At 35.3% G+C, this 60,948-nt stretch overlaps 7 protein-coding genes and 2 pseudogenes across 9 annotated transcripts; 8 read left to right on the top strand and 1 right to left on the bottom strand.

Moving 5' to 3' along the window:
- Positions 1–9,452: 9,452 nt before the first annotated feature.
- LOC132282224 (uncharacterized) lies at positions 9,453–12,246 on the top strand. Its single transcript, XM_059783831.1, has 3 exons — positions 9,453–10,631; positions 10,783–11,010; positions 11,194–12,246. Exons 1-3 carry the CDS (start codon positions 9,453–9,455, stop codon positions 12,244–12,246), a joined length of 2,460 nt encoding a protein of 819 aa, XP_059639814.1.
- A 3,009-nt stretch (positions 12,247–15,255) lies between these two features.
- LOC132285103 (serine/threonine-protein kinase D6PK-like) lies at positions 15,256–17,533 on the top strand (annotated as a pseudogene).
- A 3,176-nt stretch (positions 17,534–20,709) lies between these two features.
- LOC132287114 (serine/threonine-protein kinase D6PKL2-like) lies at positions 20,710–26,582 on the top strand (annotated as a pseudogene).
- Positions 20,889–24,657, top strand: LOC132282225 (probable prolyl 4-hydroxylase 7). The gene is made up of 5 exons (XM_059783832.1): positions 20,889–20,995; positions 21,120–21,206; positions 21,309–21,366; positions 21,709–21,813; positions 24,505–24,657. Exons 1-5 carry the CDS (start codon positions 20,889–20,891, stop codon positions 24,655–24,657), a joined length of 510 nt encoding a protein of 169 aa, XP_059639815.1.
- A 5,123-nt stretch (positions 26,583–31,705) lies between the features above and the next one.
- Positions 31,706–39,774, top strand: LOC132287112 (probable prolyl 4-hydroxylase 7). 2 transcript variants are annotated; one of them, XM_059789619.1, is made up of 9 exons: positions 31,706–31,997; positions 32,126–32,212; positions 32,315–32,372; positions 32,730–32,834; positions 38,066–38,123; positions 38,222–38,397; positions 38,479–38,539; positions 38,724–38,792; positions 39,218–39,351. In XM_059789619.1, the coding sequence occupies exons 1-8, from the start codon at positions 31,891–31,893 to the stop codon at positions 38,762–38,764; spliced, it is 693 nt and encodes a 230-aa protein (XP_059645602.1). In that variant the 5' UTR covers positions 31,706–31,890; the 3' UTR covers positions 38,765–38,792; positions 39,218–39,351. The 2 variants fall into 2 exon arrangements, with proteins under 2 accessions (XP_059645602.1, XP_059645601.1); XM_059789618.1 differs by lacking the exon at positions 38,724–38,792 and having other exon boundaries at positions 39,218–39,774.
- Positions 39,775–40,975: 1,201 nt separating this feature from the next.
- LOC132285688 (transcription factor MYB35) lies at positions 40,976–42,611 on the top strand. The gene is made up of 3 exons (XM_059787879.1): positions 40,976–41,108; positions 41,317–41,446; positions 41,707–42,611. Exons 1-3 carry the CDS (start codon positions 40,976–40,978, stop codon positions 42,554–42,556), a joined length of 1,113 nt encoding a protein of 370 aa, XP_059643862.1. The 3' UTR covers positions 42,557–42,611.
- Positions 42,612–44,780: 2,169 nt separating this feature from the next.
- Positions 44,781–48,648, top strand: LOC132284690 (uncharacterized). Its single transcript, XM_059786813.1, has 9 exons — positions 44,781–45,036; positions 45,165–45,259; positions 45,388–45,486; positions 46,330–46,434; positions 46,587–46,691; positions 47,110–47,248; positions 47,450–47,565; positions 47,658–47,714; positions 48,027–48,648. The coding sequence occupies exons 1-9, from the start codon at positions 44,889–44,891 to the stop codon at positions 48,135–48,137; spliced, it is 975 nt and encodes a 324-aa protein (XP_059642796.1). The 5' UTR covers positions 44,781–44,888; the 3' UTR covers positions 48,138–48,648.
- A 1,771-nt stretch (positions 48,649–50,419) lies between these two features.
- Positions 50,420–52,432, top strand: LOC132284691 (CLAVATA3/ESR (CLE)-related protein 25). The gene is made up of 2 exons (XM_059786814.1): positions 50,420–50,885; positions 52,009–52,432. Exons 1-2 carry the CDS (start codon positions 50,638–50,640, stop codon positions 52,049–52,051), a joined length of 291 nt encoding a protein of 96 aa, XP_059642797.1. The 5' UTR covers positions 50,420–50,637; the 3' UTR covers positions 52,052–52,432.
- Positions 52,433–55,657: 3,225 nt separating this feature from the next.
- Positions 55,658–58,161, bottom strand: LOC132284689 (probable inactive receptor kinase At1g27190). Of its 2 annotated transcripts, XM_059786812.1 has the most exons (2): positions 57,849–58,160; positions 55,658–57,768 (listed from the first exon to the last, which is right to left on the bottom strand). In XM_059786812.1, exon 2 carries the CDS (start codon positions 57,620–57,622, stop codon positions 56,060–56,062), a length of 1,563 nt encoding a protein of 520 aa, XP_059642795.1. In that variant the 5' UTR covers positions 57,623–57,768; positions 57,849–58,160; the 3' UTR covers positions 55,658–56,059. The 2 variants fall into 2 exon arrangements, with proteins under 2 accessions (XP_059642795.1, XP_059642794.1); XM_059786811.1 differs by having other exon boundaries at positions 55,658–58,161.
- Positions 58,162–60,948: the final 2,787 nt, after the last annotated feature.

Raw genomic sequence — 60,948 nt, forward strand, 5'->3', positions numbered from 1 at the left:
CAGTTCCAATTCCCAACTAATTGATGTCATAATTGCTGTCCCGTTGTCCTCAAAATTGAATATTAGAAATGTTGTGCTACACTCCAAAAAGAAAATTGATCCAACTCATTGGAGCACTGGCATTAATTCAAAACAACCGCAACCTATTGTTGCTACATTCCAAAAAGTAATATTGATCCAACAGCTGAATTTCATAGTTGGAGTCTCATTGCATGTGATCCAATGGCCCTCCCCGTTAACATCCCAGTCACTCTTTCTGTTACTCTCAGCCAGCTATGTCCATAATATCTGACCGTGGGTTCGTTGACTGTCTCGTTGTTGATACGCTTGATGTGAATGACCTGAACCATCTTGCCCGCACGGTCCTTGTAGGTCCCACGGACAACCTGAACATCATAGTCCTTGTTGACGGGGATTGAACGGAAGTTGTACTTTTTGCTGAGTTCGTTCATCAGCGGCACTTCGACAGCAGTGGGTCTCTAGCCCGTTATCAATCCATTATGGTAGATTAAAAATGTGTTGGATGTTAAATGGGCTGAACCAAACCCACATTCAACTCAATTATTTAAATATTTTTAAAAATAAATTGTCAAATATTTTTAATTTTTGAATATCAAAAAATAAAAACTTATTCTTGGAACAAATTTATATTAATTTTTTGGTCTCTGGTGTTACAATTTTTCTTTTCTTTTTTTAAAAGCCAAATACAACTTATTAAGTATATATATATATATAAAGGAATTTTAACCAGTACAAACATGATTTTAATTTCAATTCTTTTTATCCAATAACATAGAAATTGAGGTTTGTGGTGCGAAATATATATATATAAAAGTTGAGGTAACAATGCGATAGAGAGACGTACCCCAGCCCAGGGAAATAAAATAAAAAATAAAAAAAACAGAGAGGAGAGAGAAAACATTAAGAGAAAAATTTAGAAAGGACAATTTTAATTTTTTATATATAAAATTATAATTAATAACCATAAATAAGTATCGCCTCATCTTCTTATATTTAAAGGAGGCAGTCACCCAGTTCATAGAGTACAATACTCTCTAACCATCTATCATCCCTTTTTGTGACACGTACACTCTTTCAATCTCTTGTTATGGTTGAGAAAAGAAAAGCTAAAGAAAAAGGAAAAGAGAAGGTGACTGGAGAAATCGGAAGGACGTGTAATGTTCTAAATAAATGTTACATGGGCTCTCAAAATCTGAAGAAGATATGCTTGTATGGGCTGAGGGGTAAGCATGTATAATTTCTGTTTGTTAAAGTATTAGTTTTAATTATTCTATTATTATGTTTAATAGTGTATATATGATCATGTGTACAGTGGTTGAAACCCTATTTGGAGCCAGGTGAAATATGTCGATCTTGGGAGAAACTGTTTGGTTCATTTCATCAGCCCATTCCAATTTGAACTCACACAAATGGGGTTCTGACCACCACCGAAATTGGCCACTCTTATACTGCTAGTATGCATCTTGTTGTTAAGACTAACTATATATATGCAGTATACACATGATGATATATACACGATTAAAAATAAAAATATAATAATTAAAATTAATACTACAACAAACAGAAATTGAATTATATATGCTTACCTCAGCCCAAACGCGCACATTTGGATTTGCATCGTTCTGCAGACACTAGAACCTTTACCTGGTCCCAAACCACATTTTTCATCTTAGTCAACACGCAAAGACAGCCTAAGCAACATGATGTCATCCGACAGGACAAATGTCTGACAGCGCAACATTACAAGTCCCCCGTCATGATGAAACCCAAACGCCGATATACGCAATGGCAATGACGGAGAAGTTTCCGGTAATTGATCTGGAATATCAATTTGATGTGCACAATCCCAGCTACAACCTTGGGTATTCTTGAGTACCGGATTTACTACCCAAGTCATCACAATCATAGCCGGGAAAAGTCATAAAAGGCTCCTTCAATCTCCACATTAGTGAATAGTGGTGGTGTTGTGCAAAAATTAAAGTTTCAAATGTTAAGGATGCTATGAAAAGTTGGTTAACAGAGCTAAGAGATATTTGAGTGGGAGCAAGGGCTGGTCTAGGATTTCTCAATGGAGTGGGCTAAACAGAATATAGCAACCAAAATCAACTGTTGTTTAATTAAATTTTAGTTAATTAACCATGTTTCTTTAGACAATTGACTGATTAAGGCATAGAAAATCCTATTTGGGTAATTAATAAAAAAAAATTACTAATTTATTTATAAACAATTCACCACTCAGCACCCTATCCCTTCTTTTGACCAATTTACTAATCCTATTTGAGAATCTACTAGTGGAAGCAGTGTGAGGTAGTTCATGGCAAGCCCCTTCCAACACTATGGAATTCACTCAAAAGCATGTTTTTTGTAAGTACAAAAATATATATATATTTGTTTTGTTGAAATAAAATGTAGATTAGGGTGATTACCTCAAAATGCAATGCAACAATTACCTCAAAATGCAATGCAAATATTGCTACTTTATATTGTAATATATATATATATATATATATATATATAAGATCATAAAAAATAAAATAAAAAATCACCAAATAGGATTTAGTTTGCAAAACAAAATTTTCACCAAATAATATTGGTTTTGGTCATTTGTTTCTAAGGTCACGTGACTAAGCAGGTCAATTGCAACTCTTCATCACATCACATGATGTTATTGGGATCATATCTCTGTCACAAAATCAATATTATCACTTTTATTCTATAATTTGTAGCACTGACAAAATATTCCTAGGTGCGAAGTATGTTGGGTTCTGTTGCTTTCAATTACTGTACGAGGTCTGGTCTTGTTCATTTCTCTCAGTGGGTTTACACATTGGGTAATCAACCCTCCGAATGTAATAAAATTGTACTACGTATATAATATAATGATGTGAGTTAAGGGTACAAAAATGATGCGGAAGTTTAATCTTAGTAGGAAGACTTAGGGAAGGGTTAATAGGTTTAATTTGCTTGTCGGATTGATTTTTAGATTTTTTTCAACTATTAAAATTGTGGAAATCAATCACGTAATTAAGTAATGCGAAAAAAAAAAAAAAAATTAAGACATACAAAAGTAGAGAAATGACACCACAATTTTTTTACTTGTGGGATGAAAAAAATCATGAAGACCTAGTTATATTTTGCGAAACAATCCACTGTTTCGAAAAAGAAAATAACAAATTTTAGTGCATTATGAGTTATAATTCTAATGCCTTTAAAATCACCACAAACACTAATTCACATTAACGTAATCACCTCACAAGTCACAATCATCGATCTTCTTCTCCTATTATTGATTAAACTCATCTCGTCTGTCACTAACTGTGCGAAGATGTGAGCGGAGATGTGAATATAAATTGTTGTTCTAATGAATTGAGCAACTTTGTAAAGCTCATAATATCATCAATAAAATATTGAAAACAACATTACTAAACACTGAACGCGAACATGCGTGCTCTCAATATAAAAGAAAGATATTTTTTCAGAAAACTCTCCACTTGATTTTTCTCCCAAATTTTCACAAAATAATTCTTTATTCATTCTTGTAAATGCCTTATCAAAGTAGAATATAGAGTAGTGTGTCCTTACAAAAATGAAAAGGAAGTATAAAAAAATACTAGAGGACATCTCTTTGAGTTTTGGTTGAAGTTCGACTTAAAAGCCTACCAAAAAAAAAAAAATAATAATAATAATAAATAAATAAATAAGGGGTTTTTAAACCTGCTTAAAACACAACTCTCTAGAGTACAATTTTAAATTTTCAGAGGCAATTAGTACAAACCGACTGGGGTTTTGTCCAATTGGTTGTGACTTGTGGGGCATTCTGAATGAAATTTGAAATACCCCAAAACCTTATTCAACCAGTTAAACACGTTGATCTATTGAGTAACCAAAGAAAGATTAGGATTTGTTAAGACATAAATATAAGATAATTTTGTAAATTACATAGAGGTTATGTTCGGTTGTATAAAACTGAAATTTTGAAATTAAGATTTGTGAAATTGGAACTTTAAAATTTTAGATCTCATATCAGTTGTACATGAGAAATCAATTTTATGAAAGTCCATACGAGACTTACAGACGAATTAAACTTTGTGACTTGATGTGTGTGATTTCTCTGTGAGTCACTCTCAAGGTGTTGTGATAACCTCCTGACTCCTTTGACACCACAGCAATTGCAAGGGTAGAGGAGAGGAGGTGAGGTGAGGGAGCTGGGTAGTGGGGTTTGAGTGATACTAAGAGAATTCTCTCATAGGAAGAGTACACGAATTCTTCTTGTTTAAGCCATTGGATTAACCAAAAAAAACAAACCATACTTGCTCTTTTTAACCATTTGTCTCTAATTCAGAACGAGCAAGATGAAATTTCAAATTAGAGAAAAATAAATGGTCATGATTGGCTTTAATTTCAAATTAGAGACAAAAAAAAAAATAACAGAAAGTAATAAACCATTTTTCATACACCATCATATCGCCCTGTCTTAGATTGAAAAAACAAAAAAAGAAAAGAAAAGAGAAAACAAAGTAAGTTTGTCAACCCAGAAGCATCTTCAAACTAAAAACGAGAGAATAAAAACCACCCCTATGGACCTATTCTTCTCTCAATCCCCTCTCCACCTCCACAAGCGCCAACTTCGTGATGGAGTCAGCAGTGGATCCAACCACGCTTTGGGCGGCATGGCAAGCGATAGACTTCAACAGCTTCATCAATTTTCCACTCCTGTTTTCGAAGCTATACGAAATCTCCACTGTGCACTCCCCAGTGTTGTACAAATTTAAGATGGCCTTTCCCTTGGGACCCATTTGGTGCAACTCGTCCAAGGATATAGTAGCTTGGCCAACTGAAGATTTGGAAGCTTGGCCAACTGAAGTTGAAGCTCCTTCTGTAGAGTGGTCAAAGATTTCCAGTGTCAAGAAAGTAGTTCCGCTGACAATATCCCGCCACTTCATGTCAAATTGGCATGGGTGGTTCCACAGAGAGTGTGGAGAAGCCACAGGTATTACCCGGGAAGTGCTACTTTGGGCCTTCTCCAAGTTGACGGACACTGCATACCGTATAGCATGATCATATATATATATATACACGATTAAACATAATAATATAATAATTAAAATTAATAATTACAACAAACAAAATTGAATTACCCTCTACCGAGATCCGCATCTGGCCAGCTTGTTTGCCGTCTGGAATGGGCAGTTTTGTGACATGTTTAACATTTACTTTGAAGGTTGCCCGTCCTTGGGGTGCCGGTGCCGGTGCCTGTGCCGGTGCCGGTGGTGGTGGTGGTGCAGACACTTTTTGTGGTTTCTCACCACTCGGCTCCCCTTTCTCGATCACTTTCCCTTCCTGCATAAGAACTGTGGACAGGGATCAAAGAATGCTGCACGGAAGATACTGGATCAGTAAACAGAGCAAAAAGAGCTACTAGTGCAGATATAGGTAATGCAACACTTGTTCAGAACCAGTTGTGTGTAACCATTATAGTAGTATTCAGGGTCAGTTGAATGTAAAAGTATACTTTACCATAAGATATCTTGCAACAATGAAATATATAAGACTCATTAACCACACTGTCTCAGCCCCCCAAAACAGAGCATACCAAAATAATCTATATAAAGTATTAGTATCATTGATTAACATGTATATTTTCTATCGGTCACCAAAAATGAAAATAATCTCGGTCTTATAAGCTTGAATCATCTCTTCCTTCTACCAAATCACATTAGCCCCAAAAAATAAAAATAACAATAAAAAATAAAATAAATCAGTTCTACTTAACTTACATTACCGAATTATTTTACATTAATCCTCTGTTTCGTTGAGCAAAAAAAATTGGAAACAATAAACCATAAATTTCATTGGAAAATGAAAACGAAATAATTATGCATAAGCATAGTAATCTGTTCTTTCCTACGTATTCAAATCTACAAAGCAGACCATATACAATACACATGAAGATGGTATCAGAGAGTAAAATAAAATCGAATAGCTTTATAGATGATGCTCAACCACATATTCAAATCTACAAAGCAGACCATATACAATAAGCATGAAGATGTTATCAGAAAGTAAAATAACATCGAATAGCTTCATAGATGATGCTCAACCACACAAACTTTGTACCGTTTAGCCTCTTGTTGCAATGAAATCATTTTAAACCAAAAAAATCGTGAACAATGTCAGAAGATAAGCAAAGCTGTATTTCGTCTGGTCCTCAGGATAAAACGAAGAAGAAAATCAAAATGAAAGTACCAAAATAAGCTATATAGAAGTATTCTTATCATTAATCAACAATTTTATTTTATTTCAGTTGCGAAAAAATGAATATAACCTCTCTCAGAAATCTCATTTCATCTGATCTCTCTCATTTTCTCTTCAACCAAACAGAATATGTAACTCAGGAAAAAAAAAAAAAAAAAAAAAAAAAAAAACAGAGCATAAGCTCAAATAAATCGCAGACACCAAAAACGAAATCGGAAATCGATTAAAGAAAAACAAGCGTAAACTGTAAATATTAACAATGGAAAAGCATTATTGAATCTGCAAAGTCACCTGTGGAAAAATACAAGAAAAAACTGTCAAAAACTTCTATCCGAAAGAGAGAGCTCTTGAGGGTTTGAGAGAGAGAGAGAAAGAGAGTTGCATATGTAGGAACGAGTTGCGAAAAAATGAATATAACCTCTCTCAGAAATCTCATTTCATCTGATCTCTCTCATTTTCTCTTCAACCAAACAGAATATGTAACTCAGGAAAAAAAAAAAAAAAAACCAGAGCATCAGCTCAAATAAATCGCAAACACCAAAAACGAAATCGGAAATCGATTAAAGAAAAACAAGCATATATGCGTAAACTGTAAATAATAACAATGGAAAAGCATTATTGAATCTGCAAAGTCACCTGTGGAAAAATGCAAGAAAAAACCGGCAAAAACTTCTATCCGAAAGAGAGAGCTCTCGAGGGTTTGAGATAGAGAGAGAGAGTAGAGAGAGAAAAGAAGTTGCATGTGTAGGAACGAGTACGCCTGCTGCTCTACTAATATAGTGGAGCGATAAGGACGCTCTGTGTTTCTTTTGGGCACGTATGACTCTACGCGCGGTCGAGTGGGCTGGGTGGTTTTTTTGTTGTTTCACATGAAATCCTGAACACGTGGCGACATATCTCAGCGAGTGTTTGATATAAGAAGTTGATTGCAAGTAGCAATGTTTTTACCGTTTTAGAGATGGAATATTTGATCCTGTGGGACCGTGCGTATACTCGACAGTTGGCACTCAGCCTTGCCGATTTCGTGAATTGAAGCAAACTTTAGAGCCTTGCTCACCAAGACATTAGTAGTATTATTTTTTTTTTTGGATTTGGTAAACCCATCATCCAAAAACATTTGATTTTATGAATTTAGCGATTGGATTCTAAAAAAAAAAAAAAAAAAAAGAGAGAGAGAGAGAGAGAGAAAAAGTGAGGTACCCATCAATTCTTTCATTAAAAATCAAAATTAGAGTAGAATAATATGAAAATGATTCCTTTGTTGAACTTCCCATTGCATTTCACGAGTTTTCTTGGACAAATTAAGCAGATTAATGTGAAATCCGCATTGGTTAGATTGCATTTTCACTGAATCAGTTTCTCTTCTTATACAATTTTCACTGTTTCTCCCACTAGTGTTGCTCTCCTTCTTTTCCAAGCGTCACTTGCTGACACGAGTATCTTTATTAATTAGAGTCCATATTCACATCCAAAATGACCATTATTAACAAGTCAGGTTGTTTGGGTCTTTTCAATATTTCTCTAGTTTATCTCTACGGGGAGCACATGCCCTTCAAGTCATCATTCAGGCACAATCCAATGTGACATTTTGGTGTGAAGGAGACAATAAATTGTTGTATGAACCATAGCCAAACGCCTAGATAATTATTATAAAGGGTACATTCCTAAACTAAAAATAAGATATACGGAGTAATATTTTAAACTCAAAATAAAATTGGTTTTATCAAAAAGTTAGTGGGTGATTATAAGAATTTTAACAAAATCTTACGAATTTAACGCAAATAAAGAGAATTGGAATGCCACAATGAGCCCCGTCTAGCTCCGTACATGTCCATCACCATCAACCAAACTTAGATTGTAAAATCTTGGCTTCAAAAAATAAATAAATAATAATCAATTTTCCAAGAATCAAATATATATACATATATATTTTGTGAGAAATATCAGAAAATAATTCCTCCACTTTTCCGACCTCTTTTTCTCCTCCCTTTTTCACTCCCTCTCAGCCGGGTGACTTTGTTCTCCCTCCTTTTTTTTCTCTTATTCTCTATATTACCCCTGTTAACATAATTAGAATATAGCCGTTGTTTATATTACTACCATAATTGCATTATTATAGCCTTAGTCTAGATAATTACTATAATTGTTGTATAGCCGTTGGTGATCTCTAGCCTATATATATCTCTCCTTGTACATGTATTACAAATACTTCAATATACAGAATATCTACATTTCATATATCTCTGGCTCTCTCTTTATCTCTCTATTTCTGATAATTAACATGATATCAGAGCCATGAATTATTATTATCTTTTTTTTATCTTTATATATATATTTTTAATCTGAACAACACCACCTAACCTCACCGCCGGCGCTGCTCTCTGCAACTGCAAACTACAAAATCTACAAAACCCATATATTTCAGAAGTTCTTCCTCTCTGCCACTCTCTCTGCAACAATTTATACAAAACCGATTACCTACATCAACACCCATATCTTTCAGTTTTTCATCGCCGGCTATTCCAGTTCGGGTTCGCCATCTCAGCCGCTGTTCCAGTTCAGGTTCGCGATCTCAGCCGCTGCTCCAATTCGGTCCGCCGCTGTTCCAATTCGGGTTCACGATCTCAGCCGGATTCTTTCGCCGTCACCGAATAGATCTCAGCCGGTATCACTGACTTCAGCCGTGTTCCGCAGCGTTCAGCCGTGTTCTGCCGCTGCCCCTCTGCCGTCGCTGGCTTCAGCCGTGTTCCTCTGTATATATTTTTCTGCCGTGTTCCTCTGCCATCGCTATGTTCTCTCTCTCTCTATATATATTTATATATAATATATATATATAATATATATTATACCCATAATATATATATAATATATATATATATATATATATAATATATTATATATTATATCTTTATCTTTTACCTTACCAAAAATATATAATATTATATATATATAATATCTTCACCTAAAATATATTATATATATTTTATCTCCCCCAGAAAAGCAAAATCCTAAATCTCTCTCCATAAATATTATATATATTTATAATATATTGTGTTTATGGGGGCAATTGAGCTATTGGACCTAAATCAAACTTATTTTAGGGGCTGCAGTCAGAGCTCTTGGGGGCAGTAATCAAAACTATTCACCAGGTACACAGTCTCATATATTTTCAAGTTATGGACCGGTCTGAAATTTCTCATCCTATTGGCACTACCTTGGAGGGTTGCTCAAATTACATTCTTTGGTCTCAAGCTATGTCTAGTTTTCTTAAAGGTAAGAAGCTATGGCGCATTATTACCGGTGATCTCTTTGAGCCAGTGCAAGTCGAAACAGAAACAAAAGAAAAATATGGTGATCGTCTTGAAGAATGGGATAGCAAAAATCATCAAATTATTACTTGGTTTCGCAACACCTGTATTTCATCCATTAGTATTGAATTTGGCCGGTTTAATTATGCAAAATCCATCTGGGATTTCTTAAAGCACCGTTACACCACTACTGATCTCGCCCATCAATATCAACTTCTAACCAATCTTCACAGCAAAACTCAACAGCCTGGTCAATCTATCAGTACCTTTGTCTCTGAAATACATGCTATTTGGGATCAACTATCTCTTTCTGAACCTACTTGGTCGTGTGCTACTGATGCTACAAAGTTTACTACCTATCGAGATCGCCAACGTGTCATCTGCCAACGTGTCATCATGTTTCTTATGGCTCTTCAACCCTCATTTGAACCCGTTCGAGCCTCTCTCCTTCATCGGCATCCTCTGCCTACATTAGAAGATGCTATAACTGAGCTTCTTTCAAAAGAAACTCGTCTAAATACATCTCAACCTCAGGTTACCGATGCAGCTCTTGCTACTCATTATCCCAGAAAGAAACCAGCTTCATCCTTCTCCTCTCCCAAGGAGTGTACCTATTGTCACAACACAGACCACGCTTTATTAACCTGTCCCACCAGAATCTGCAAGTTTTGTCACAAGAAAGGCCCGGGTCACTACCAGAGTGATTGTCCCAAGAATTGGCAATCTCGCACCAATTCTTCCAGAGGTACTTCATCTAGCTACAGACACCCATCTTCATCCTTCACTGTTGTCACTGCTGAGGGGTCCTGTCCTCCAGCTCCTACAGTCACAACGATGTCTACCAATGATATCGAGGCTCTTCTTAAGCAGATTCTCTCTAATAATGGTACTCCTCATTCCACTGCTATGTCAGTTACCTCGGGTAATTCTTGGTTTTTTGATTCTGGCTGCTGTAATCATATGACCTCTGATTCTACAATGTTTTCTAAACATAATCCTACTATCAATACACCTACAATTCATACAGCTGATGGATCTCACTTACATGTGAATCACATTGGTCAAATTTCCACCCCCAATGTCTCACTCTCAAATACCTTCCATATACCAAAACTTACAATCAATCTTATCTCTGTTGGTCAAATATGTGAACTTGGACTTAATGTCATTTTTTTCTAATTCCGGTTATCATGTACAGGATCCACAAACAGGGCAGACCTTTGGGATAGGCCGTAAAGTGGGACGTCTCTTTGAGCTCATCCATCTACGCATTCCTTCTCATCGGCTCTCTACAGTTTCCACCGTTGCTTCAGCAACCTCTACTCCCTCACTTAGCCTTTGGCATTCCCGATTAAGTCATGTGTCTATTGGGCGTTTACGCTCCTTAGTGTCAACTGGTCAATTAGGTTCAGTTAAAATTGATGATGTAACTTGTTTACCATGTCAACTTGCAAAACAACCTGTTTTACCTTTTAATAAAAGCACATCTATTACTTCTGCTCCTTTTGACCTAATTCACTCTGATATATGGGGACCTTCTCCTCACACTACAATAGGAGGATCCAAATACTTTGTTATTTTCATTGATGATTACTCACGATTTACTTAGCTATATCTCATGAAAAATCGCTCTGAATTACCCCAACTTTACTATGATTTTGCAAACATGGTCAAAACCCAGTTTTCCCGATCCATCAAGATCTTCCGCGCTGATAATGCTATGGAATACAATAAAACAAATTTTCTAAAATTTCTTCGCCAACATGGCACGATCTCTCACTCTTCTTGTCCTGGCACATCCCAACAAAATGGGCGGGCTGAACGTAAACATCGACATATCTTAGACACTGTTCGTTCTCTTCTCATATCCAGTTCCTGTCCTGAGCGTTTTTGGGGGGAAGCAGCTCTCACTACTGTATACACCATTAACCGTGTTCCAATGCATATTATTGGCAATCAATCTCCCTATGAACGCTTATATAGGATCCTTCCGGCTTATAACCTACTTAAAGTTTTTGGATGCGCCTGTTTTGTCTTGCTTCAACCTCATGAACGCACCAAATTAGAGCCTCGGGCTCGTTTATGTTGTTTTTTGGGTTATAGAATTAAACACAAAGGATACAGATGTTGGGATCCCATTTCCAAACGTCTTCGTATCTCTCGTCATGTCATCTTTTGGGAACACAAAATTTTCTCTTCTCTCTCCAAATTCCATCTATCTTCATCTTCTACTCCTTCCTTTTTTACCGATTCTTCAGTTGAACTTTTCCCAGTCGACACAGATATCATATCCTCATCTGAGATCCCAACCACTACTCCTGATACAACGTCTCCATCTGAGCTCCCACAAATGGCTTTACTTGATGAATATGCTTCATCTGATGTTCATGCTACTGAATCTCTATCTGAGCTCCCACAAATGGCCTTACCTAACGAATCTGTTTCATCTGATGGTCCTGCTACTGAATCTTCTTCATCAGATATCATCACTACTGCTAAACCTCCTCATCGGGTAAGAAAACCTCCAAGTCATTTACGTGATTTCCAGTGTTTTTCTATTATCATGTCTCATCATGAGCCTCAATCCTACCGCGAGGCTAGTTCTAACCCCCTTTGGCAGCAAGCTATGGCAGAAGAATTACAGGCTCTCGCACAAGCTTAAACCTGGGACATGGTTGCTCCTCCCTATGACAAAACTGTTGTTGGCTGTAAATGGGTTTACAAAATCAAAACTCATTCTGATGGTTCTATGGAACGATACAAAGCTCGTCTTGTTGCAAAGGGTTTCACCCAAGAATATGGCACTGACTATGAGGAAACATTTACCCCTGTTGCTCGACTTACTTCTGTCCGTAGCCTATTGGCTGTGGCAGCAGCACGCAAATGGACATTGTTTCAAATGGATGTGAAAAATGCATTTCTCAATGGCGATCTCACTGAAGAAGTATATATGAAACCCCCTCTAGGATATAACCATTCTCCACACCAAGTTTGTAAACTTCGTCGAGCACTATATGGTCTTAAACAAGCTCCAAGGGCGTGGTTTGCAAAATTCAGTGCTACAATTGGAGATTTTGGATTTACTTCAAGCTCATATGATTCCAGTCTTTTCATCCGCAAGACTGACTCTGGTATTACTCTTCTTTTACTTTATGTTGATGACATGATAATTACTGGAAATGATCTTGCAAGTATCTCTGCACTCAAAAATTTTCTTAGTCATCATTTTGATATGAAGGATCTTGGGCACCTCAGTTATTTCCTAGGCTTAGAGATTCTCTCTGATTCGGATGGCTATTATCTCTCCCAAGCCAAGTATTCCTCTGACATTCTTGCTCGTGCTGGACTCACGGATTGCAAAACAGCTCCCACTCCACTTGAGACCAATGTCAAGCTCACTCCTCTAGATGGTACACTCCTCAGTAATGCTACATTGTATCGACAGTTGGTTGGTAGTTTAGTATACCTTACTGTTACTTGACCTGACATCGCTTATGCCGTGCATCTTGTTAGCCAGTTCTTATCTGTACCTCGATCTACTCATTATACTGCTATATTACGCATCCTTCAATACATTAAAGGGACTATGTTTCAGGGCCTTCATTTTTCTTCTCATTCTTCACTTGAGTTACGTGCCTACTCTGATGCTGATTGGGCAGGTGATCCGATTGACCGACGTTCCACTACTGGCTACTGCTTCTTCCTTGGGAACTCTCTCATTTCTTGGCGCAGTAAAAAACAATCTATTGTCTCCAGATCCAGTACAGAGGCCGAATACCGTGCCCTTGCTGATTCCACACAAGAACTTATTTGGCTTCGATGGCTTTTAACAGATATAGGTATTTCTCACTCCACTGGCACTGTTCTCTATTGTGATAATCGAAGTGCTATTTACATTACTCATAATGAACGCACCAAACATATTGAAATCGATTGTCATATTGTGCGTCAACATGTTGTACGGGGCACTGTACGCCTTCATTCTGTAACTTCCGCTGATCAAACCGCTGACATTTTTACTAAAGCTCATCCGCCAGGTAGATTTCGGGAATTAGTTTCCAAACTCAAGTTGGATTCTTCTTTACCATCTTGAGTTTGAGGAGGGATGTTAACATAATTAGAATATAGCCGTTGTTTATATTACTACCATAATTGCATTATTATAGCCTTAGTCTAGATAATTACTATAATTGTTGTATAGCCGTTGGTGATCTCTAGCCTATATATATCTCTCCTTGTACATGTATTACAAATACTTCAATATACAGAATATCTACATTTCACATATCTCTGGCTCTCTCTTTATCTCTCTATTTCTGATAATTAACAACCCCTATTAACGCAAAAAATTATTATTTAATCATGAACCATCATCATATCTCATTCTGCTCTAGTTGGGGATTTATAAGAATTAAATTTTATTCAAGAGATAAGGTGAAGTAGAACCGAACATGGGCTCCACTTATCATACCATGCTAATTTATCATCATTAGGTTTAAAAATATTTTTCTTTTCCTTTTTTTGGAAGATTTTAAATTTTAATTTTAAAAATATTTTTCTTCTTTGTAATATTTCATTAAACTTTTTGGACCCAATTTTCTTGATACAACAGTTGTGATTAGAGTGGTTTAAGACCATCTAATAATTTCTTCTATGAATTAGATAAAAGATTCAGTTATGCCAATAACCTAAACTTCACCCCACAATTATAGATTCTTATCACCCATACAAAAACTTTTTTTAAATATCCAACCATATTATAACTTATTGGTGGATCAAAATTCTCTTCTGCATATATTTTAAAATTTAATCATTATAAATAATAAATTTCAATCGTGAAATTTCATCAATTTAAACTCACCAATAAATATTGTAAAGAATAATACTTTGATCAAACCTAGTTCATCCAACCTGCTAATGTGGTCTAATATTTAAGACAAGTTTACTTTCTGGATATATGTTTTAAATCCTAACTTTTGTTTTTGAACAATTATTTTAGATCGGTACATCAACAGGTTGGATGAAATTCATCCAACCTAGGTTGGACCCAAATATTATTCTATAGTAAAATTTTATCATTTAAATCCGGTAATGTGACCCTCTTTGTGCGTCAACACCATTAACCTAGTACGTATCAACCCTTGATTTAACCGTAAAAATTAATTTCCTCTGCACCATCACCTTATAAACGACCAAAGCTTGATAAACAACGTACCTAAGTTGCACCTCATACTTGCTCTTTGTAACCACAGTAACGGTATTGGCTGGTGCCATAGAAATGTTGGAACCTTGTTTAGAAAATAAGAAAGCCTTTTGTCTTCCTCGTAACTCCCAAAACACACACTCTCTCTCGGCATATGTATAATACTAAATGTATATTTTTGTTCATCTGTGTTTTTGTCTATAAGCTGTTGCATTTCTGGGACAGTGTAAGATACGAGTCATATGACCCAAACCCCATTTCACATTTCAAATTTGAATACCGTTTTTTACCCCCTTCTGAGTCCCAATGGTCTCTATACTTCGCGCCCGCGTCTCTCTTACTCTCTTTGACCGCCTCGGCGGCGGTGAAACTCCATTTGACCACCACTCACTTTGAAAACCACTCTTAACAACTCACTCTTCACCTAGACATTTCATCCAACATCTGAGCTCCGTTCTAGTAACCGCCATGGACAAACCAATCAGTAACAGTGCCTTTGATGGTGATTCCAAAACTTTGACGGCCACTTTTCAGGATCTTAGTATTGACAACACTATTAGTGTCGAAACTTGTAGCAGTACTGTTACTGGGTCCGATAATGGTGGTAGTATTAAGTTGAGTGACGGTGGTTCGGAGGAGAAAGAAATTATGAATAAAGGTGGGGAATGTGTTGATTGTGAGAAGAGTAGTTTGAGTTCTGCTAGTTATTGTAACAGTGTTGATGGGAATGAGATTAGTTTTAGAAGCTTTTGTCATTCCAAATCTCATAAGGGTAACGACAGTAGATAGGATGTGATGCAATGCGTGAAGAAGGGCAAAGATGGGGACTTGGGCTTGGGACATTTTAGGCTTTTGAAGAAGCTTGGGTTTGGGGATATAGGGAGTGTGTACTTGGCGGAGTTGAGAGGGACGGGGGGTGTTTGTTTGCTATTAAAGTTACGGATAAAGGGTTGTTGGCTGGGAGGAAGAAATTGTTGAGAGCTCAAACTGAGCGGGAAATTTTAGGCTTATTGGACCATCCGTTTCTTCCAACCCTTTATTCACATTTTGAGACGGAGAAGTTTTCGTGTTTGCTTATGGAGTTTTGCAGTGGGGGAGATCTTCATATCCTTCGGCAGCGCCAGCCGGGAAAGCATTTCACGGAACAAGCAGCAAGGTTAGTTCTTGTTTTCAAGAATTACCATGTTTGTATTTGTTATTTTCGCCTATTTCTGTCACCAATTTGATTTACATCTGTTGATTGATAGTGTAACGAAGCTAACTAAGGAAGATGTTAATAAAAGTGTTCATGGAGAAATGGGAGAGAACCCAAGTGCTTGTTTATAGACACTTCCATTTTGAAAATGTTAATCACGAGTGAGTAGGAAAATGAGTTAAAGAACTTGAAAAGTTAAATGTATTGCTTTTGATGCTCATAAACACGAAATAGTAAGGTAGGGGTTGGTGGCAATGCTTAAAACTCAAGTTAAAATTGTGTTTGTGATAGTTATGATAGACCTTACTTTATTGGTACAGAATTAACCCAACCCCAAAAAAACTTCCTATTAGTTGTATTCTATTGTTTGAGTTGCTTAAATACTGAAAAACAAAACCACCCTAAATTATTCAGCACAGGGTTCGTTATTATTGGTTATTCCGTGCTAATCATTTTGATTATCTGTTATCCTATCACCATAATAACCTCAAGATATATATACCTCCAGTTATGTAAGAGTTTGGCAATTATGTTGGTAATACCTTTTAGTGTTCAACGGTTTCATTGGACGATAATGAATTATTGATTCATTTTGATCCTCATTACATTGAGCTTCAGTACAATCTCAGCACACGGTGCATGTTAATCGAAGTGTGAATTAGCTTCCTAACAACTTTGTGTTTGTCTTGTAGGTTTTATGCTTCAGAAGTGCTGCTTGCTCTTGAGTATCTACATATTATGGGGGTGGTGTATAGGGATTTAAAGCTCGAAAATGTTTTGGTGAGGGAAGATGGACATATTATGCTATCCGATTTTGATTTGTCTTTAAGATGCTGTGTGAGCCCCACTCTTGTTAAGTCCAGTAACAAGGCCGCTTGTGTGATCTCTTCATACTGTATCCAACCATCATGCATTGATCCAGTTTGCGTAGAGCCTTCTTGCTTCCAACCCTCTTGCTTTAAGCCTCGTATTTTCAACTCCAAAACGTCAAAGGTGAAGAATGAAAGAACAACTTTGGTAAATTTATATTCACTCCCCGTGCTTATTGCAGAACCAACTGCTGCTCGATCCATGTCATTCATAGGAACGCATGAATATCTAGCCCCTGAAATAATTAGAGGAGATAGTCATGGGAGTGCTGTTGATTGGTGGACATTTGGTATTTTCTTGTACGAATTGTTACATGGGAGAACACCATTTAATGACAATGGAAACCGAGAGACATTATTTAACGTTGTTGGCCATTCACTGAAATTTCCTGATAGTTCTGCAGTTAGTTTTGCTGCAAAGGATTTGATCCGGGGTTTGCTTATAAAGGACCCGCAAAAAAAATTAGGGTACAAGAGAGGTGCTACAGAGATAAAACAGCATCCATTTTTTGAAAGTATTAATTGGGCTCTCATTCGCAGTACTCACCCTCCAGAGATTCCTAAACCAGTTGATCTCGTATTCCTTAATCAAACATCCAGGCCATCCTTGCCTCCAAATGATAAGGGAGCTTCTGATTCCGATAGATCATCAGGTCCTTACTTAGATTTTGAATTTTTCTAATGAATTTTGAGTGGAAAGAAATATACTGTTTTGTTGTTGTGCAATGTAGATTTTCATTGCTGATTTGTATTCATATCCTCAATGAAATCTTGTTTTCTTTAAGATGATCTATTCTTTCTTGTTATCAAATTGTTGCGTTCTTCAGTTGGGCTTTTCAGCAGCTACAGGCACTGAATTCACAGGAAACATATTTTCCTGATTTTTTTGAATATTTCAAGAAATAAAGAAACCGAAAAAAGGAAGCAGACTTTATCACTATTTGTATTCACTCTTTTAGCTGTCACAAACTGAGAGTCTGTGCCTATGGGAATTTCTCAAAAGATGGCCCTCTAATTGTAATTTTCAGTCCCTTTCCAAATTCAGCATTTATTTCATATCACTGTTTGTCTAGAATCGGGATGGACCCTAGTCTTTCTCTGAATCTTTATTCGTGAATGAACAAGAGAAAATTTGATATAGACGAATCGTGGTAAAGTTTCGTTGAAGTGTTGAGCTGAGGATGCATTGTGAAAAGTGTCAATGTCGTAGTGAGATTTTATCTATACCATTTTTTCCTTTAATCTTTGTGGTCTCCTTTAGAATTTTTCAAGGTTGTGCTTTATTCTTCTGCACTCATAAGCTTTTCTTTTGGATGCATACTTGTGAAGTTGTGATATTCTTTTCTGGTTATTGACAATTAAAATGAGGGTTTGATGTTATAATGATGAGTTTGTCACTGCTCTTTCAGCCTAAGGAAAATTATTTTTATTTATTTATTTATTATTTTTAGCATTAATTCTCGTTCTGCCCAAAATTGACATAAAACAACTAAAGTTCAAAATTTAGCCAAGTCTGCCTCAAGATTAGTGATAATAAAATGAGAGGTGGATTTTTTTTTTTTTTTTTTTTTTTCCTAATAGATGTATTTGAATAACTATTTATTTGTGTTTACACTTTACACCATAACTTTAAGTTTTTTATTCATTTAGTCATTTGCCAAAGTGGTCGATCTGAGTTTTGCTGCATCGGCTTGGAAGATGTGGTAATTTGGTAAATTAGGAAGACTACATGGACCGAGAGGTGAATGCAAACTCGATTCTAGAGACACGTGGCAACATGATAAGGGTATTAACAAGGCTGAGTTTGGAGGACACGTGGCGATAAAAGAGTGAACAGAGAATTGATAAATATGAACTTATGTTTTGTATTTGAAATTGAAAATATAACGGCTGAAATTTGACTTTAAAGTTGACAGTTGTATACAACTATTGAATGGATCAAGTATAAATAGCTAGAGGACACTCTGATAAAGGTCCCGACCTAAAACACCTTCTTTCAATTATGTAGTTTTACATTTTAGGAGATACTCTGCCCTTAAATTTTAAATTTCTTAATTCAAGATAATATTTATATATTATTTTTTAAAACATTTTTAAAGGTTTAATAACAAACTTATTCACTCACTTTCATCGTATAGAATTTACACTCTAATCTTTTAAAATAAAGAAAAATTCGTAAATTACGTATAATTACATTTTAGGAAATACTCTGCCCTTAAATTTTAAATTTCTTAATTCAAGATAATATTTATATACTATTTTTTTAAACATTGTTAAAGGTTTTATAACAAACTTATACACTCACTTTCGTTGTATAGAATTTACACTCTAATCTTTTAAAATAAAGAAAAATTTGTAAATTACATATAATAACAATTTTATACGTTGAAGGTTTAAAATTGACACAAACTTTGAAATGTTTTGAAGTTAGAAATCATGTCAACACCATTAAATTCATTAATTGCCCTTGGCAGAGTTCTATTTATTTATCGATGGTTTTCAGATGCACATATTGATTCATATAACCAACCATTGAAAGACTGGCCTCTTTCAGACAGCTATGGCTCCACATAGGCCCTAAATAACATCATTGGTTTCAATCAAAATCACATTGGTATTAGTCTTTGTACTCTCAAGCCTCAACAAACGTTACATATTAACTTGATTTTTTTAATTTATTTTTTGAATTCTAAAATTTGAAAGTTGAGGATATATTTGTTTTCTTGGCACACTTTGAATGTTTGACAAATGTACGGCATGGAATAACAATTCTTCATTTTATTAGTACTTGTCCTAAAGGAGAGAATTATTATACGAATTTTTTATACAAAACAATGGGACCCTTTTAGCTTTCATCATTTTCAAGAATAAATTTGACAATGTTTATTTATTAGTCATATATATATATATAAACTATTTATAAATAAGACTATTATTATGGGTTTTCATTCACAAATCTCGTTACCCTTTCTCAATCTAGTTATCATTTTATTAATTTATTGGCCCCATGATGATGGCTTCTACCATACTTATGATGACAACTGCGGAACAAAAATATGATAATGTCCCTTCTTAAATCTTTTCAAGAGTGTTTTTAGTTACATAAAAATTAATAGTGAAAATGAAAGTAAAAATAATAAGAAAATAAAATCTTCCGACATGTAATTCATTAGTATGAATTTGTTTTTGAAGAAAGTTACAAAAATAAAAATTATAATTTGAAATGCATTAATTTTATAAGTAAAATAAAGGGTATTATTGTAACATTTCACAACTTAGATGAAAATTAATACCTAGTAGCAAAAAAGTGAAAGTTAAAAGAAAGTAAAATGAATGAAAAAACAACTAAATAAAATCTTCCAACATGCAATTTATTAGTATGAATTTTTTTTAAAGAAAGTTATAAAAAAAAATTAGTATTTGAAATGCCAAAAAATTATAAGTAAATAGAGGGTATTATTGTAAATTTAAAAAAAAAAAAAAAAATTTCTATATGTTTTGCAAAAAATGAAAAAAAAAAAAAAGGTTTGAGAAATAGAATAAAAATTACGATATATACAATTTCATCCGATTTTAGTTTGAATCAAAACGTTATTTTTTTTATTTGTTTGATTAAGTATTTTTAGGGTAGGTAAGATTTGACTTTTACTTCTTAAACCTAAATTATAGTATAGGCTAAAACCAAATCCGTAAATTGTTATTGCATTTTTATCATTCGTGTTTATTTTATTTTATTTTATTTTATTTTTTTATCATTCAATCTATATTTCATTTCCAGATTTTGTGTGCATAAGGACAAATCCCAACTCAATCAAGTGGGCCCATTACAAAGTCTGATAAAGAGAAACATTTTAAAGAGAGAGAAGACCGGACCAGGCTAACCTGCCCAGTTCGTTTTCCTTTGCCCTGAATTTTCTCTAGTAAATCCTCTCTGTATTTCTCGCCATCCAAACAGATAAAAACGCCTCCGTTTATGGTGTTACTCTGTATAAATTATTCCAAAGAACAGTGATTTGCAAGAAACACACGTATTGCTCATGGATTCTCGTGTTTTTCTCTCACTTTCTCTCTGTTTCCTCTTCTTATTACCTGATCTTCCCCATTCTGCTATTCGGTTTCCAAGATGGCTCGGAGATAAGAAAACGTATCTCCATCTTTCTCTATCTCTCTCTCTATTTATACACCTATATACATATATATATATAGAAACACATGTTTATACGCCATTAAAGATCATAGATGACATTGTTTTTTCCTTTTTTTCTCAGACAAGGATCTGTGATCAGATTGCCGACTGGTCCTTCAAATTCTCCTGTTGATCCTACTCGAGTCACCCAACTATCTTGGCGTCCCAGGTGATATTTTGTCTCCTCTAACACACATAATTTGTTTTGTAATGCTTATCGAGCTTTTTTATGTTGTTCATGTCTTGATTGGTGGCGTGTGGAATTATACAGGGCTTTCATCTATAGGAAATTTTTAACAGATGAGGAGTGTGATCATCTCATTATTCTGGTTAGGTTTTATTTCTTATCTATATATTGCTTTTTTTTGTTTTAGAGTTCCTTTTTATTGATTTAACAGAACTCATGCTCTGTTATGAAATGAAGGGATTAAACAAGTTACCGAAAAAAAAAAGGGAGGAATAAACTAATGATTTTGATGTACTCAATTGTGCCTAAAACAGTAAAAATGTTAAGTAGCCCTTAAACAATCACTAAAATGTGAAACTCAAAATTGTATTTCATGTATTGTCTCTCTGTTTTTTCAACAGAACAGAGGTATTTCATTCCTTTAGTAGTTATTGCATCTTTTTCCATCATTTAGAATTTGAATTGATTGAATTTGGGAGCATAGGCCAAGGATAAGCTAGAGAAGTCCATGGTTGCTGATAATGAATCAGGCAAGAGTATAGCGAGCGAGGTTCGTACGAGTTGTGGCATGTTTCTTAGGAAGGCCCAGGTTAGTGAAACTTCCTCTCTATCTTGAATTGCTAATGATATTCAATGATGATATATCGCCAACTGCTTTAATTCAGTCATAATTTATTAATTTTTATTGCACTAATTCTTTTATCATGTTGGAGATTGATGCAGAGAATATGTGAAAGCATAAATATTCACATTGTTACATACAAATTTTAGGCTACACAAATGATTGATTGACTGTTATGTAGAATGATAATTGTATTTGTGTTGTCTTGATTACTATTGATCCCAATTACATAGAATATTCTTTTAACAAATCAAATCATCTATAAGATATTATTGTATTCTCAATACCCGGAAAACATAATTTGTCTATTGACTCGGTTTTATATGTTTATTAAGATCTGTTACCTTTGCAAAGCAATCAGCGAGTACAATAGTTACATAGACAATGGAAAAGATCTCAATTCAAAAACATATAATAATAATAATAATAATAATAATAAGAATAATAATAATAAATATTAAATTTTCAAAAATTGAAACTAACTAATGGGATAGGAAACCTAGTCAGAATAGAAGTATGATCAATATGATGTTATGAAATGAACCAACCTTTCCTCATTTGTGTTTGAACCCCTTGCTTGAGTCACTCATTCTGTTAAAACAGTGCCTGAATTATTTTTGGCCTTGTTTGGATCTATCCCAGTTTGAACCACCCATTTGTGATCCACACAGAATCAATTGCACAAATATTATTTCTGTTTAGTTATTTTAGGGCCGCAATAGCCTTATCTGCCCTTGTTGTGTTTGTGATCTCATCATCAGTCCCAAGATGAAGAAAGGAGCAATTCTTAGATTGGTAGATGATCAGCTGATTCAGCTTAAACTTGTAAGCAGTTATTCTGACCTGCTTTGTTGCTCATGATTCAAGTATTAACCTGACTTACCAGAAAAAGTAAAAATAAAGAACAAAAAGTGGAAGACCATTTTGTATGTCCCAAAGCTAGATATCAGTGAAATGTTGAGCAGTAGCATTATGAATTTATTATTACCAAGGCATGTCATATGTTTTTTTTTTTTTTTCCTGTCTCGGGATCCAACCATAACTACTAAGACATGAAGGTATATATATTTACTCAGATGTTCATTGAGGCCTATGCTTTTGGAAAATTGCTGGCGGTATTAAAACTCAACAGTTAGCTTCTCTATAATTAAAATGGGGACTTGGGAACTGGAGGGGTGCTGTTATGAAATAAGGATCGAATAGGAGTTTATGAGAAGAAGAGAGAAAAAAATAAATGACAAGAATATAAAATAGCACACACAAATGAGACAAAGATTTACGTGGTTCGGCTGTACCTACGTCCACTGGGAGAAGACAGAACAGTATTTTACCATGGAAATAAAAAGATACAAAACAAAGTGGCTCACAACCAAAACCCAAATAAACCCAAGCCCTCACTCTCTAACTGATATTGATACAAACTTACTCAATTGATTTTGGATGCCTTACACCATGAGGAGCACAGGCTATTTATAGCCAAAATGGGTCACCAAAAATACTTGCTCAGCAAATATTACAAGTATTGAGCTTGCTGACATCTTCCAACTTGCTGACCACGCAAATATACTTGTTGATCACACACCATGAATGGTCCAACACGGCAAGACTAAAAGTTTGTAATTGAATCCACATTCATTTGACTGATGGAGGCTTGGTTGTCCCCACAAGATGGTTATCAAGATGCTGATGTAATGGGTGATGCACTACACTTGCTATGTGGTGCAAGTTTGGCAACCTCAATTTTTGAGCTACATTATTCAACAAATCTCCACCTTGGCTTTAGGTGAATGACTGATTTGTCGACATGAAACCTGTTATCTTTTGATAAATTGTCTTTGGTCCTGTTAGAAAACAATATTTGGTCCAGTTAGAAATATTATCAGCTCCATCACTGCAGCAATTTGAAGTCAACATTGAGGAAGCATTGGTCACATAAATTAGGCATTGTCATAGTTACTTTTCTTTTCCTGTAGCAATTTTGATAGTTAGGGCAGTGGAATATTAAATTAGTAAAATAATTGTAAATGATGTTGTCATGCAACAATTTTACTGTGTTCCATCCTAAATGGCTTTACGTAAATAAATAAATAAAAATAAAAATCTTAGTGGCTTTAGGTGTCACATTCATATTTTGGTGGGTAACGTGGGTTTATGGTTCAGCTGCAACAGATAGGGCATAAATGTAGGATGATGGATCTGTACTACTAATAGTAGTAGCAGCAGTGGTACTATTAGTGATGGTGGTGGTGTGGTAGAGCCAGTTTCTTTGATTCAAGAGAAAATGAAGTTTTTTATTGGTGCCTGCTATATAAAAGCATTGAGGATAACGATTGAAATTCGCCACTATTGTTAACGGAAGATAATTTCATGTGATGTTTTGATCATCTGGATCATGAAGGACTAAGGCTGTTAATTGTAATTCGAACATCCTCGGTCTTGAAAGTGTGCAAAATGATTAGTTTTCTGGAGTACAGTTCTTTCTCAGTCCTCTTAGAAATAAAATAAACCATCTCCGATTTTTTAGTTTTTATTTTTTGCTTCTCTTTATTGCCCCATGGAGGAAGGGCATTTTACCCTGTACCTTATATTCTTTGCAACTATTGAGAATTTAAAATGGATGATAGCTCTTTGTATAATTGTTGCTTACTTGCTGTATAGATTGTTGAGAGGTGTTTGAGAAGGTGCTTTGGTCTTAGCATTTGGTGCGGTGAGCTTTGCCACCTTATTCGCAGCATAAAAGTTTTGTCCAAAAATAATGGCAGCTATCTGCACATTGTGAGGAAGGAAGAAATTGTTGAGAGCTCAAACTGAGAGGGAAATTTTGGGCTTATTGGACCATCCGTTTCTTCCAACCCTTTATTCACATTTTGAGACAGAGAAGTTTTTGTGTTTGCTTATGGAGTTTTGCAGTGGGGGAGATCTTCATATCCTTCGGCTGCGTCAGCCGGGAAAGCATTTCACGGAACAAGCAGCAAGGTTAGTTCTTGTTTTCGATAATTACCATGTTTATATTTGTTATTTTCGCCTATTTCTGTCACCAATTTGATTTTCATCTGTTGATTGATAGCGTAACGAAGCTAACTAAGGAAGATGTTAATAAAAGTGTTCATGGAGAAATGGGAGAGAACCCAAGTGCTTGTTTGTAGACACTTCCATTTTGAAAATGTTAATAACAAGTGAGTAGGAAAATGAGTTAAAGAACTTGAAAAGTTGAATGTATTGCTTTTGATGCTCATAAACATGGAACAGTAAGGTAGGGCTTGGTGGCAATGCTTAAAACTCAAGTTAAAATTGTGTTTGTGATAGTTATGATAGACCTTATTTTATTGGTACAGAATTAACCCATCCCCAAAAAAACTTCCTATTAGTTGGATTATCTGTTATCCTATCACCATAATAAGCTCAAGATATATATACCTCCAGATATGTAAAAGTTTGGCAATTATGTTGGTAATACCTTTTAGTGTTCAGCGGTTTTATTGGACGATAATGAATTATTGATTCATTTTGATCCTCATTACATTGAGCTTCAGTACAATCTCAGCACACAGTGCATGTTAATCGAAGTGTGAATTAGCTGACTAACAACTTTGTGTTTTGTCTTGTAGGTTTTATGCTTCAGAAGTGCTGTTTGCTCTTGAGTATCTACATATGATGGGGGTGGCATATAGGGATTTAAAGCCCGAAAATGTTTTGGTGAGGGAAGATGGACATATTATGCTATCTGATTTTGATTTGTCTTTAAGATGCTGTGTGAGCCCCACTCTTGTTAAGTCCAGTAATGAGGCCGCTTGTGTGATCTCTTCATACTGTATCCAACCATCATGCATTTTTCCAGCATGCAAATTACCAGTTTGCGTAGAGCCTTTTTGCTTCTAACCCTCTTGCTTCAAGCCTCGTCTTTTCAACTCCAAAACATCAAAGGTGAGGAGTGAAAGAACAACTTTGGTAAATTTATATTCACTCCCCGTGCTTATTGCAGAGCCAACTGCTGCTCGATCCATGTCATTCGTAGGGACGCATGAATATCTAGCCCCTGAAATAATTAGAGGAGATGGTCATGGGAGTGTTGTTGATTGGTGGACATTTGGTATTTTCTTGTACGAATTGTTACATGGGAGAACACCATTTAAAGGCAATGGAAACCGAGAGACATTATTTAACGTTGTTGGCCATTCACTGAAATTTCCTGATGGTTCTGCAGTTAGTTTTGCTGCAAAGGATTTGATCCGGGGTTTGCTTGTAAAGGACCCGCAAAAAAGATTAGGGTACAAGCGAGGTGCTACAGAGATAAAACATCATCCATTTTTCATAAGTATTAATTGGGCTCTCATTCGTAGTACTCACCCTCCAGAGATTCCTAAACTAGTTGATCTCGCATTCCTTAATCAAACATCCAAGCCATCCTTGTCTCCAAATGACAAGGGAGGTTTTGATTCCAATAGATCATCAGGTCCTTACTTAGATTTTGAATTTTTCTAATGAATTTTGAGTGGAAAGAAATGTATTGTTTTGTTGTTGTGCAATGTAGATTTTCATTGCTGATTTGTATTCATATCCTCAATGAAATCTTGTTTTCTTTAAGATGATCTATTCTTTCTTGTTATCAAATTGTTGCGTTCTTCAGTTCGGCTTTTCAGCAGCTACAGGCACTGGATTCACATGAAACATATTTTCCTTTTTTGAATATTTCATGAAATAAAGAAACCAAAAAAAGGAAGCGGACTTTGTCACTATATTTGTATTCATTCTTTTAGCTGTCTCAAACTGAGAGCCTGTACCTATGGGAATTTCTCAAAAGATGGCCCTCTAATTGTAATTTTCAGTCCCTTTCCAAATTCACCCTTTATTTCATATCACTGTTAATCTTTATTTGTGAAAGAACAAGAGAAATTTTGATATAGACGAATCGTGGTAAAGTTTCATGGTAGTGTTTTGTGAAAAGTGTCAATGTCACAGTGAGCTTTTATCTATACTTCTTTTCCTTTAATCTTTGTGGTTTCCTTTTGAATTGTTCAAGGTTGTGCTTTATTCTTCTGCACACATAAGCTTTTCTTTTGGATGCATACTTTGTGAAGTTGTGATATTCTTTTCTGGTTGCTGACAATTAAAATGAGGGTTTGATGTTATAATGATGAGTTTGTCACTGCTCTTTCAGCTTAAGAAAATATCTTATTTGTTTATTTATTATTTTTAGCATTAATTTTCCTTCTATCCAAAATTGACATAAAACAACTAAAGTTCAAAATTTATCCAAGTCTGCCTCAAGATTAGTGATAATAAAATGAGAGGTGGATGATGATAGTTTTTTTTTTTTCTCCCCTAATTGATGTATTTGAATAACTATTATATTTGTGTTTACACTTTGCACCATAACTTAAGTTTTTTATTCAATTTAGTGATATGCCAAAGTGGTCAATCTGAGTTTTGCTGCATAGGCTTGGAAGATGTGGTAATTTGGTAAATTAAGAATACCACATGGACCGAGAGGTGAATGCAAACTTGATCCTAGAGACACGTGGTAACATGATAAGGGTATTGACAAGCTGAGTTTGGAGGACACGTGGCGATAAAAGAGTGAATAGAGAATTGATAAATATGAACTTATGTTTTGTATTTGAAATTGAAAATATAACTGCTGAAATTTGACTTTAAAGTTGACAGGCGAATACAACTATTGAATGGTTCAAATATAAATAGCTAGAGGACACTCATAAAGGTCCCGACTTAAAACACCTTCTTTCAATTATGTAGTATTACATTTTTATTGCATTTCTTTTTATGTACACTTAGTTTAGAACAGATTTGTTATAGTAATTTAGTTGTAATCAAATCTTATATCTTCTATTGTTGTACAAAAATGTTGGTATAGATATAAATGCGTATACTATAATGTATTTTACACAACGACGCATTCTTTAATTTATTTTCATTCAAAGTTGTGTAAAGTTCTCGTTCTAGAGCTATTTTGAATCCAACATAAGAAGGGACATTCTATTTTCCTGACCTTGCTTGATTGGAAATTAACCAATTAATCATTGTGAATAACTGAATTCAAGGTTAGGAATTCAGTTATTAAATTCTAAATTTCTTAATTCAAGACAATATTTATATACTATTTTTTTAAAGGTTTAATAACAAACTTATACACTCACTTTGATTGTATAGAATTTACACTCTAAACTTTTAAAATGAGGAAAAATCCGTAAATTACATATAATAACAATTTTATACGTTGAAGGTTTAAAATTGACACGAACTTTGAAATGTTTTGAAGTTAGAAATCATGTCAACACCATTAAATTCATTAATTGCCCTTGGCAGAATTCTATTTTTTTATCAATGGTTTTCAGATGCACATATTAATTCATATAACCAACCATTGACAAACTCGCATCTTTAGACAGCAATGTGTCACGAAGTGATTCTTAAGACGCTTGGAGGATGGAAGACACGCATACTGGTTGACAAAGAGCAGAGTTTGACCGTGAATGGTTTCAGGGAAGGGGTGTGCAGGAACACAGGATGGTACCTCTTCAGAATTCAGGCAGGTCGACTCGATTGGGTGCGAGGAGCTTGTCGCTGGTCGTGGACTTGACTATGAAGAAGGGAGTTGGCCATCCCTGCACAAACTGGTCTGGAGCTGGAGCCATTCTCCTGATGAGACTAGGGCAGGTTGAAACCACTCAGCATGTATCCTTAGGAGGGCAGGTTGTGGTGGCTGACCAAGGCGCTTGCGCGAGCTAAAGTAACGCCTTGGTGCCGCACGGGCCGTGTCGCTGCGCCAAATATCTAGGCCCGTGACAAATGGTATCAGAACAGGACTTGGGGTAAAAGACGGTGGGGTGCCCCCTTGTCGGTCCGGGAGGGGTCAGAGAATGAAGACGGTGCACTTAAGTTGCGTCGATGAGGATGAATCAATGCAGTTGGGGAGAGAGCCTCCATCTCCCCAGGAAGAGGAGTCCGTTGAAGTTGCGCACTGGAGGGCCGGAGGGCCGCGCGCACCAAAGTTCTTGCTTAGTCCTTGGGTGATGCAAACCATGGTGAAGGGCGAGCATCAAGTCGGCAGGAGGCCCTTGCTTGCTCGAGATGTCGCGGAGGCAGCATGACGGAGAAGAATCACGTCCTTGAGGAGTGGACGTTCCCTTGGTCCGAGGCCTATCATTGGGCGAGTGCAGTGCAGGGAGCTGCACAAGGAAGCGATGGTGGGAAGGCGAGCATACCGCTTAGAGGCAGACTTTGGAACGGAGTGGACGTAGTGGTGAAGCGCCGCATTGCGACGAGGGCATCGCAGGATTTGGGTGGGGGAGAGTGTCACGAAGTGATTCCTAAGACGCTTGGAGGATGGAAGACACGCATGCTGGTTGGCAAAGAACAGAGTTTGACTGGAAATGGTTTGCAGGGAAGGGGCGTGCAGGAGCATAGGATGGTACCTCTTCAGAGTTCAGGCAAGTCGACTCGATTAGGTGCGAGGAGCTTGTCGCTGGTCGTAAACTTGACTATGAATAAGGGAGTTGGTCATCCCTGCACAAACTGGTCGGGAGCTGGAGCCGTTCCCCTGATGAGACCAAGGCAGGTCGAAATCAGTCAACATATATCCTTGGGAGGGCAGGTCGTGGTGGCTGATCAAGGTACTTGCGCGAGCTGAAGCAACGCTTTGGTGCCGCACGGGCCGTGCCGCTACGCCAAATCTCTAAGTCCGTGACATATGGCTCCACATAAGCCCTAAATAACATCCTTGGTTTCAATCAAAAACACATTGGTATTAGTCGTTGTACTCTCAAGCCTCAACAAATGTTACATATTAACTTGATTTTTTTAATTTATTTTTTGGCTTTTAAAATTTGAAAGTTGAGGATATATTTGTTTTCTTGGTACACTTTGAATATTTGACAACTGTACGGCATGGAATAACAATTCTTGAATTTTTTTGTACTTGTCCTAAAGGAGAGAATTATTATATAAATATTTTATACAAAACAATGGGACCCTTTTAGCTTTCATCATTTTCAAGAATAAATTTGACAATGCTTATTTATTAGTCATATATATATATATAAACTATTTATAAATAAGACTATTATTATGGGTTTTCATTTACAAATCTCGTTACCCTTTCTCAATCTAGTTATCATTTTATTAATTTATTGGCCCCATGATAATGGCTTCTACCATACTTATGATGACAACTGCGCAACAAAAATATGATAATGTCCCTTCTTAAATCTTTCAAGAGTGTTTTTAGTTACATAAAAATAAATAGTGAAAGTAAAAATAATAAGAAAATAAAATCTTCTAACATGTAATTCATTAGTATGAATTTGTTTTTGAAGAAAGTTACAAAAATAAAAATTATAATTTGAAATGCATTAATTTTATAAGTAAAATAAAGGATATTATTGTAACGTTTCACAACTTAGATGAAAATTAATACGTAGTAGCAAAAAAGTGGAAGTTAAAAAAAGTAAAATGAATAAAAAAAACAACTAAATAAAATCTTCCAACATGCAATTTATTAGTATGAATTTTTTTAAAGAAAGTTATAAAAAAAATTATTATTTGAAATGCCAAAAATTTATAAGTAAATAGAGGGTATTATTGTAAATTTAACAAAAATTCAAATTTTTTCTATATATTTTGCAAAAAATGAAAAAAAAAAGTTTGAGAAATAGAAAAAAAAATTAGGATATGTACAATTTCATCCGATTTTAGTTTGAATCAAAACGTTATTTTTTTTTTAATTATTTGTTTGATTAAGTATTTTTAGGGTGGGTATGATTTGACTTTTACTTAAACCTAAATTCCAGTATAGGCTAAAACCAAATCCGTAAAATGTTATTGCATTTTGGGTTAACTTCAGTTACACCCCCTGTGTTGACGACGGCGAGGATCCGGTCGGCATATTCGAGGCCTGGGTCGCCCTCGCTGGCTTGGATCACGAAATTTCTTGCTGTCGATGAGGTCGCGAAAATAGAGAATTTCTGAGTTTCATAACCTCCATCCCATCGTTTCTTCAAATCCGACCCACAACAATTCAATTTAACTCATTAATTCAACCATTCTCATCAATATATCATTGAAATAATCTAATAAAATCATCTATTCAACCATATGTATCCATCAAGCTCGCGGATCTGATTGAGAGCATACTCGGTCTGGTACTCATTTGTTGGTATTGGTTGTCTGAATTCAACGAAGAATAGGGAAAAACTCGTCGATGATTATTGCAGCTTCGTCCACTTCAATTTATACCCTCAACGATTTTGGTATTAAAAGTTGTACGTTTGACTAAAGCTCACTGGACCGTAGCCTACTAAAATTGAAGTTCGTCGAAACTAAAGCTCACAGTTAGGTTGATGTATCTCCGTTTTCTTCCTAGTCTCTCAAGCTTTATGCTTATATCAGTAGGTCACTGAAACTTTGACATTGAGTCGTTGAGACTCTAAACTGAACTGCAAAGCAATGAGTCTAATTTTGTAACCTGACTTCGCTATTGAGATATGAGGGATGATAGAAAATTAGCTGACTGTTTGGTTCAACATATAAAACTAATCTTGGTGGGAGTTATAAAATTTGTTATTTGGTCAAGTGTATATAGGAAAATGATAAAAGAGTAAATTAGTTATTACGTTTATTTATTGTTTTTATAAACGTGGGAAAGTCCCCTTGAAAAATTGGACAAATAACAAGGGTGTAACTGAAAGTTAACCCTTACATTTTTATCATTCGGTGTTAAATTTTATTTTATTTTTTTATCATTCAATCTATATTTCATTTCCAGATTTTGTGTGCATAATGACAAATCCCAACTAAATCAAGTGGGCCCATTACAAAGTCTGATAAAGAGAAACATTTTAGAGAGAGAGAGAGAAGACCGGACCAGGCTAACCTGTCCAGTTCGTTTTCCTTTGCCCTGAATTTTCTCTAGTAAATCCTCTCTGTATTTCTCGCCATCCAAACAAATAAAAACGCCTCCGTTTATGGTGTTCCTCTGTATAAATTATTCCAAAGAACAGTGATTTGCAAGAAACACACGTATTGCTCATGGATTCTCGTGTTTTTCTCTCACTTTCTCTCTGTTTCCTCTTCTTATTACCTGATCTCTCCCATTCTGCTATTCGGTTTCCAAGATGGCTCGGAGATAAGAAAACGTATCTCCATCTTTCTCTATCTCTCTCTCTATTTATACACCTATATACATATATATATATATAGAAACACATGTTTATACGCCATTAAAGATAATAGATGACATCTGTTTTTTTCCTTTTTTTCTCAGACAAGGATCTGTGATCAGATTGCCGACTGGTCCTTCAAATTCTCCTGTTGATCCTACTCGAGTCACCCAACTATCGTGGCGTCCCAGGTGATATTTTGTCTCCTCTAACACACATAATTTGTTTTGTAATGCTTATCGAGCTTTTTTATGTTGTTCATGTCTTGATTGGTGTCGTGTGGAATTATACAGGGCTTTCATCTATAGGAAATTTTTAACAGATGAGGAGTGTGATCATCTCATCATTCTGGTTAGGTTTTATTTCTTATCTATATATTGCTTCTTTTTCTTTTTGTTTTGTTTTGTTTTTTTTTTTTGTTTTAGAGTTCCTTTTTATTGATTTAACAGAACTCATGCTCTGTTATGAAATGAAGTGTTAGATTTTTCATAATCAACCCAATAGGGAAAAAAATTCTACTCAATTGTGCCTAAAACAGTAAAAATGTTAAGTAGCCCTTAAACAATCACTAAAATGTGAAACTCAAAATTGTATTTCATGTATTGTCTCTCTGTTTTTTCAACCGAACAGAGGTATTTCATTCCTTTAGTAGTTATTGCATCTTTTTCCATCATTTAGAATTTGAATTGATTGAATTTGGGAGCTTAGGCCAAGGATAAGCTAGAGAAGTCCATGGTTGCCGACAATGAATCAGGCAAGAGTATAGCGAGTGAGGTTCGTACGAGTTCTGGCATGTTTCTTAGGAAGGCTCAGGTTAGTGAAACTTCCTCTCTATCTTCAATTGCTAATGATATTCAATGATGATATATTGCCAACTACTTTCATTCAGTCATAATTTATTAATTTTTATTGCACTAATTCTTTTATCATGTTGGAGATTGATGCAGATAATATGTGAAAGCATAAGTTATTCACATTGTTACATACAAATTTTATGCTACACAAATGATTGATTGACTGTTTCGTAGAATGATAATTGTATTTGTGTTGTCCTGATTGCTATTGATCCCAATTACATAGAGTATTCTTTTAACAAATCAAATCATCTATAAGATATTATTGTATTCTCAATACCCGGAAAACATAATTTATCTATTGACTCGGTTTTATATGTTTATTAAGATCTGTTACGTTTGCAAAGCAATCAGCGAGTACAATTAGTTACATAGACAATGGGAAAGATCTCAATTCAAAAACATATAATAATAATAATAATAATAATAATAATAAATTTTCAAAAATTGAAATTAACTAATGGGATAGGAAACCTAGTCAGAATAGAAGTATGATCAATATGATGTTATGAAATGAACCAACCTTTCCTCATTTGTGTTTGAACCCCTTTCTTGAGTCACTCATTCTGTTAAAACAGTGCCTGAATTATTTTTGGCCTTGTTTGGATCTATCCCAGTTTGAACCACCCATTTGTGAACCACACAGAATCAATTGCACAAATATTATTTCTGTTTAGTTATTTTAGGGCCGCAATAGCCTTATCTGCCCTTGTTGTGCTTGTGATCTCATCATCAGTCCCAAGATGAAGAAAGGAGCAATTCTTAGATTGGTGGATGATCAGCTGATTCAGCTTAAACTTGTAAGCAGTTATTCTGACCTGCTTTGTTGCTCATGATAGAAGTATTAACCTGACTTACCAGAAAAAGTAAAAATAAAGAACAAAAAGTGGAAGACCATTTTGTATGTCCCAAAGCTAGATACCAGTGAAATGTTGCGCAGTAGCATTATGAATTTATTATTACCAAGGCATGCCATATGTGTTTTTTTATTTCCCGTCTCAGGATCCAACCATAACTACTGAGACATGAAGGTATATATATTTACTCGGATGTTCATTGAGGCCTATGCTTTTGGAAAATTGCTGGCGGTATTAAAACTCAAGAGTTAGCTGCTCTATAATTAAAATGGGGACTTGGGAACTGGAGGGGTGCTGTTATGAAATAAGAATCGAATAGGAGTTTATGAGAACAAGAGAGAAAAAAATAAATGACAAGAAAATAAAATAGCACACACACAAATGATACAAAGATTTACGTGGTTCGGCTATGCCTACGTCCATTGGGAGAAAATAGAATAATATTTTACTATGGACATAAAGAGATACAAAACAAAGTGGCTCACACCCAAAACCCAAATAAACCCAAGCCCTCACTCTCTAATTGATATCGATACAAACTTACTCAATTGATTTCGGATGCCTTACACCATGAGGAGCACAGGCTATTTATAGCCAAAATGGGTCACCAAAAATACTTGCTCAACAAGTATTACAAGTACTGAGCTTGCTGACATCTTCCAACTTGCTGACCACGCAAATATACTTGTTGATCACACACCTTGAATGGTCCAACACGGCAAGACTAAGGCTTGTAATTGAATCCACAGTCATTTGACTGGTGGAGGCTTGGTTGTCCCCACAAGATGGTTATCAAGATGCTGATGTAATGGGTGATGCACTACACTTGCTGAGTGATGCAAGTTTGGCAACATCAATTTTTAAGCCACAGTATTCAACAAATCTCCACCTTGGCGAAAAATTTAAATGAGCCACTGTATCTCTGCTAAACAAATTGTCTTCTCCACAAAGCTCCTAAGGGCAATTTTAACAAATCTCCACCTTGGCGAAAAATTCAAATGAGCCACTGTATCTCTGCTAAACAAATTGTCTTCTCCACAAAGCCCCTAAGGGCAATTTTAACATTTGAGAATACTAACCAAGTCCAAGCAATGCTTGAACTTGAGAGCCGGAATGGACTTTGTCATCATATCCGCCGAATTTTCAGCTATGCCAATTTTCTTCAATGTAGTAATTCCTTCTAATAAGACATCCCGAATAAAATGATTTCTGACATCAAGGTGTTTGGTTCTTTCGTGATATATTTGATTTTTGGTCAAATGTATAGCACTCTGACTGTCACAATAAATAAAAGTTGAGCTCTGTTTCAAACCCAAATCACTAACCAAACCTCTCAGCCAAATGGTGTCCTTCACTGCTTTGGTGGTCGCCATATATTCTGTTTCTGTAGTAGATAGAGCAACTGTAGATTGCAAAGCTATTTTCCAACTAACTGCACAACCTGAGACAGTAAAGACGTATCATGTCAGAGATCTTCTTCTCACTAAATCACCAGCGTAGTCGAAGTCCACAAAACCAACAACGCTGCCAAAATCATCACTGCTCTTCTGAAAAACTAAACCAATATCTATAGTACCTCTCAAATACCGAAGAATCCACTTCACCGCATGCCAATGCTCTTTCCCTGGGTTTTCCATATATCTACAACACTAATTGCATGTGAAATATCAGGGCGAGTGCAAAACCATTGCATACATCAAGCTACCAACTGCACTGGCATACTGTGGCTCAAAAATTTAGGTTGCCAAACTTGCACCACACAGCAAGTGTAGTGCATCACCCATTACATCAGCATCTTGATAACCATCTTGTGGGGACAACCAAGCCTCCATCAATCAAATGAATGTGGATTCAATTACAAGCTTTTAGTCTTGCCATGTTGGACCATTCATGGTATGTGATCAGCAAGTATATTTGCATGGTCAGCAAGTTGAAAGATGTCAGCAAGCTCAGTACTTAAAATACTTGCTCGGCAAGTATTTTTGGTGACCCATTTTGGCTATAAATAGCCTGTGCTCCTCATGGTGTAAGGCATTCGAAATCAATTGAATAAGTTTGTATCAATAGCAATTAGAGAGTGAGAGCTTGGGTTTATTTGTGTTTTGGGTGTGAGCCACTTTGTTTTGTATCTCTTTATTTTCATAGTGAAATATTGTTCTGTTTTGTCCCCGTGGACGTAGGTATAACCGAACCACGTAAATCTTTTTCTCATTTGTGTGTGTGCTATTTTATTTTCTTGTCATTTATTTTTTCTCTCCTGTTCTCATAAACTCCTATTCGATCCTTATTTCATACCATGTGCTAAATGGTTGTTGCTGTCACTTAGGTTTTATGGATGTCCACATGCTTCTCTGTTTTATGGATGTATACATGCTTTGCGTATTGAGCTTTTATGGTCTTAACTCACTTACATGGAGCACATTTAAGAAAGAGGTGAACCCATTTGGATTTTGGTATGTAAGCGCTAATTTTATGATGAGAATTTTATTCTAAATTGGAGATGAACCCGGCGAAAAGTTTGATCATTGCTTTCCCATATGCCCGAAATATTAGACTTAAATTATTCCAAGGAATTTTGCCTTCATAACTATGTATCCCTCCATAACATAGTAAGTGTATGCAGGGTGGCTTCTCCCTTTTAGGCTTTCTAAAATTATTGATCTTTTTCCCCATTTTATAGTTGGAAGTTAAAATCTGTTGCAAACTGGTTACTGAAAATTAGTGCAGAGTGAAACTAAAGACACAAAATGACTTTACTGATTTCTGTCCAACATTTGTGTAGGGTTGAATATAGATCAGGGATAACTATATATATATATATATATTATTCTTTTGAATGCGAGTATGAGGTGCCTAGAATTTTGTAAATGCTAAATGTAGATTTCATTTTAATCAGTTAGAAATTGGCTAAATGAATTGCTTCAATTTATTTTGAAATGTTAGGATGTATTTCTAATACAAAATACTAAAATATGAAAGACTGTTTTGGCAACACACAATCTGCATAAATTGTCCATTTTTTGCCAAATCATTCAATCCATTTTTGAAAAGTCAGGATGTGTTTCTATCATGATGTTGAAATTGTCAAAATGATAAAAAGGTGAATGACTGATTTGTCGACATGAAACCTGTTATCTGTTGATAAATTGTCTTTGGTCCTGTTAGAAAACAATTTATGGTCCAGTTAGAAATATTATCAGCTCCATCACTGCAGCAATTTGAAGTCAACATTGAGGATGCATTGGTCAAATAAATTAGGCTTTGTCATAGTTACTTTTCTTTTCCTGCAGCAATTTTGATAGTTAGGGCAGGGGAAAATTAAATTAGTAAAATAATTGTAAATGATGTTGTCATGCAACAGTTTTACTGTGTTCCATCCTAAATGGCTTTACGTAAATAAATAAATAAAAATAAAAATCTTAGTAGCTTTAGGTGTCACATTCATATTTTGGTGGGTAACGTGGGTTTATGGTTCAGCTGCAACAGATAGGGCATAATTGTAGGATGATGGATCTGTACTACTAATAGTAGTAGCAGCAGTAGCACTATTAGTGATGGTGGTGGTGTGGTAGTGCCAGTTTCTTTGATTCAAGAGAAAATGAAGTTTGTTATTGGTGCCTGCTATATAAAAGCATTGAGGATAACGATTGAAATTCGCCACTATTGTTAACAGAAGATAATTTCATGTGATGTTTTGATCATCTGGATCATGAAGGACTAAGGCTGTTAATTGTAATTCGAACATCCTCGGTCTTGAAAGTGTGCAAAATGATTAGCTTTCAGGAGTACAGTTCTTTCTCAGTCCTCTTAGAAATAAAATAAACCCTCTCCGATTTTTTAGTTTTTATTTTTTGCTTCTCTTTATTGCCCTGGGGAGGAAGGGCATTTTACCCTGTACCTTATATTCTTTGCAACGATTGAGAATTTAGAATGGATGATAGCTCTTTGTATATATTGTTGCTCACTTGCTGTATAGATTGTTGAGAGGTGTTTGAGAAGGTGCTTTGGTCTTTAGCATTTGGTGCGGTGAGCTTTGCCACCTTATTCGCAGCATAAAAGTTTTGTCCAAAAATATTGGCAACTATCTGCACATTGTGAATTGTCATCATATTCCCTGGACAGGTTTTATAGAATGCAAGCATAAAAGTTTTGACCAAAAATGTTGGCAACAATCTGCACATTTTGAACTGTCATCACATTCCCTGGACAGGTTTCATATAGAATGCACCACCTTGGTTATGAAACTAATTTGAGAGATGATTCTGTTATGAATTTCACTATAATTTATCCATATTGTAAAGCTTACTTAATGTTCTTTATTTCGTCTTTACAGGATGAAGTAGTTGCTCGTATTGAGGACAGACTTGCTGCTTGGACCTTCCTTCCCATAGGTAAACTGGTAACATGCTTTGTGTTGATTTTTGGCTTCATGTCTCACTATTGTGAAAAATGTTCCTTATTTTCTCACTTAACCTGATGTTGCAATCAGAAAACGGGGAGTCGATTCAAATACTTCATTATGAGCATGGTCAAAAGTATGAGCCACATTATGATTATTTTCATGACAAAGAGAATCAAGAACTGGGGGGTCACAGGGTTGTCACTGTACTTATGTATTTGTCCGATGTTGAGAAGGGTGGAGAAACTGTCTTTCCCGATTCAGAGGTATCTGATACTTGATTCGGCCTGGTTTCATGGTGTTTTCCACTCCACAGGAGCTAACTATGAAGTTTTAATTATTTGCAGGGAAAAGAGACTCAACCAAAGGATGTCAACTTGTCTGATTGTGCTAAAAAGGGCTATTCAGGTATATTTACTTATATTTATATATGCATTTGATGGATTTGCTTCTTCATGGGTCAACTTGAGAAAATTGTTCCAGGAAAGTAATTATTCATATTATGTGGAATTATTAGTGTAACGTGTTGGAAGTGGATTTGATTCTCGATAATGCCTGTGAAGTGTTGAATCACCAAAAGTTGTCTGGACAGGTCTGGGGGCTTTAACAAAGAACAAAAGGCGGGGTAACTGAGAGGAGGATTACCCAATGGGTTTTTTTGGTAATTATGTTTAGTGATTGATGGTTCAAAATTATTTTCATCATTTTGTGTTTCTAACTACACAATTTTAATCTTTTAAGCATTCTTTTAAATACCATAAGATATGGCATGAGAGTAGGATCCAGATGGAAAATTTTATTTGTTTCTGTATTACCCATTTGAAAATTGTTTTGTACTTACATTGTGTATGATATATTTACTGTCACTAGAAGGTGGCTATGTGACTTGAACAATCCAAGTTGTGTGAAACACTGAAATCGCCCCTTTGTCTCTATCTAAATAAAGGAGTATGGATATTTTAGGACAACTATAGGAAACGCCAAGAGAAGAGTTGTTTATTTGTAGTTTGTTTCAAGCAATATGCATGTCAGTATTTACTGTATTTTCCAGTTGTCTTATTATTTTGTTTAAGTTCTTACTTGCAGTGAAACCAGAAAAGGGCGATGCTTTGCTGTTTTATAGTCTTCATACCGATGCAACTCCAGACCCAATGAGCTTGCACGGGAGCTGCCCTGTCATTGAGGGTGAGAAGTGGTCTGCAACCAAATGGATTCATGTGAGGTCTTTTGAGAAAGCATTGAAGAAACCGGCAACTGGTGGCTGCGTTGATCAGAATGCGAACTGTGGTCGGTGGGCTGCTGCTGGTGAGTGTGAAAAGAATCCTGTGTATATGGTGGGCACAGAAGATGCTACTGGATTTTGTAGGAAGAGCTGCAAGGTGTGCTCATCATAGTAGTCCTTTTTATCTGGCATTGGCATTTGGTTTTTCTTTTACAAGCCAAAAGATTACCCTTTGCTGCTTGTGTATAATAACATTGAGCTGTTTTTTATAAACCCAAGAGAGAGAAAAGTGAAAGGAGTTAATGCTGTATTGAGGCTTGAGGCATCCATGAAGTTATCATCTGGATCCAACTTTTGTAGTTACTATTGTTTTCGGACAGTTTTTAGTTGTTATTATATTGAAGCATTGATTATTCATAAAGACTCATCCCGTGTTAAATCATTCATCAAGCTGTTGCATTTGACGGATGATGCCTCATTTTACTTATTACCTTTTTCTGTGATTGTTTGACCTCGAGAAGACAGAATGCTGTGATCTATAATGAATTCACGGAAATTAGTTTATTTAATTTTGTGTACTTAATGAATGCATTAGTTTAACTTGGTTGAACAATGACATAATGAATCTATTCTGTAAGCAATAATGCTCTTTTTGGTTGGAAGGGAGGAAAATTTGATAGTAAGGAAATGATGATTAATGTGTGGATACAATTAGGAAAAATGAGTCTTTCTTTCTTGGTGTTTGGTTGGGGTGAAAAAAGATTGAGGAAAGGAAGGTGGTTGAGTGATTTGACAGTTGCACTTATGAATTGAAAAATAATATATACATATATATATATCAAAAATTCAAAATACATATCAAATATTGAGAGTTGAAATATCAAAAAGGGCCGTTTGTGAAATGTGTGCGGCAAGTACTTACAGATGGGGATCTTCACCATGAAGAAGTTAGTCAGGGTAAGCAGAGCATGTGGTAAACGGTGAGGAAGTTACTCGGGGTAAGCAAAGTGTGTGGTGAACGGAGTAGTTGGGTGCCTATAAGGTCACACATTATCAATCGGCCTTGTTTCTTGCATTACTCACACCAAGTCAATTCAAAGTTTTAGCATTATAGGAGTGATAGTATTAAGTTTAAATGAAAATAAGATGTTAAATATGTAAATTAATTTGAGTAGAGTGCGTCACGCTGACCTGATTTACAGTTAAGAGCATGTCAGTTGTGAATATTCCCATGCATAAAGAAGCCTTCCATACCAGGCACCATTGAATCAAAATCAGTTACTAGTTTAAAGCTTAACAAAAGAACTCACTCATTTTGAACCTGAATGCATTTATTAACACTCTTGGAGCAACAATGCACATGAGAGAGAGAGAGAGAGAGAGATGAAACCGTTTTGTGATTCCATGGTGATAGAATCATGCAATTGTTGTTAAATGGGAGCCAAATTACATGCTTTTCTTGCCTCCTTTCTTGTTAAATGATTCCTCTCCAAATGTACTTGTAAAAAAGGCTGTACCATTGCATCATACCATACCATACCATACCATACCATACCATTACATTTCTCTCTCTCTCACTTTCTTTCTCTAGAATTCCCTCTGACACCACCATCATTCATTCAATGGGGAGACCTCCTTGCTGTGATAAATCCAACGTAAAGAGGGGGCTTTGGACAGCAGAAGAAGATGCAAAAATACTTGCCTACGTAGCCAAACATGGAATTGGCAACTGGACTTTGGTTCCCCAAAAAGCAGGTTTTCTAAGATATTTATATACATATGTGCTTCCTTTATTCTCCTACAGCCCCCATTTTTTTTTGGATTCTCAAATTTTCTATAATAAATATATAAATAATTAAACTTTAAAAATAATAAAACTTTGGGTTAATCTAAGATGTTGAGAGAGTGAAGTAGAATAAAATATGTGTATTCTAATATGTTTGGATGATGAGTTTATGTACAGGACTTAATAGATGTGGGAAGAGCTGTAGGCTTAGGTGGACTAATTATCTGAGGCCTGACCTCAAGCATGATGACTTCACACCCCAAGAAGAACAGCTTATTCTTGAGTTTCATAAAGCTATAGGCAGCAGGTGGGTATCTCTCTATGTATGTTTATGGTTCTCCCTTTTTTCCATTTCAAAATATGGGGTGTTCTGTTATTCCTCTGTCAACATTTTATTTAATTGGGATAATTGAGCCATTTAATAGCTGTCTCATTGATCATGAACATTTTTCCTTACCGTCATGTAGATTATATTATACACCATAGTTTTAACAACCTGTTTCCTATAGCAAGCAGTTCAAGAAAAATGATTGTCTCTCTTTCTTGTACATTGTTTGTATGGTGTAGGTGGTCTCTAATTGCAAAACAATTACCTGGAAGAACAGACAATGATGTGAAGAACTACTGGAACACTAAGCTGAGGAAGAAGCTATCCAAGATGGGAATTGATCCTATAACACATAAGCCATTCTCCCAGATCCTATCCGATTACGGCAACATCAGTGTCCTCCCAAACACCAGAAATCAAATCACTTCAGTAAACAACACATCAATATCCAAATCAGAACCATCTTTAGTCTCAACAGGACTTTCAACCACCACCAACATCCCAGACAACCCCTTTGCTATGAACCAATTATGGGACAATGTGGCTCAGTTCCACCAAGTCATGAACCAAGAAATTACCATCCCACCCCATTTCTTCAATGAAATCGCCTCTTCTACTTCGTCCACGTCTTCTTCTAGTGTCACCCAACTGAGCTCACCTCAATCCCTCTCTTACCAACCATCTCACCTTCAACTCACACCTTCTTCTCCCTCTAGATGGAGTGAATTTCTTCTCGGTGACCCTTTTCTGTCCACAGATATCGCGCAACAACAAGACCATAATTGCCGCGATATACTATCATTCGCTAGTCCTACAATCAGATTACAGAATGAGGAGGCACCATCACTACCATGGAACAAGCCTGCAGGCATAGATGAAAGTGTGTTCAGCCGAGTTATTAGGCATGACAAAGCTGACACATTTTACCATGAAGGGATTAGTATTACTACTAGTGGAGGTCAGACACAGCACTGTACTGAAGAAGCAGCTTCATCTTCTCCAAACTCATTTGTGGAGGCAATCTTAGATAAACACAGTGAAATGCAAATCGAATTTCCTGTTCTTTTGGATGAATATTTTAATTTCTGACCTCTTAATTAGCTAGACTGCCTTTGTTTGTGGAGATTGCTTGGTGTAAACTTTGTGCAACATCACTACTAATTACAATAATGTAGCAATGCAGGCTTTGCTTTTGGCTCTATAACGGAAAGCTTATCAAACAAATATTATAAGTACGAGAAAAATGTAATCAATATAGCCAAAAAAGTTGCTTGTGATGCAGTTCATGGATGCATCAATCCTTAGGGGATCATGGTCCTGTTTAAATTTTACATAGTATTTTAACGTACTATAATAAATATATGAAATAGTTGTTGTATAAGCAATGTAACGCAGTTACTGCATAAACTATATGCAACATTTTATTTTTTTGATCTTTAAAGACATCCACTAATTGGAGGGTTGTCAACACTTTGTCAGGTGTTGAAGTTTTCACAATTCAATAAACTCTCTGTTTTTGGCCAAACACTTGGATGTTCAGTATTCTTCTCATTTTTTTTTTTAATTAATTGGACTTGTAATATGAAAGAAGTTCTCACTCTCTCCTCTCCTCAAATTAAGAAGTGTCCCAAATAACCATAAACAATCTCTCTCAAATTTTAAAAAACAAATCACACCCATAAACAAAACCGTTATGTTAGTTAAAAAAGGAAAGCGAGGAGAAAACAGAACAAAACTAAAATAAATAAATAAAAGGAGGTGGTTGATTGATTGATTGGGATCCAATAATCCATGGGTTCATTGCAGAGATCGTCAGTTTCATTTCGGAGACAGGGCTCGTCGGGGCACATTTGGGACGATCATCTTCAAATATCTGGCGAGCTTCATGCCGCATCCACAGCTCCAAAGAAAAACCATAACAACAACTTCCATCTCAAGGATGATATTGTTGATTCTCAGCACCCTTCCATCACGTCCTCGCCCTCTGGATTTGAAACTAAGCCCTCCATGGCTTCCAGTTCATCATCATCAAGATCTGAAAAAAAGGCTCAAAGGTGTGGTTTCACTGCCATTTTCCGGCAATGTGTGGGCTCTCGTGCCTCCTAGACTCGTCTCTTTAATTTCATTCTCTTTCTTTAGCTTAATTACTACCTCTTTTGTAATTTTTTTTTTATTATTATTTTTTTTGGTTCTTTTCCATTTTCTATCTAATTCTTCTTTGTTTTGGATCAACACGGTAGCTTTAGAGATGCTGTTATTATTTGTAGACCATTCAGGAAAATCTGAATTATTTGTAGGTCTGTTTTGCACCTAAATAGACAGAGAGGAATTAATGTTCATTCTTTTTTCTTTCTTTTTTTTTTTTGCAATTTCTTATTTAATGTCCTTCCCCAATATTTCGAAAATGACTAAGAACCAAATGTTTGATAATTCTATGCATCAGATAGTCATATGATTGAATTCTGATGCTAGTGACACAATGAGGATTAATTGAGATTTATTTGATAAAAATTTAGGACTTTTTTTCAATTTATGTCCATCAACTGAGTCTATTAAGAAGAAAATGGGCATGTAAAATTTTCTTTGAATTTATCCAATTCTTAAGTCTAAAAACAGTTCTCAATACTTTAAAAATAAAAATTTATTTTCAAAAAATTATAAAAGATCATTTTAAAAAAACTTATATTTTAAAAAAATAAAAAGAGTTTTTGTAATGTATTCTAATTTTAATTATTTGAAAATAGAAAAATATTTTCTACATACAATACATAAATTCACCATTGGTATTTGTTAGCGCCGACCTTATTCCAAATGACCATAATATGCACGTTTTGACTTCTTCTACTACAAAATAAAATAAATAAAAAAAATAAAATTGGAAAAACTTTCTAACCTGGTGATTTATTATATTTTCGTTATTTTTGTATATTTAAAAATAATTTAATTCAGCTATTGTTGAATGTGAAAAGTTGAACGTTTAAATCTTAAGTGGGACAAAATGAGTGTGTGCATTAATTATTAGAAAATTTAGATATTTACTTTGTCTGATAAATGAATTAAGGTGTTTGAAAAAATAATTTATAGCTGTGGACGTGAGTGTTAACAATTTACATTTTTTTTTCTTTCTCATGTGTTGTTGTTTACTCTTCAGTGGATGATCCGAAACATAAGTATTGAAGTCTCACTTTTCAACGCATCTTGACTTGAATGTAAATAGTGTCAGCAACACATAATTTTTTTATTTATTTTTATTTCAACACAAAGAAAAAAGAAAGTACTAAAACAAATAAATAAATGAGAAAGAAAAAACCTTATCCTAAACAAAAATAATCTCCCACTAATGGCATTTTCTCACACTGCACCATCATAGTATATGCATCTGTATAATCTCCACTCCCGTGGCCAAATTTGAACCCTAGTAATGGCGGTTTCATTATCCCCAGTTCTCTCTCATCCCTGCGTCAATACCACCTCCAACCTTTCTTCGTCTTGCCCCAATCTTGCTCTCATCCCCGTCTCCTTCAAATCCACAACTCCACGCCGCTCCTCCGTCATAGTCTTCTCTTACAGTAAGTCTCTCCATTCCATAATTCACCGTCCTATTTTTTTTTAGAATCGATCAATTTGATTAAAATCTTTGAATTCTTTTTTCTCTTTAATGTAAGATTGTTAATCTTTCTTTACCTGACGAAATCAGAATCGAAGGATGGACTGGCGACTGATCAGAAGAGAGAGTTACTGGAACAATACGGTCTCAATCCTGATGAGTTCTTATCAGAACCTTCTCCAAAGGTCTCATATACATAAATACACACACACACACACACACATATATATATACACTATATAAAATTATAAAATATGTTTTTGTAGATGTATATGCTTGCAATGGCTGGGTTTTGAATGTGAATTTAATATAGAAACTGAGGAGAAAGGAGCTGCAGAAGACAGGAAGAAGAGGAAAACAAGTCCAACTAGAGGAACCTAAGCCGCCGAGGGGGACCCATAAATTACTTCAGGTAACTTTGCGTTTGTTTCTATTTATCATCTACCTGATTAATTTTAGTAGATATGTGTAAAAAGTTGTAGTGATATGATAATGCAAAGATGAAAACTTCATACATTTGGTTGGAATTTCAAGTTTTATTTTTTCAATTAGCGTCTTTGCTCATAAATATGGTGTTGTTTGTGAGGAGCTGAAAGCATGTTTGAAAAGTTATATCGTCACTATGACTTGTATTTGAGTTTAAGACATCGTATATTTAGACAGGGCATTTTCAGAAGCTAACGTTTTAGGCATAATTTTTAAGCAATGAATTTACATTATTGGTAAGTGTGATCTAACCACTTATTAAAGGACAAAACATTGTGATCTAGCTACTTTTCAGTTGTCACCAATGGAAATGGTGTGATCTAGTTGAAAAAATCCAAGCTTAAATAAAGGGCTAGCCTAGTGCACAAGGCTTCCGCCATTGCAGTGTGTAGGGAGGGCTAGATGTACAGAACCTTACCTCTGGATGCAGAGAGGCTGTTTCCCGCTTTGAATCCGCGACTTAAAGATCACAATGGAGCAACCTTATTATTGCGCTAAGGCCCACCCTCAAAAACCCAAAACATAAATGAGCAACCTTACCATTACGCCAAGGCCCACCCCTAAAGAACCGAAACATAAATGTGCCCTTAAATATTAGCTTTTATCATTTGAAAGTTAAAACGTGAATACAGGGTTAACACAATCAATTGAGGCCTGAGGGCTCATCATTAGGAGAGAGGAATTGCATATTGTTTTGTCTTAAGATGGGTAATATAAGATACTTCTCTTCTAAAAAGAATGATATACCAAATTTTTACTAGTTATGTAGGTGCTTGGAGGAAAGGCTCGAAGGATGAAATTGCTCTCACCAAAAGGCATGGATGTTCGCCCAATGATGGAAGTTGTGAAAGGTGCAGCCTTTGATATTCTGCAGGTAAAGATCTTATCGGAAATTTTATCCTAGTCGTGTAAACAATTTAACATGTTCTGATATATCAGTGTCTTCCTCTTGAATTGAACAATCATGAAGATTCTAGTTTGATACTTCTATTGTTGTTGTTAAGAACGTAATTTATTTTTGTTAAGGTGGCTGGTGGTTGTCCTGCATCCTTGAGGCCGGGTCGCTGGTTAGACTTGTACAGTGGTACAGGATCTGTTGGTATCGAGGCTATCAGTCGAGGATGTTCTGAGGTATATTATTTATTTGAAACGCATTTCTTTGTAGTATGGGTTATCAGTTATGAATTTTTGGATACATCTGGTTTCCTCTTTGTTAGCTGATAAGTTATTGTTGAACATATAGTTTGAACTTGCAAAATAGAAAATAGTATAATAAAGGCCGGAATTGCTTTCTAGTATATATATATTTTTTTCCTAGTTTGGTACTCACGCACACTTGTCTCTTCTGAGGCTTGAACCCCTGACCTCCCTTTGGGAAGTAAGAGGCTGATGCCGCTAGGCCATTGGCTCGTTGGTCTCAGTATATTTGGATAATAGAGTGACTGGAATAAAGTGCAACGAGATAGTTTTACAGTTAGAATGGAAGTTACTTTCACAGTTTTCTTGTTTTGTGCTGAAATGCCCACTGCCTGTACTCGTAAATTCTCAGGTGCATTTTGTTGAGATGGATCCATGGATTGTTTCAGATGTTCTACGGCCAAATTTAGAATGGACTGGGTTTCTTGATGTATCAGTTATACATACTGTCCAAGTTGAAAGGTTCTTGGAACAGGCAAAACAATTCGTAGGTATTTGTTACCTTTTGCTCTCTCTCTCTCTCTCAAATAGCAATTATGTAGGTAGATGATTTATTCCTCTGAAAATAATAATCTTGGGTATTCAGTCGATGTATTGTTGGTCTTAGAATACTGCATTTAGTATGTCATTCAATTACCACTCTGATTGTCTGTTCATTTAGAGTTGTTGCAAGTTGAGATTTGTTTGTGTAGGTAAAGATGGGCCTTTCGATTATATAAGTGTTACACCTCCCTACACACAAGTGGATTATGGAGTATTGATGGATCAAATTTCAAATTCGTTTGTAGTTGGAGAAAATACCTTTATAGTAAGTTGTGGTTTCCCTTTTACTTCTTAGCATGGCTCTTTGTTCATATTTTTATTCTGATTTCTTATGAAACTCTAATTTTTATTTTCTAGGTAGTGGAGTATGCTTTAAGAACTGACATGCTAGATACATGTGGATGCCTCATTAAGGTACTTACTATGACCTTTGTATCGTCTACAGACATATAGTATTATGAGATAAAAGATAATTGGTTAGTCTTTTGACTGCTAATTTATTGAAATGTTTAGACACGTGTTAATTTTAAGGATGTACGTGGAGATGGACTGATTGCCTTCTTTGAATGTGAATTTAGTAGTTAATACGTCTGATGATGATGTAGAACTTAAATGCTTATATTTTGAAAATAAAATAAAAAATGGAGCTGTGATTTTGTGATACGCCTCTAATTATTTATGTTTAGTAAGACAATGTTTGAGTTGAGTTGTAACTTGAAAGTGCAGATAGCAGATCGACGGTTTGGCCGAACACATCTTGCAATATATGGACCCAGTTGGGCACTGAAAAAGAGAAAGTCGGAGAAGTCAATTTGGCCAGCAGCAGGAAATGTTTGAGTGGAAGTGGGAATTGAAAAGATACTCGGAGGTTAATTGGTGCAGAGGATGCCATGGCATGTAGTTGATGATCCATTCACTGCTGTCAAAATTGACCAAGCCACATTGGCTATGATGATGGGTGTTCATGATTCCAATGGGCATGGTAAAATGCTATATGTGGCCACCATATTACTAAATGTACCGATGTATTGTGTTGGCATTAGCATCTTCTATAGAAATTGCGGAAGAAATATTGCAGGTCAATGCCTTCTGAAGGACTTTTGGAATTCCCTACTGATTTTTTAGGTACTAGAAGATTGAATCAACGCGAAGTTGAGAGGGACATAGTTTGTTTAGAGTGTAACAAATTTCAATTCAACTCAAGATGGTCTTGTCTCAACTAACTTTTCTGTATTGAAAGTTTTTGTGGCGTCGATATATATGTATTTACTTATTTTCCCCTTTAAATGAGATTCTGAACATTGTTACTAGAATTCAAAGCATTAAATTTTTTTCCATCAAATTTTAATTTGATGTCCTCCGTTACAGAAATGCAACATTTGCAGCGATGGTGTTTGTCATTTGATGCCAAGACAGGCTTTCACCAATCAGCAGTATGATGTTCACTTATGGGGAAGGAAACGCATGAGTGAGTAATGAAACGAGGAAAGAAGACCACTGACAGCCTGCCCTCCCATCCCTGATCAGTATAGTTTAAAGACAAGCTGGTCCAGAAACAGAGCGGCGTTTGGATGTTTGTTAAATTTGAATGAAAAAGACACTTGACAAATTGTCAAACACGGGTTTGAATAAAGGGTTAGTTCAGTGCATGATGTTTCTGCCATTGTGTGCTATATATATATAATAACAATGATAATATAATCTTATCTATCAAATGTTGGAATAATATAACAAAATGAGGTGCCACTAAATATGTGTTGTATACATGTGTGTATATGGGATCAAAATCGTCTCCTGCGCAACCGTAGAACCGGTCACAGCCAATGAGTTAAAATCGTAAAGTTAAAAATTAAAAAAGCAAAACTTTTATATATACATACACACGTACATACGAGACCAAATCAAAACCAGACTAACTTTTTGCTCTTTTTGTTTTCTCTCTACACAAACATTTCCCTAACCTACAACTTCTTGTATATCACAACATTTCTCTAACCTACATCCCAACTTTTTCCTTATCAACATCCCATTTATTGTACAAATACATAAATAAACATATCTTAGTATAAATTGTATATCACAACATTTTCCTAACCTAAGTTACATTTCAACTTTTTCCTTACCAACATCACACGATTCATTGTGTTAGGATACTAGTAAGGAGAAATTTGAAAAATATTGGGATATTGTTAAGAAGAAAGTTGAAATGTATAGACTTTCTATGTTTACACTAAAAACTAAATTACCAACATCCCAACTTTCCTCTTACCAACATCACACTATTCATTATTTTATCTTGTTTGGGATACACGTTAGAAAAATGTTGGGATGCTAGTAAGGAGAAAGTTGGGATGTACGTTAGGAAAATATTGTGATACAAGATCAACATTCAAACATTTTCTTAACAAGAGAAATAGATGAATAGTAGATCTTATTCTAAGAAAATATTGGAATGTATATTCGAAAAATATTAGAATGTTGTTAAAGAAAAAGTTGGGATGTATAGATTTTGTATGTATGCACTACAAACTGACTTACTCTCTTGTCTTTTTTTACTAAGTGACGTGATAAACTTTATATGTATACACTAATATGTCTTTAGTAAAAATTGATTTACTTTCTTTTCTCTTCTTTAACTAATTGACGTGACAAAATCGTGTCCATATATTATTCACAGGCTGGGACATATTCATTGTTGCGCAGGAGACGGTTTTGATCCGTGTATACGGACTTCTCATTCAAATACCTCATTCATTGTTGCGCAAGAGACGGTTTTGATCCGGACTTCTCATTCAAATACCTTATATTCTATTATTGGGAGAGAAATTATTGGATTAGGCACAAGGCCCTATGTCTTTTGGAATACATAGGGAGAGAAAGAGGTCCCATTTGTTTGCTACATAAAAATTCACCCACCTAAAGGAAGAGTTTCTACCCCTAGAGAGCCTAGACCCTAATCCATGTAAAAAGCAATAACGATTTAAAAGCAATAATACACTACTTTATTTCCTTTTGTCCTTACTAATCTCTATCTCTCCCCCCCCCCCACCCCCCTCTCTCTATATATATATATGTATATATGTAAATAAGACCAATCTATCCTCACCCGCCAAGCTAAAAACACTCTGCTCTGTCACTTCTTTTTCTATACTCTCTGCCTTTCTTGTTCTGCTCAGTGTGCTCTCCTGATGCATTATTAAATTCTCATTACAAACATCAACGTGATCGTTTCAACCTCATCTTCATTCCTATTTTTGGCATTTCTGCGTTAAAGAGGACGGTTAGAAGATTCGAAAAGAGATATAATATATATATATATATATATATATATATATATATGGGTGTCAGAAGTGGTAGTAACCACACTCTGATAACCTCACTGGGAGTTGTTGTGTTGATGGGTTTTATCTGCTTCTTATTGGTAGCAAATATTGTAGCCAATCGGGCAACAAAAACAGCTACAATAACGACGATTCCATCAACCACAAACTCAGATGTCTTGAAGCTGATTGGAACAAAGAGGCCTGCTGTTTATTATGTGAGCAAGAGAAGAGTACCCAATGGACCTGATCCTATTCATAACAGGTACATATATGTGTATGTATCCACTTTATATTCATGCACACTTAATTATCACTCCCTATATATATATATATATGCGTGTTTACAACTACACGCACTCATATATCGTGTTTTTAAAGTTAATCATACACGCAGAGTCTCAGGTGAAACTTAAGATGGAAGCAGACTTGTTAATTGTTATGATACAAAAACACAGAATTTCCTAATTTTTATCATGTACCACCTTAGTCTGAATTTCATGAGAATTGATGTTCATTTCATAAATTCTCACCCTATTATCAATCTGGATTTTGTGAATATGATTCATGATCATAGTCTCTATTAAAACGGATGCACATGCCATATGAGGTGAAAATGAAATTTTGTCCAATTTTTAAAGCCAAATCATCAAAGTTCCATTTCTTAGCTACATAAAGTAGTAAAGTACAAAGTGCATATAGGTGGTTTTGTGTGTGTGTGTGTGTGTGTGTGTGTGTGTGTGTTTGCTTGCGCGTGTGTGGGGTTAGGAGGGAAACATATTTGTCTTTTTCTCTATGTTATTGTATGATGCAGATAATTAACAAAGCACTGTACATGAACTTCCCTTTTTAATTAAAGCTTCTTTAATTCAATCTTTCTCTTATTTTTATGAAAGACAAAAAGACATGGGGAAGAAGAGCAACAACACCTTTTTTTTTTTTTTTTTTTTAGTTAAAAAGAGCAACAATACTTTAATTTAGGATAGGGAACATATAGAGCGCTTTATTGTATAATTTAAATTTAAAATTCGTTTTTGAAGTTCCACTTGAGTTCAACAAATTAGGTTCACAAACCCATTTAATGAATCGTCATTTAGGCCAACTAAAGAGGGGTGGAGTCAACGAATTCAAGGCCGGACATGGCAAAAAGTATGCGTGAGTACTTACAAGAAGAAGAAGAAGAAAAAAAAAAAATTGCCAATCAAGTTTATCATAAGTCCGTGCTATGGATATAAAAATTATTTTTTTGTATTTGACACCACATTTTAAAGTACATAATCATAATCTAAAATGGTTCCAATATTATATATAAATGATATAGTATATGTCTCTGACCCTCTTCTCCATCATACATGCTTTTACAGTTTGACAAATTATTTTTACTTCAGGAAAACAGCAGTGAAGTTTAGACAACCGCCTGGTCAAGTTTAAGTGGCGAGTGGGAGGGGGATTGACGGATCGGGATTCTCTATAGTTCAACAGTCTTCAGTTTCCTCCCACTGTGTCCAGTTTCCTCTATTTTCTAAAATGGAGAAAACTGCACACTGTTCAACCGGAGAGGATTTTGCACCGAGATTGACAAGCTCCAGATTTATGTACTGCAGAATAGAGACATGTTTGTACTTGAGATTTGAGATTTGAGATTTGAGATTTGAGATTTGTTTGTTCTATTTGTTTCTATGGCATTGGAAAACGAGTGAATTTAAATATCTAGGTTAGGTCTTTTTTTTTTTTTTTGCTGTTAATTATGCTGCTCCACTTTTGGGTGTTGTAGAGTGTTTTGTTAGCTAAAAAACAAGATCTTTTTTCTTTTATTTTCTTATTATTATTATTTTTTTATTGAAAAAAAAAAAAAGACAAATCGTTAAGTTGTAAATTAGTTATTATAGTATTTTCTGAGTCATGCATTGCACACTACATGTGAAGGTTGGCTGCATGAATTGCAAGGAAGCATATGTAAAAGAATGTATCACGTACGTATGGGCATCAGATTCATCAAAATTTCTCTCCCCCAAAAATTGTAAGTACAATAAAAACCTTGAGAAAGACTAAACTTTTGAAGTTATAGCAACAGAGTCAGTATCTTATTGTCCCAACAAATATTGAGAGAGAGATTGGTTTTTCTCTTTTCTTTTTCTTTTCTTTTTCTTTTTTTTTTTTCATTTTTTTGGAAGTTAGAGATTGGCATTTTACTTTCCATGAAAAAGAGAGAGTCGAGAGACAAAAAATGGTGCGAGAAAAATACAGCACTACCCGAGAAATGTGTTAAAAGTCTCTGTAGCTCTTGCGTAGGCTTGTAATGTACTCCGGAGCAGTATAGTTTAGGGGCAATGGGTTTACTTTTATCAAGTGCTTCTTGTGTTCCCAAAATAATGGAATTCCACCCATTAAAGTCGGTACTCTTTCCGAATCAGCAAGTAAATTTTCTTTGGAGATTCCCGAAGGGAATAGGGAGGAAATAAATACATAATTAAATATTGAAAAGTGGTATATGTGGATTTAATTTCCAAATTAGAAATACTCTTTAAGGATTGGGGAGCGTTTTATCACGGGCAATGATCCCCAGTAAAAAAGCCAATGATTACATTGTTAAATACACAGCAAATTCTCTTCTCGTTGCTTTTTCCTTTCTACTTGTCTCTTCCTTTGCTTCTTTTTCTGGTTTGATTTTGATTGTTCCAAGAAGCAACAAAGACTTGGTCTAAAGTGAGATTTTCAAATTTACACACCTTTTTTAATTTTCCCCTTTTTTGTTGCACGAGACGAAGAGACAGATTCCAATCTCGTGCTGTTTTTGTTATTCAAAAGATGAAACACATTCGATCATGATACACGGAAATGTCGCCGTACCACATATAAATAAAATAAGCACCGAATGGTTAAGCCCCACCCAAAGTGTCAAACATTCGATTAAAACACAATAAGAGAATAGAAAATCTATCTTACTGATGATCGTATGCAAAAAAATCGCTTATACCCCCACTTACTGCGAGCTATTGGACTCGAGTTTCAGCTTCTTCTCATAGTGACAAGACATCATTGATCACCGTGTAAAATTGGATATGAATAATTGAGAGCACAAACGCAAAGACGACTTAGAAGTGAGAGCCTTTACTGTAGCTTCAAGCTTATTATCTTGCTTCATTTCATGCAGCGCAAACTGGCAAAAAGGAAACCAAAGGCTCTCACTTCTTTAACAAAGTACTATCATCAACTCAAATTACAAAGTATTTCTATTCACAATTCTCACTACTCTAATTTTGATTTCAGAGATGGACCAGATAGCGCCTACCAGTGAAACAGTTGTGATGCGACTATAACCAACAAAAGACTTTAACAGAATTTATTAGGAAAATCTAAGGTCAAACAGGGTCTCTAGAGAAACCTTTCTATATTTTGCTTATGTTTTTAACATTTCAACTCATATGATTAAAGAGGAGGACTCAATGATTATTCGTTCGCCAGACTCCTTCCTTGAAGCCTAACATGGGGACTAGTTGAAGTAATGAGCCTTCCAAACCACTTTCTTCCCTTTTCTTTCTACTATATTTTTCCACACAAGATAAAAATGTACCACTGTCTTTTTCAAACAAGATGAAAAACTATAACACTATTCTTTTCTCTTCCTTCCCTTCTTTTTCCGTCCCTAGCTATGCGTATACCAACATCTATCCGCAAAATGGTTCTATAAGTAGTAGTTAGCCATCCGAGATTCTTAAGATCTGGAAAATTGTCACTCTCCCCTGTACCATTTTTTATATTTCTTTTTTAACAATTAGAAGAAAAAACAAAAAAAAAAAAAAAAAAAAAAAAAAAATTACTTTCTTCAAGCAATGCTTTTCTTCAATTACTAATTCCCTAAAATCAACCAGTTTCTTCAATTGACACATGACACTACTGCGACACTTCACAAACAACTAGAGTTAACTGGTTTAACATAGCTAGGGAGTAAGAAATAACAAAAACAAAAACTCTTGAGAACCAATTGTTTACCATACTAGTAGTTAATGGAAAAGAATGGTCTTGCAGTCACAATCACTGTTCTATGCAATGCAACAAAGGGTCATTCTAAAATGCTCAGCTCTATACAGTAAAATTACAGGTACCGTTTCTGGTTTAGCAAGATATGCCCTAAACTTTGAAGGCTTACTTTCTTTGTACTGAAACACTCCCACTCATCCACAATATTTACTCTAAATGATCCAATGGATTCTAGGCTTCATAATTTCTTCAAGAAAAACATACTTTGCGACAAACTTTGTGGCCGGGTGTGATGTGGGCGGGTACACTGGCAGGCTATGGGTGTCATAATCTCACATCGCCTGGGGACGGTGAAGGTCAAGTGCTATATGTAGGTTCAACACCCTTATATGACACAACGCGTTTTAAAGCCGTGATGGTCATGAACCCATCAGAACTCCACGGTTAAACTTACTTATGCAAGAGTAGTACCAGAATGGGTGACTTCCTGGGAAGTTTGGTCAGGGGAGTCAAAAGCCGACAATATTGTGTCAGGTAAGGTGAGGGTTGTTGCATATTTATTTTTCGAAAAGAAATAAATATGTCAAAACATTAAACAAAAAAGTAGTGCTACTCCCACCGATGGGAGTTCTTGGCCCCCATTTATATCCATCCCGTGATTTCAGCCACTCCCAACAGTGTACAAATCATTTCCCTAAACAAAAAGGTCCATATTTTGTTTTTATTCCTAAAGCTGAGCTTTTAATTCAAGCTTATAAATTATCAATCATTTTTTTCCCAAGTACAAGGTTGTCTCAGAAACTAGACCAATCAATCCAGCAGAAAGAAGAATCAACAAACTCTCTTGACCATGCAAATCATGAAATTAGAGAACAAACAAGTAATACTTACATACATCATAAAACCATAAACATCAAGACATTTACAAACAAGTGTCATAAAAATCACATGAACAGAGAAAGGTTATTGTTGACAGCAGTATAAGTGCCCCAGTTCTAGTAAGACTTCATAGAAAGGTTGTGATCATTGACTACAATGGAAGGATATCTAATCAAGTAGCAAGGAAAGGACCATGCATTAAATAAAGCAAATCAAAGACTTACATAAAACCAAACCAATAATGGTCCCTTCAGTTGGGTACAATTATGACATGATAAAGATGAAATTTCTTAAAACTACAAAGACGAGCATGTTACAAACATCAAAAGAACTTGGAGGCCGTTTTCAGTACAACAAAGTGCAAATGAACAGATTTTACCAAATAAGAGGAACTACAGTTTTGAGAAGTTTAGTATATCGTACAGCTATATCCAATAAAAAGGGAATTGAACCAGATAAAATGAAGAACGCACTGATTGGTATGAAAGCATTTGAGAGCTTACCACAAGATGTTGAAAATTTTTACACAGCAAAGTGTAAACCACTTCGTCATGCTTCTCCCTTCCATTTGCTGCAAAGTTAAATTGGACGGCCAGTTTCTTGCCTGCCGAAAAGTAGAGGAAATTCATCATATTGCTCAGAGAAACCTTGGCCCTCAGCAATGCTCTTCAATGCTTCGTAAACCTGGTACATTGGCCACCTGTCCTTAGGCCGAGAAACCACACAATTACAAGCAATTCTCAGGAACTGCACAATTTCTTCATCATGGCCCCTTGCACAGAGAGCCTTATCAATGGCATTCTTAATTTGACCAGAACTAGAGAGCCGATTAACCCAATCCACCAAACTTCCCTTGAATCCTTCCTCAGCGTTGCTGACTTCAAGAGGTTTCTGCCCAGTAGCCAACTCCAGGAGCACTACCCCAAGACCATAAACATCCCCTTTTAGTGAAGCTTCCATTGTGCTAGAATACTCTGGAGCTACATAACCAAATTCACCTAAATCCCCATTAACAAAGCTACTCTCATTAGCATCAGAAGATGTCATAAGCCTTGCCAATCCAAAATCCATTATCCTAGCGTCGAAGTCCTCATCAAGTAGAATCACTTTAGAGCTTATGTACTGATGCAAGATGGGAGGTTGGCAGCCGTGATGAAGCCAAGCAAGCCCCCTTGCAGCACCCAAACCAATCCTAAACCTGGTTGCCCAGTCCAATTCAGCTGCATTTCCATTCAATAGTGAATACAGAGTTCCATTTGACATGTGTTTATAAACCAGAAGCTTTTCCTCTTCCACCACACAGAACCCCAACAAGGGAGCTAAATTCGGGTGCCTAAGCAGCCCTAATCTATTCATCTCCCACCTAAACTGCTTCTCACCTAGCTTGCAAGTGTTGAGCCGCTTAATTGCAAGTGCAGACCCATCAGGAAGATCAGCCTTATAAGTGGTTCCCGTCCTAGTTGTGATGATGATATTTTCTGCACTGAAATTGTTGGTCGCAGCCATCAAATCCGCCAACTTAACTTTCACAAGGGGTTTCTGAAACAATGAAACCTGAAGAAGTTTGTGCGACCTCAACCTCTCAGCCCAACTCCCATCATCGTATCTTCCAGCCCCATACCCTCTCTTCCTCCTCAGGCTGGACTTTGTAAAATACCACCACCAAATGCCAAAACCTAGCAACATCGATGCAGCAGCCCCAAAAACTCCGGCCGCAATTATAATTGCAAGATTCTTCTTGCTCAAACCACCACACTTCCCAAGCGGCTTACCGCAAAGTCCATCATTCCCAGCGAAATCGGCCGAATTGTAACCATCTAAGAACGGTGGAATCGGTCCGGACAGATCATTTTGGGCAACAGAGAACTTCTTTAGACGACCCAAACTTGAGAACTGGTAAGGTATAGGTCCAGATAATTTATTGTTCGACAGCATCAGAGTGTTCAAATAAGAACAATTAGCAAGTTCGTCCGGAATTGGACCACTGAGATTGTTAGTAGACAAATCTAGGGTTACTATAAAAGGCAACCAAGTACAAATTTGTTTAGGAATCGAACCGGATAGATCGTTACCGGAGAGATCCAGAGACTGCAAGCTGTGACAGAAGTGTAAAGGCTCGGGAATTTGGCCGGCGAGTTGCATATCACGAAGCTCGAGACCGAACAGACGGTTCTCGCGATCGTTCCAACAAGACACGCCGACGTATTTGCATAGAAATCCAATCGAATTGTTGGAGAAAGTCCATGTTGCGAGCTTACCTTGAGGGTCTTTGAACGAGCTCTTCAGACCTTGCAAGCACTTCACATCATCATCGCCGATCGCAACACAAACGATCCACAAAAACACAATCACAACTGATAGAATATACCTGAATACTCGGAAACAAGTCATGAGAGATCGTTGATCGGAAGAGCAAAGATTGAATCTGGTTTGGGTTCAGTTATCTAGGGTTAGGGTTTACAGATTCACACACATATCAAACCCGAATCTATAGCAGGAATGGTCTAAGAAGAGAATGGAGGAGAGACATTGACTTGGTTTGGGGGTGTGAAGAAAATGACCAGAGTGTTGCATTTGCGACTTGGAACTGAATCTTGCGGGGGGATTTTTAGCTTTTTCGTTGAGTGGGTAATGGGGTTGATAATTCAATTCAATGGTTAAGAAATTACGCTGAAAAGAAAGTTGGTTTATTAATAATGAAGTCTATTGTTGACCAAGAGCACTGGCTATGGTCCAACAATGCCCACTTGGACACTGGCACTAATAAAAATGTGTCATCTTCATCATATGGACTAGTTTTTTTGGTAAAGAAAAAAGTTCAGTCAACAAATCATCATATAACTACTTCGATGGTTATAATTTTTTTTTTTTTTTAATCCGACCAAGTTTACTATAAGCAAACTTTTTAGGGTAAAATATATATATATATAATATCCAAGTATTAACAGTATGCTTTGTTTGTTTCTTACTTTGATTCTGTATTTTGAAAATTCAATTATAAAAAGTCTTTATTTTATTAACTGTCTTTTATATTTATTTTATGACTGACAAAACAAACAAACAAACCTTACAATGTCATTAAAAAAATCTTAAATTAGGATCTATGAAATATATATATAAATAATACTTACTTAGTGAGTTCAGATTTAGTGTACTGGTGCAACACAATTACATCATTGTACAATACAATTATATTATATAGTGAAGCACACTTACACTACAAAATGTATCACCCATTCAATAATTTTTTTAAAAGTTATACAATACATTTATGTTGAAAATACAACACTCATGTAACATATTACATCTTATTTCAATGGTATAACACCATTAAAATGAAAATTTAATATAGTTACATTGTTGATTTAAAATTGTTCCATTCACTATGTAAATTTGGTACATTTGGCAAGGAATAAAAGTGACACATGAGAAAATCCCGATTCTTCCTCGTTAATTAGTAATAGCATAAAATAACGCAAGTGTCATGTAAAGAAAAGCTACAAACCCATAAAAATGCCACAATTTCTCTTTAAAAAAATATATATATCCTTAATAGTTGAAGGAATTTTGTGTCCATTAATATTGGAGTATTACAAGTTGGTGACGGGCAAAATGGTCATAAAAGTCGCAATATTAACGGAAATATTACTGCACATGGGCACACATTACAGATCTTTTGAATAGTTTGTGAATTTTTTTTTACCAAATTAATAGATCAACAACGTTTTTCCAAACTCGCGTGTGTGAGAGGTTTTTTAAAAATAATAATAAAAAAAAATAATGTATTACCTTACTTTTCAAGTTTTTATGCATAGGTGGAGTGGATGTGGTTTGTTTATCCTTTTTCTGAGTTTTGTTTTGTTTTTGCAGTAAGGTCCTTGAGATTATGTTTGTGGTGTCATTTTCAATCATTTTTTTTTTTTTTTCCGAAAGTTAAGATGTATTGATTATGTAACTGTACACGGTCCAAACAGGCCAAAAGCCCAATACAACAGACGAGCCCAAAACTGTCAAAACAATGGACCAAGTTCATCAAAAGTTGAACAAAGACAATGATAGTCTACGAAACCCTAAACTAAGCTTGTCTACGCCAACAATCATTTTCCATTCTCTAACATATTCTTCGTGGAATGTAGGTGTGTTGGATTACTTGCCACTGGTCAAATTGTCAAATGATGTAACTATCGTGGAATGCAGAGATTGGACTACTTCCAATGGTCAAAGTCTCAAATATCTAGTTTAACTAAAACATTTCATTTAGGTTTTCAGAGATTGGGATTGCTTCTCTACCCCTTAAAAACACTTTTATTTTAAAGAATTGCTATTGTTTTGAAGAATTTTGAGCTTATACAATTGCCTTCTGAGTAGAGATTGAATATTTTTTGTAACTTTTTTTTATTAGACAATTTTATCCATTTTATTTTGTATAATCACAATTATACCACTTATTTAATAAAATTGTTATTATTAAATATGGTAACATTATATTAAATGATATTATTGTAAAATTAACAATAAAAGTGTTTTAAAAAAATTATTACCAAATAAATAAATAAATATTTTAATTATGAAAAATACTTATTATAATATGTCACCAAACATCTAATATGTTTATTGCAATTTTTTGATAGCTCTGTTAATAAAAGTGTTTTTTTCTATTCCAACAACAATCTCAAATGAGTTCTAACAACTGTGTGGATTTGATATATACTGGATTAATATATATATTATTTTATTTTGTTTTTTATATATTGGATCAATATATATTTAAATTTTTTTTTTTTTATGGAACTTATAAATAGAAATTCAATAAATAACTCCTATAACTCTCAAACTTAAACCAACTCTACAAAGACACACAAATATTTAAAATACATGGTCTTGAAATAAATCTAATTGATGATGTTAAAAAAAGGAAACAGACGCGAGAGAATGAATGAACAAGTTTTGAAATAATTAACGAGCTATAGAGTCTTATGGACCTTGTGATTACATCCCTCTTCATAAATTTAAAGGTAAGAAGAAAAGACAGAGAATGAATAAAAATTGACCATAAGGTTAAAGAGTTGAAACAAAATGGAGAGTTGTATGCTTTTCAATTCATTAAATACGCTAAACTGAGAAAGATGTAGGACCCAAATGAGTATATCCATTATACGATAGTGGGGTGTATCCACTGAATGAGAATTCTTTCTCTGCTCCCATTTCATTCAAACTATTTGTTGATTTATAAAAATAAAAAAGGAATAAAAGTGCTAACATTTATCCGCTAGTCAAAATATTAAAGTTTTACCTCATTCAAAAGTTTTACCAAGTTAATATCTCTATCATTTAAAATTATTATTTTTATATTATTAAATATATTTAGATTATGTTCGGTGGCATATAATTGAAGTATTAAAATTGAAATTTAAAAAAAGCAACTAGTAAAATTCAATTAATTTTTTTTTCAATTTCATCAATTACAA

The sequence above is a fragment of the Cornus florida genome, unplaced genomic scaffold (assembly GCF_030987335.1).
Source record: "Cornus florida cultivar Cherokee Brave unplaced genomic scaffold, ASM3098733v1 CherokeeBrave_3.0.0_Hap2_Chr11, whole genome shotgun sequence".
In the NCBI taxonomy this organism is placed as follows: Eukaryota; Viridiplantae; Streptophyta; class Magnoliopsida; order Cornales; family Cornaceae; genus Cornus; species Cornus florida.

Excerpts from the sequence above, each read along its gene's own strand:
- LOC132284690 (XM_059786813.1), top strand. The coding sequence starts at position 44,889 with ATGGCGGTTTCATTATCCCCAGTTCTCTCTCATCCCTGCGTCAATACC. Across the intron at positions 45,037-45,164 it reads CGTCATAGTCTTCTCTTACA|AATCGAAGGATGGACTGGCG; the intron begins GTAAGTCTCTCC and ends TGACGAAATCAG. Across the intron at positions 45,487-46,329 it reads GGACCCATAAATTACTTCAG|GTGCTTGGAGGAAAGGCTCG; the intron begins GTAACTTTGCGT and ends CTAGTTATGTAG.
- LOC132287112 (XM_059789618.1), top strand. The coding sequence starts at position 31,891 with ATGGATTCTCGTGTTTTTCTCTCACTTTCTCTCTGTTTCCTCTTCTTA. Across the intron at positions 38,124-38,221 it reads TTGGACCTTCCTTCCCATAG|AAAACGGGGAGTCGATTCAA; the intron begins GTAAACTGGTAA and ends TGTTGCAATCAG. Across the intron at positions 38,540-39,217 it reads TGCTAAAAAGGGCTATTCAG|TGAAACCAGAAAAGGGCGAT; the intron begins GTATATTTACTT and ends TCTTACTTGCAG.
- LOC132284691 (XM_059786814.1), top strand. The coding sequence starts at position 50,638 with ATGGGTGTCAGAAGTGGTAGTAACCACACTCTGATAACCTCACTGGGA. Across the intron at positions 50,886-52,008 it reads CCTGATCCTATTCATAACAG|GAAAACAGCAGTGAAGTTTA; the intron begins GTACATATATGT and ends TTTTTACTTCAG.
- LOC132285688 (XM_059787879.1), top strand. The coding sequence starts at position 40,976 with ATGGGGAGACCTCCTTGCTGTGATAAATCCAACGTAAAGAGGGGGCTT. Across the intron at positions 41,109-41,316 it reads TTTGGTTCCCCAAAAAGCAG|GACTTAATAGATGTGGGAAG; the intron begins GTTTTCTAAGAT and ends GTTTATGTACAG. Across the intron at positions 41,447-41,706 it reads CATAAAGCTATAGGCAGCAG|GTGGTCTCTAATTGCAAAAC; the intron begins GTGGGTATCTCT and ends TGTATGGTGTAG.
- LOC132284689 (XM_059786811.1), bottom strand. The coding sequence starts at position 57,871 with ATGACTTGTTTCCGAGTATTCAGGTATATTCTATCAGTTGTGATTGTG.
- LOC132282224 (XM_059783831.1), top strand. The coding sequence starts at position 9,453 with ATGGACCGGTCTGAAATTTCTCATCCTATTGGCACTACCTTGGAGGGT. Across the intron at positions 10,632-10,782 it reads CTGATGGATCTCACTTACAT|GATCCACAAACAGGGCAGAC; the intron begins GTGAATCACATT and ends TATCATGTACAG. Across the intron at positions 11,011-11,193 it reads GTTCAGTTAAAATTGATGAT|CTATATCTCATGAAAAATCG; the intron begins GTAACTTGTTTA and ends CGATTTACTTAG.
- LOC132282225 (XM_059783832.1), top strand. The coding sequence starts at position 20,889 with ATGGATTCTCGTGTTTTTCTCTCACTTTCTCTCTGTTTCCTCTTCTTA. Across the intron at positions 21,367-21,708 it reads GTGATCATCTCATTATTCTG|GCCAAGGATAAGCTAGAGAA; the intron begins GTTAGGTTTTAT and ends TTGGGAGCATAG. Across the intron at positions 21,814-24,504 it reads TGTTTCTTAGGAAGGCCCAG|ATTGTTGAGAGGTGTTTGAG; the intron begins GTTAGTGAAACT and ends CTTGCTGTATAG.